Raw genomic sequence first — 72,089 nt, 5'->3', positions numbered from 1 at the left:
GTAACCTAAGCACCAGCACAACTATTACCAGTAACCTAAGTACCAGCAAACCCATTACCAGTAACCTAAGCATCAGCACCACCACTAACAGTAACCTAAGCACCAGCACAACCATTACCAGTAACCTAAGCATCAGCACCACCACTACCAGTAACCTAAGCACCAGCACAACCATTACCAGTAACCTAAGCATCAGCACTACCACTACCAGTAACCTAAGCACCAGCACAACCATTACCAGTAACCTAAGCATCAGCCCCACCAATAACAGTAACCTAAGCACCAGCACAACCATTACCAGTAACCTAATCACCAGCACCACCACTACCAGTAACCTAAGCACCAGCACAACCATTAACAGTAACCTAAACATCAGCACCATGACTAACAGTAACCTAAGCACCAGCACAACCATTACCAGTAACCTAAGCACCAGCACCACCACTACCAGTAACCTAAGCACCAGCACAACCATTACCAGTAACCTAAGCACCAGCACCACCAATAACAGTAACTTAAGCACCAGCACAACAATTACCAGTAACCTAAGCACCAGCACCACCACTTCCAGTAACCTAAGCACCAGCACAACCATTACCAGTAACCTAAGCATCAGCACCATCACTAACAGTAACCTAAGCACCAGCACAACCATTACCAGTAACCTAAGCACCAGCACAACCATTACCAGTAACCTAAGCATCAGCACCATCACTAACAGTAACCTAAGCACCAGCACAACCATTACCAGTAACCTAAGCACCAGCACAACCATTACCAGTAACCTAAGCATCAGCACCATCACTAACAGTAACCTAAGCACCAGTACAACCATTACCAGTAACCTAAGCACCAGCACCACCACTAACAGTAACCTAAGCACCAGCACAACCATTACCAGTAACCTAAGCACCAGCACCACCACTAACAGTAACCTAAGCACCAGCACAACCATTACCAGTAACCTAAGCACCAGCACCACCACTACCAGTAACCTAAGCACCAGCACCACCACTACCAGTAACCTAAGCATCAGCACCATCACTAACAGTAACCTAAGCACCAGCACAACCATTACCAGTAACCTAAGCACCAGCACAACCATTACCAGTAACCTAAGCATCAGCACCATCACTAACAGTAACCTAAGCACCAGCACAACCATTACCAGTAACCTAAGCACCAGCACCACCACTAACAGTAACCTAAGCACCAGCACAACCATTACCAGTAACCTAAGCACCAGCACCACCACTAACAGTAACCTAAGCACCAGCACAACCATTACCAGTAACCTAAGCACCAGCACCACCACTAACAGTAACCTAAGCACCAGCACAACCCTTACCAGTCACCTAAGCATCAGCACCATCACTAACAGTAACCTAAGCACCAGCACAACAATTACCAGTAACCTAAGCACCAGCACAACCATTACCAGTAACCTAAGCATCAGCACCATCACTAACAGTAACCTAAGCACCAGTACAACCATTACCAGTAACCTAAGCATCAGCACCACCACTACCAGTAACCTAAGCACCAGCACAACCATTACCAGTAACCTAAGCACCAGCACCACCACTACCAGTAACCTAAGCACCAGCACAACCATTACCAGTAACCTAAGAATCAGCACCATCACTAACAGTAACCTAAGCACCAGCACAACCATTACCAGTAACCTAAGCACCAGCACAACCATTACCAGTAACCTAAGCATCAGCACCATCACTAACAGTAACCTAAGCACCAGCACAACCATTACCAGTAACCTAAGCACCAGCACCACCACTACCAGTAACCTAAGCACCAGCAAAACCATTACCAGTAACCTAAGCATCAGCACCATCACTAACAGTAACCTAAGCACCAGCACAACCATTACCAGTAACCTAAGCACCAGCACCACCACTAACAGTAACCTAAGCACCAGCCCAACCATTACCAGTTACCTAAGCATCAGCACCACCACTAACAGTAACCTAAGCACCAGCACAACCATTACCAGTAACCTAAGCATCAGCACCATCACTAACAGTAACCTAAGCACCAGCACAACCATTACCAGTAACCTAAGCACCATCACCACCACTAACAGTAACCTAAGCACCAGCACAACCATTACCAGTAACCTAAGAACCAGCACCACCACTACCAGTAACCTAAGCACCAGCACAACCATTACCAGTAACCTAAACATCAGCACCATCACTAACAGTAACCTAAGCACCAGCACAACCATTACCAGTAACCTAAGCACCAGCACAACCATTACCAGTAACCTAAGCATCAGCACCATCACTAACAGTAACCTAAGCACCAGTACAACCATTACCAGTAACCTAAGCACCAGCACCACCACTAACAGTAACCTAAGCACCAGCACAACCATTACCAGTAACCTAAGCACCAGCACCACCACTAACAGTAACCTAAGCACCAGCACAACCATTACCAGTAACCTAAGCACCAGCACCACCACTACCAGTAACCTAAGCACCAGCACCACCACTACCAGTAACCTAAGCATCAGCACCATCACTAACAGTAACCTAAGCACCAGCACAACCATTACCAGTAACCTAAGCACCAGCACAACCATTACCAGTAACCTAAGCATCAGCACCATCACTAACAGTAACCTAAGCACCAGCACAACCATTACCAGTTACCTAAGCACCAGCACCACCACTAACAGTAACCTAAGCACCAGCACAACCATTACCAGTAACCTAAGCACCAGCACCACCACTAACAGTAACCTAAGAACCAGCACAACCATTACCAGTAACCTAAGCACCAGCACCACCACTAACAGTAACCTAAGCACCAGCACAACCCTTACCAGTCACCTAAGCATCAGCACCATCACTAACAGTAACCTAAGCACCAGCACAACAATTACCAGTAACCTAAGCACCAGCACAACCATTACCAGTAACCTAAGCATCAGCACCATCACTAACAGTAACCTAAGCACCAGTACAACCATTACCAGTAACCTAAGCATCAGCACCACCACTACCAGTAACCTAAGCACCAGCACAACCATTACCAGTAACCTAAGCACCAGCACCACCACTACCAGTAACCTAAGCACCAGCACAACCATTACCAGTAACCTAAGCATCAGCACCATCACTAACAGTAACCTAAGCACCAGCACAACCATTACCAGTAACCTAAGCACCAGCACAACCATTACCAGTAACCTAAGCATCAGCACCATCACTAACAGTAACCTAAGCACCAGCACAACCATTACCAGTAACCTAAGCACCAGCACCACCACTACCAGTAACCTAAGCACCAGCAAAACCATTACCAGTAACCTAAGCATCAGCACCATCACTAACAGTAACCTAAGCACCAGCACAACCATTACCAGTAACCTAAGCACCAGCACCACCACTAACAGTAACCTAAGCACCAGCCCAACCATTACCAGTTACCTAAGCATCAGCACCACCACTAACAGTAACCTAAGCACCAGCACAACCATTACCAGTAACCTAAGCATGAGCACCATCACTAACAGTAACCTAAGCACCAGCACAACCATTACCAGTAACCTAAGCACCATCACCACCACTAACAGTAACCTAAGCACCAGCACAACCATTACCAGTAACCTAAGAACTAGCACCACCACTACCAGTAACCTAAGCACCAGCACAACCATTACCAGTAACCTAAACATCAGCACCATCACTAACAGTAACCTAAGCACCAGCACAACCATTACCAGTAACCTAAGCACCAGCACAACCATTACCAGTAACCTAAGCACCAGCACCACCACTAACAGTAACCTAAGCACCAGCACAACCATTACCAGTAACCTTAGCACCAGCACCACCACTACCAGTAACCTAAGCACCAGCACAACCATTACCAGTAACCTAAGCACCAGCACAACCACTAACAGTAACCTAAGCACCAGCACAACCATTACCAGTAACCTAAGCACCAGCACCACCACTACCAGTAACCTAAGCACTAGCACAACCATTACCAGTAACCTAAGCATCAGCACCATCACTACCAGTAACCTAAGCACCAGCACCACCACTACCAGTAACCTAAGCACCAGCACAACCATTACCAGTAACCTAAGCATCAGCACCATCACTAACAGAAACCTTAGCACCAGTACATAAATTGCCAGTAACCTAAGCACCAGCACCACCGCTACCAGTAACCTAAGCACCAGCACAACCATTACCAGTAACCTAAGCACCAGCACCACCACTAATAGTAACCTAAGCACCAGCACAACCATTACCAGTAACCTAAGCATCAGCACCACCACTAACAGTAACCTAAGCACCAGCACAACCATTACCATTAACCTAAGACCCCAGCACCACCACTACCAGTAACCTAAGAACCAGCACAACCATTTCCAGTAACCTAAGCACCAGCACCACCACTAACAGTAACCTAAGCACCAGCACAACCATTACCAGTAACCTAAGCACCAGCACCACCACTACCAGTTACCTAAGCACCAGCACAACCATTACCAGTAACCTAAGCATCAGCACCATCACTAACAGTAACCTAAGCACCAGCACAACCATTACCAGTAACCTAAGCACCAGCACCACCACTTCCAGTAACCTAAGCATCAGAAGCACCACTACCAGTAACCTTAGCATCAACACGACCACTATCAGAAACTTAGCACCAGCACCACCACTACCAGAAAACTAAGCATCAGCACCACCACTACCAGTAATATAAGCCACAGTAGCAATAATACCAGTAACCTTTGCACCAGCACCACCACTACCAGTAACCTTAGCATCAACACCACCACTATCAGAAACCTAAGCGCCAGCGCCACCACTACCAGAAAACTAAGCATCAGCACCAGCACTATCAGTAACCTAAACATCAGCACCACCACTACCAGTAAGCTAAACAGCAGCACCACCATTATCAGTAACCTAAACATCAGCACCACCACTCTCAGAAACCTTAGCAGGAGCACCACCAATACCAGTAACTAAGCACCAGCACCACCACTATTAGTAACCTAGGCACCAGCACCACCACTACCAATAACTTAAGCATTATCACTACCAGTACCAATAAACTAAGCACCGGCACCACCACCCCCAGTCACCTAAGCACCAGCACCACCACTCCCAGTAACTTAAGCATATGCACCACCATTACCAGTAACCTAACCATCAGCACCACCACTTCCAGTAACTTTAGCACCAGCACCACCACTACTAGTTGCATTTGCATCAGCACCACCAGCACAACGAAAACCACATGCGATGAATCAACGCAGACAAATTAATAAAAACACAGCCGTCAAAAAATCTTCTACATATATATGCAAGTTGCATAATGTGGCAACAAAAATTTGCCACATTTGGTAAATTCAATTGGTAGATTTTTAAATGAAACATGTAACATTTATTCAGCATCTACAGTATTTTGGATGCCAGCAGAGTAAGGTTTTATTGTAGACTATATGACTGTGGATACAACCCTCAAGTCTGCTGCGTGTACTTTGATTTTTGACGCCACCACCAATGGGGTGATTACAACGCCTGAGACAACCCATTTCATACCCATCCAGAGTGTATCTGGTGGTTTTGCTAAGGACTATGCAAATCACAGCAATGGCTGCATACCTAAATTGTCTCAGGTACACTCTAACATTTTTGCTGAACCTGCAATAAGCATTAAAAAGATAATTGAAAAAAGTGGTTCGTGTTTGACAGACAGAGCTGCTGTCAATTACCGTACTGTAAAAAAAATATTAGACTTGCAATGGGGAAAGCAATTAGTAGAGCTTAATTGCAACATCCATCATTTGGAAGTAATTACAAAGAGGGTATTTCTGCAATTGAAGCATTTTGAAGTTGCTAGTGTTAGTGAGTTTCTCCTTAGTGGCAAGGATTGTATAGGGCATCAGATAATTATGAAAATGTTTTCTCTTATATATAATAATACTTTAGGTTCAATTAAAGAGTTTAAGTATTTCTTAGGAAGTAAATTTACAACTAAGGTAGTTCCTAGATATAGAGGTAATAGAATTAATATAATTTTTCATTTACCTTTGGTTTACGTTACACAATTAAATGAATTTTCTATTATTTTTAAGGATTTATAGGAATACTAAATTTTGTGCAAGGATTTAGAAGCTGCCTTTGGGAATGAAGTAGCATATTTAGAGTAACAGGTTTTCGGTAAGATTCTTTCAGGTCCTTGGATGAAAACTATTTACACATCCCTGAAAGATCAGTATACAGTCACAGATGGGATCCGTATAGTGGAAGGTGTAACTGATCAGTTTAAGATTTTAGTTGGAGATCGCATAAAAGTGTTAGAAACCACTTCTGGTTGTTTGGGGAATCCAATTGACTTAGATGAGAACTTAGGTAAATTGATGAGGCGGCCTCCTTCCCAATATTGTGACTTGTTTACATCGATGATGAACAAGTCTTTAGAAGTTATCATCGCTGTCATGCAAAGGTAGTATACAGTTAGTTGTGCTAGGGTAGATAAATTAAGAACGGATGCTCTGACCGCAGCTAGGTTACACACTATGGAAGCAGAAAGCATCTTTGGTGAGTATAGTGGTTTGAAACAGTCCTCATCTACATTGGGCTACAATAAGAAATCTCATCAAAGCAAATCAAATAATGTTTTAGATGTCCTCCGTACTGAAAAAGTAGATGTAGAATTTCGTGATAAGTTAATAAGTTTAGCAATTAAACAGAGCACAATAGACTATGAAGTAAATACTCGATATAAAAACAATAAATAAAACTGTTAGGAAAAGTATTTCAGATAAACATAGAACTCAATTAGAAATAGAATTTAACAAAACTAGAAAGAAATCATCCATCTCTTCCAAATAACCTATTGATAGAGAAGTTCCCAGATCATTGAGAAATTAGGCATATTTTCTTAGGCAGTATCGTAGGTAGGAGTATTTTACGTATCTGGGAGGATAATAATGTAGATAAAGAATTCGACGGTCTTGTAATTAGTTTTGAAAATAACAAGTATACTGTAGAATATTATAAAGAAAGATGAAGTAATTAAAGAGCTGGTATTAACTAAATATGAATTTACAGCAGACTATAAAAATGACGAATTAATTTTTTACCTAATTTTTTTACATGATTGCCATTTTTTGTTTCATATTTAAAAAAGAAATTCAGTTATAGTCTTAGATGTAATAAAAAATCTTAGTCTTAGTAAAATTTAAAGTAATTGCTTTTTCCATTGTTTAATTCACACATATAACTAGCAATGTGAATTGTACTTATTTTCTTGTTTTAAAATTGTTATACTGTCATCCAGAATTTAAAATTAGTACAAGAAATTTTAAATTAAGTTTTTTTTTTAAATTACTGTAAACATTTAAAATCTGTCCAAGAAAAATAAGATTTTCTTATTTTGTAATTTCACAAAAAAATTATTAAAAACCTATTATTGGGAATTAAACACGTCTGCTGGAAAAATTTATTTAGTTTATTGTTAAAAAATAGTGCAAACTTTCTATCATGGTTTATAAATCTCAAAGAAAAGTTATATTTTCTTATTTTCTTGTTTAAAAAAATAATCCAAACCTTTTATTCCGAATTCAAAATGTCAGCTGAAAAACATATTTTTCTCGTTAAAAAATATTGAAAACTTAAATCTGTCCAAGAAAATTTATATTTTCTTATGTTCTTGTTTTTAAAAAACTTATCCAAAACTTTTATTTAAAATTCAAATTGTCTGCTGCAAATATTTATTTTTCTTGTTAAAATAAAATATTGAATACTTTTTATTTTTTAATTTGAATCCGTCCAAGAAAATGTATATATTTTTTTTTATTTTCGTGTTTAAAACAAGTTTAATGCACACCCTTTATTCCAAATTCAATATATCTGCCGGAAAATTTATTTATATTCCTGTTAAAAAATATTGAACACTTTTTATTCTGGAATTTCAATCCGTCCAATAAAATGTATATTATATTTTCTTGTTTCAATAAAAAATATTTATACTTTTATTCTGAATTCAAAATGTATGCTGGCTTTTTTTTAATTTTCTTGTTTTAAAGACATTTTCAAATTTATTTGAGTAAAATCTTACTTACATTGAAAAATATAAAATATCAATCCTAACAGTGCATTTTTATATTTTTGATATATATATATATATATATATATATATATATATATATTTATATATATATATATATTGTTACAAATATGTGGAAAAAATATATAATTTGAGACAATAATTACTTTTAATATTATAAAAAAATGTCGAGAGAGAAAATTCTGTTTTATCGCGTTTTATATTGTCGTCTGCTCTCAGTGAATTTGTAAACATCCGGAAAAAGAAAGAGAGAGAGAGAGAACATAGGAAAATACACCGAGGGGACGCCTATAAACTGTAAAGAAAGAGAGAGGGGGAGAGAGAAGATATGAAACTAGAGAGAGGGAAAGCCGCAGGCATCCGCCTCGCGTATTATTGAGCGAGTGACGCGAGAGAGATGCAGGTATATACAGTGAGAGAGGGGACGCCAAAGAGAGAGAGAGAGAAAGGTATACAATTAGAGAGAGGGAAAGGAGCGGCGCAGGGTGGCGAGACAGTGACGACATAGCAGCCGAGGAGGAGTTGTTGGCGATGGTGACGACGTTTGTGGTGCTAACGACAGCGAAAGAAATGAACGATATATTTTGACGATAGAGAAAACGAAAAAAGGCGATAATTAGGAAGGATAATGTATCCAATGGACGAAGGAATGAAATTGTTTCAAAAGAAAGGAATGCGATAGAAATATTTAAAACCCCACGCTGAGTGAGTCGATTGTTTATTTTTCTCTCTATATATATATCTCTCTCATATACGAAAACAATAGCAAAAACAAAAACACAAAAAAAAAGATGTCCTTCCATTTTGGAGTTAAAAGCAGACGACAGGATGTGAACTGTTTATTTCTTTTGTGCGGAAATTCTCTCTCGAATCTATTTCAAGTTTGTTTGTTCATCCAGTTACACATTCTCTTTTACTTTCGTTACAATATATTTTTATATATGTAAATAAAATTGTGTTATTTTTTCCACTTGTTACTTGAATGTGTTTTTCCTGCCTTGTGTTTATAAATGTCTTTCGAGAAAATGGATATATCCCTCCCGTATCTAAAACCCCGAGAAAACTAATTTCTTTTAACAATTTTTTTTTATATTTTGTGTTACAACTTTTACCCCTAGACATTCCGGGTCGTAACATAAATGGGGCTCTCGTCCGGGATTATCCTCCTCCAAAGACACTAGACAGTGGACACATTTAAAGTAACAAGAGGTGTTTAAAAAAAAAAAAGGTGGCACTGGTTCAAGCATTCCTAGAGTCACCGTAATTGTAAGAACTATGCAAGATGAAAAAAAAATGACATATTATCGATAGCGAGAGAGTATGAGTTAGACTACAGACCGGGTTCGGGGAAAGCCAAACTAATTGAGATAGTGACGGAACATTTGGTCGATAATGACCTAGTGGACGAGTCCGTGTTGCGGATTTTGACAGAGAGCAGACCTGAACCCCGTCAGGAAAGAAGGGAAGAATTCGACATCCCCAGAAATACCCGGCTCCTACCGACGTTCCACGAAGAAAATGTGGACGGGTATTTCCTACATTTTGAGAAGATAGCTTTGAGCGCTAAATGGCCCAGGGATGCATGGCCGATGCTGCTACAGACGGCGCTGAAAGGAAAAGCACAGGAAGTATATACCTCCCTATCTTTAGCAGATTGCACCGACTACGACCGCCTGAAACGTGCCATCCTACATAGTTACGAGTTAGTGCCTGAGGCATATCGGCAACGATTCCGGTCATGCCAAAAGGAAGAAGACCAGACGTACGTCGAATGCTTCCGTCAGAAAGAAACTCATTTCAATAGGTGGACCTCGGCTAAAGATGCCACCTTTATCTACGAAAAGCTCCGTCAAATGATCTTGATGGAGGAGTTCAAGAGCTGCCTCCCTAGTGAACTAAAATTATTCCTGGACGACAGGCGGATCGACACAACATACGAAATGGCGATCCTTGCCGACGAGTACGCCCTGACGCATGCATGCGAGGGAAATAAACCTCTAAAATTATCCGAGACCCGCTCGAACTCCCGGAAAACAAGTAGCGTTACCCACAGCTTAGGGCATAGTCAAGACAGTAAGATATATCGACCCCCTGACATCAGAAACAGATCCCCAAACAACTCGATCCGACCACCCACCTATCAAATGACAAAGACACATAGACCTGTAACGTGCTATTATTGCAGGAAGGTTGGACATATTGCAATGAACTGCCCCGCAAGGGAAAATGTGAACTCGATGAAATGACCACTTGGTAAACCGCAAGGTTTTATCACCACCTACCGACCCCCTGCAGAGAACGACGGCGATAAAATCAGGGAAGAGTTCCAACCATTGTGTCGGATGGTCTTATATATCCGATAACTGACCACACGAATTGGCGGAAAGTAAAAATCCTTCGCGACACTGGAGCAACCCAATCGCTAGTTTTAAAACAGAGTATGCCTTGCGAGTCACAGTCGGCGACAGGAGAATCCGTCATAATTCGCGGAATTGGGGGAAGGTATATTAACGTACCGATCCACCGAATCCCTCTTGATTCGAACATAGTACGTGGTCTGGTGGAAGTAGGCGTAGTCGATAGCCTACCCATGAAACGTATCTCGATGTTACTCGGGAATGATCTAGCCGGCGAAAGAGTTGTTCCCCACCCGAGAGTGATGGTGGAGCCAAACACTTCAGAAAACACTGAGATGATAGAGGAACAATACCCCGGCATCTTCCCAGCGTGTGCAGATACCCGTGCCCAGTCCGCAAAAAGAACAGCAGAGGAAAGGTTAGAGGCAAAAGATCGGTCCAGGGAAGATGAGGAAATCGACCTATCGAAATCATTCATGAATCTTGAGGGGAAGCTCAACTCGCCACCCACAGATCCAAATAATACCCATACCAACGAAACCTCCCTACAAGTTCCCGCTTCGCGGCAACTGATCATACAAAACAGTGGAAGGATGATGGGATTCCCCCCTCTTCGAAGAAGCACTGCCCAAAGAAGAACTGGAAAAAATACCCTCTGGATATTTTATAAAAAATGGTGTACTGATGAGGAAATGGAGACCCCATCAATCCCCAGCTCACGAAGACTGGGCGGTGATATACCAACTAGTGTTACAAAAGGCACGTAGGGCCGAAGTGTTGGAAATAGCGCACGAAACCCCCTTGGGAGGCCACTTAGGCGTCCGTAAAACCTATGATAGGATCACCAAACACTTTTACTGGCCTGGAGTCTGCGAAGATGTATCCAACTTTTGCCGAACTTGCCACACCTGCCAGATGGCAGGCAAGCCGAATCAGAAGATACCAATCGCCCCCTACATCCTACACCCGCTTTTGAAGAACCATTTGCCCGCGTTTTAATCGACTGCGTGAGTCCACTTCCTAAAACCAAACGAGGAAATCAATATATATTCACTATCCTCTGCGCATCTACCAGATTTCCAGAAGAAGTCCCGCTCAGGAACATATCTGCTGAGAAAATCACAAGGGCTCTTCTCAACTTCTTCTCCATGGTCGGACTACCGAGGGTAATACAGTCTGATCAAGCATCGAATTTCATGCCCAGGGTGTTTCGACAGTCCATGAGTGTGCTGGACGTACAAACCGTAAAGTCAAGCTCATACCATCCCCAGTCCCAAGGTGTCCTAGAGAGATTTCACTCTACACTGAAAACCATGATCCGGACCTATTGCCTTAGTCACCAGAGAGATTGGGAAGAGGGTATTCCCTTTTTGATGTTTGCAGCGCGAGACGCCACACAGGAGTCTCTAGGATTCAGCCGGTTCGAACTAATATTTGGCCACTCAGTACGTGGACCCCTAGAATTGTTAAAAGAAAAATGGCTGCAGGAAGGAGTAACCTAGAACACTTCTTGTATGTTTATTTTAGAAGATCGTAAAATAATTCCAAGAGACTTCAATATCACACGAAAACATGTGGGACTGGACAAATAAGTATGAAAAAAAAATCTTTGAAAAAGATTTTCTTTTTTTCTAATATGGGAGGGGGTGTTACAAATATGTGGAAAAATATATAATTTGAGACAATAATTACTTTTAATATTATAAAAAAAATGTCGAGAGAGAAAATTCTGTTTTATCTCGTTTTATATTGTCGTCTGCTCTCAGTGAATTTGTAAACATCCGGAAAAAGAAAAAGAGAGAGAGAGAACATAGGAAAATACACCGAGGGGACGCCTATAAACTGTAAAGAAAGAGAGAGGGGGAGAGAGAAGATATGAAACTAGTGAGAGGGAAAGCCGCAGGCGTCCGCCTCGCGTATTATTGAGCGAGTGACGCGAGAGAGACGCAGGTACATACAGTGAGAGAGGGGACGCCAAAGAGAGAGAGAAAGGTATACAATTAGAGAGAGGGAAAGGAGCGGCGCAGGGTGGCGAGACAGTGACGACATAGCAGCCGAGGAGGAGGGTTAGGGAAGCGACAATGTTGGCGATGGTGACGACGTTTGTGGTGCTAACGACAGCGAAGAAATAAACGATATATTTGGACAACAGAGAAAGCGAAAAAAAAGGCGATAATTAGGAAGGATAATGTATCCAGTGGACGAAGGAATGAAATTGTTTCAAAAGAAAGGAATGCGATAGAAATATTTAAAACCCCACGCTGAGTGAGTCGATTGTTTATTTTTCTCTCTATATATATCTCTCTCATATACGAAAACAATAACAAAAACAAAAACACAAAAAAAAGATGTGCTTCCATTTTGGAATTAAAAGCAGACGACAGGATGTGAACTGTTTATTTCTTTTGTGCGGAAATTCTCTCTCGAATCCATTTCAAGTTTGTGTGGTCATCCAGTTAGACATTCTCTTTTACTTTCGTTACAATATATTTTATATATGTAAATAAAATTGTGTTAATTTTTCCACTTGTTACTTGGATGTGTTTTCCTGCCTTGTGTTTATAAATGTCTTTCGAGAAAATAGATATATCCCTCCCGTATCTAAAAACCCGGGAAATCTAATTTCTTTTAACTATTTTTTTTATATTTTGTGTTACGACTTTTACCCCTAGACATTCCGGGTCGTAACAATATATATATATATATATATATATATATATATATATATATATATATATATATATATATATATATATATATATATATATATACGTTATGTTATGAGAAAAATAGAAAAAACCGAATGAAATTATTTAAAAAAATCAACGTTTCGTCCTTATATCAGAGGACATCTTCAGGATAATTGAATTAAAAAATAAAAATTTAAGAGAAGAAAAAGTCATAGATCGTGCGAAAAAGACAGTTCTTGAATCCTACCCATGTCGGAAAGGACAAACATATGTGTGCGTATGGGAAGGTTGGGTTGTTCGATGTCTATATATACACTTTTAAAAATGCGTTAAAATAAATATGTACAATTTTTTTTCTTCTGTAAACTTATTAATTTTGTTGAAAATATTTAAGGAAAAACGGTTTAGCCAGGATCTGTTTTAATATTTTGTTCTTTGATTATTATTTTCCCTATGCTAGGGGTTAAATTGTAGAAGCCTTTTCTTTGCGTAATAGTATTAGTATTCAATATTAGTGCTGATTCTAAAAGTCTTCTTTTAGCTCTATCTATCACGTAATTAATAATTTTCGCTTGATCTTAATTAAATGAGTGATCGTGTTCTGCACAATGGCAAAAGAGTGCATTTAGGGCGTTACCATTCCTTATATCTCTTCTGTGCTCGTTAAGTCTTAATTTCAATTTTCGCTGAGTTTCACCTATGTACGCTTGTTGACAGTTGTTACATGGGATGGAATATAATCCGGCATCGGATGTGAGGGTTTTGGGAGAGTGCTTGGTAGTTTTTAATGTCTGTTTTATGGTTGAGGAAGTTGTTTGTATCAAGCGAAAACCAAGTCTATTAAGAGTGTCGTAGGTTTTTGTATTTTTGGTGTAGGTGGGAATGAAAAGATGTCTGTTTAATAGTGAAGTATTAGTTTTATTTTTCCCACCCACACCAAAAATACAAAAATCTACGGCGCGTAAACAGTTAATTAAGCAACGTTTTGGAAATAGTTATTTTTCAACTTACATGCTTCCATGGATAACAAAGTGAGAATTCCTTTAACGTCCGGGTTCTTTAATGGACGAAATCCTATAATCGGAGACACGGTATGCCGTGAGTCTTGGTTGAAAAATACTTTCATTTAACTAATGCATGCATTATAATATATAAATATTGAAAAATTCTCATACCGGTCGAGTAGAAAAAAGCCAATCTTAGTAAAATGGAACAGGTAAGCGATTTTTTGGCAGTTATATATTTATATTTGAATTCGACTAGCGTTACTGTTTTTGGCTTTCCGTGAAAACTTTCTGAAACAAAATCGAGGAAAAAAATAAAATTGTATATTTCTCGAGTAAACCTTTTATGATATTAAAATCGGGTCTTTCCTCATTTTATTGAAATAAAAATTAGGGTTTGAACTTACATTTTCATATTGTTATAAGCTTGTATACATTGGGGGAGTCTATTCAAACAGTCCTTTGCTATGGCGGCTTGGCCCAAATTCTGAAACACCCATCAGTGCATTGTCATGATATAAAGAAATATCATTAAATAGTGACGTGTTATCATACATAAATATATATATAGGTGGAAATCTTATGTTTTCGAGAGCTTATTACAATTGTGTAATCTGTTGTAGATTGCTTTTTTTTATCCGGAAGGATAGAGACGGTTGTTCGATTTATATACGGCTGGGATAGTGTGGCCAACCGTTTGGATGTATTTACTATAAAACATTGAATTGATTTTGATAGAATGCATCTACGTACCGGCCATTGTTTTTCTACTTACGAGGGTTCTTCCAAATGCAACACCTTCAATTTGGTTAAAGTTTTCATGAGAGTATTACCATTTAAAACGATCGAAATTTTGTACTCCAAAATTCATGTGTTTACATTGTTACCACCATTCGCAATTGAATTTTTCCATATATTTAATGATGCATTTCTTCTTTGACGTTTATAGAGACTCACACCGTTGATATTTGCACTTGCTAGTTATGCTTGCATAAACTAAATCATCTAAACAATGCAAACTGCAATCCTTTTTACGATATTCGCATAGAATATAAATAAGAGACATTATTTTGGAACGTAAGTCTATTTTCCAAGATATTTATATAATTAATAGCATACAATTGAATCCGTAGATCTCATGGATATATTTAAATTTTTGACGAGATTTGTTATAAACTTCGCAATTAGCCTTCTGTTAGATTTTTTCCTCATCGATTAGACAGCTATTTTGTTGATGAACAAATATTCTAGAAACTTTCTACAATATAAATGTTTAAAGAAAAGTAGTGGGCAAAGCGTTGGTGTATACAGCAAAGTTGAATAGGAATATTTTTCTGGATCTCGGTAAAGTTGTTGCTGTAGATAATTGATATAAAAAAAAGATGATAAACAGTGAATCGTTAAAGGAAACGACACAAATTGGTTGCAGAAAGTATGTGCATTTACACGACTCATCTTTATTTATTTCATACTAAGAATATTTTTCTATGTCAACAAGTACATCTGTCGGATGTCTCATACTTTAACTACTCGTTACTTATACAATAGAAAAGCATCAACAATTTTCCATGTGCCTAGTGTAATGCAAAATTCCATGGACATGGTTTCTTTTTCAAAAGTTTCGCGTGTGCGGAATACATTGCTACAGGAATTTTACTTCTGATTACAAGTTGTTCATCTTAAACTATGTTGTTAACAGATAATTTTAATAAATTTACTATAAGTAATATAATTGAATTCATACGAATGGTTATTTTAATTACCTCTGTACTAGTGTTGGGACGATAATCAGAATTGGAATCGGGAATCGCAAAAATCGGAATAGTTTAGGGTATCGGAATCGGTATCGGAATCGGAAACTTCATACCGATTTTCCGATGCCAAAACGCGTCTTTTCATTATCGTTTTTTATTTGATTTTGTTTAATGCTAAATATTCTATTGCTGGTAATAATGATAGAATAATGGATATTTCTTTTATTTTAAACCACCAGTGAAGCAAAAATCGATAGGTCCTCCCCCACAAGTATTTTTTTTTCGTTTTAGGAAATATTTGCACGTTTAATATGTGTCTTTTTACGGTAATCATAGAAAAACACAACTATAATTTAGATATTTTGAGATTTATAAAGAATCGGAATCGGAACCGGTAATTGTATTGGAATCGGGAAATATTGTCATCGTCCCATTACTACTTTCTACTATTTATTATATTCCGGCTTTTAATAATTTTATCTTATTAAGTCCTTTATTCGACTCAATATGGTTATAGAGGGGAGTCCCACGGTAGAATTCGTTAAATCGGTATGATCTGTGTCACATAATAAGAGAAGTATTTACTTCAATAATTGGCAGACTCTATTTAGTTATATTTCATAGTGTCCATAATGCCTAATGATTAATGTAAATATACACGTAAATACTTTTTTTTATCATTTTAGCAATTTCATTAGTTATGTATTTTGCTATATATTCGCGCAATGTGTCTGTTTTTGCTATATATTCGCGCAATGTGAGTGTTTGTTTGTGTCGACGTATTGATGTATCGACAATTACTCCTGACGTTGTCCTGGATATGACTTTAAACTATATCCAGTGGTGAGTTCCCAGCTTGCGGGCTTTGAGGAGTGTGGAGCCACTCTTTAATTGCCATTGCTCTAAGGTCTACTCTGACCCGGAGTGGTAGTACCATGTTAGGGCCCAACTATTGTTTAAATAGAAACCGACTTGAAAACAACAGATATATTCAATTAATTTTTTTTCTTCAAAATCTTATGATTCGGCATTAAATAACCTGAAAAGGGTTGGTATGCCGTGAAACAAAAACAACCAACCAACTAACCAACTCCTGGCGTTCACCTGAAGACAAGATATTCGACTTGGACAATCAGACATTTTATCTGTCGGATCGTCGTCATTATTTATTATTATGAAGAACAAATAAAACTTAACTCATGTTCGTCAATCAAGTAAATTAACAAACGATTTTACCTTTCTGTCCTCGTATATTTCTGTATAAAGTCTTATATTACGGGAGGGCAAGTCTCGTGCTATATTTTTGTTAAATTCTCAACATTTCTCCTATATTAAACAAATTTACACTATAAACGAGCAAGGCGCGATTAAATGATATATACGTTTTCATATATGAATATTTTTAAACACGACATTGAGTGACGACATAGACATAAATTTGATTATAATATTCGCACAACATCTTAACCAATATAGCAAGTTTTAATATGTTGCGCCTAACGGATGCAATGAGCAGAAATAACGTCATGTAATATAAGGTTACCACTTGAATAATTAGTTTTTCAGATCTATACTCCATCACAAATACATATGATATAACGGATAAATGACTTCAAGCCTGATGTACCATTTTTTATTAATTAATCACGTTTATGTCCGTCTTATCATAATTATATTACAAAAACGTTGTCATTTCCTTATAAATAAAATGACTGCAGAAATTCCCCTCTGGACCAAAATATTGTAGGTTTACAAAAACATACCTCACCTAAAATTGAATAAGTCTAGGCTATAAGCCACTATCGTACGTAGCTTTCAAACAATATTTTAGGCACATTCATTCGTTGTAATAAAATTCTACGTTGCATCTTACAAGCAACCCCTTTACATTCGCAAAACTTTAGAAGAATGAGCCCCTATTTTCTTTCTACATAGACCCTTCTACCACTACTACTAGTCACCGGAACGAATTCTAGACATCCCACTAATTCTGTGATTATATTTATCGTAACTGGCTATTACATACATAGACCGACCATAATCTTTCAGAGTTACCATTCATAAATAATAAAAACTCAGTTGACAAAGTCCGTCAATTCTGAGTGAGTGAGCTGCCAAAATCTTCATATCCCAGTATCCGATTACTTTCTTTATAGACAACCGCTTACTAACATTAAAATATGGCAACATATATATTCTTCAAAAGAACAAAGAAATTTAACAGCCCTTAAGATCGACTTTATTTTACATTACACTCACTATGTGTACATTGGTGATGTCTAAAACCAACGCATTGCATATACATTTAAATATAATAGAGTATTGCTCCCAAATATTTGCACAACTTACATAAATATTTCTCTAGAAAAAACAAACAAACAAAAAGACCAAGTATAAATATACAGAAGAGTCCTTGCAAATTATTTTATCTTTTCCATTCGATTTGACGACATTTAAATTTACGGAAGTTTATCAAACAAAATAAAACGAACTTTTTTTTTTATTTTCATCTATTTTATGGTCGCTACATATGTATATTAATAACATTCAGTAACTTATTTTGGGTATTTAATCGTGATAACATAATTTCGAAGCTAAAATCTGTAATGAATATATATATGCCATTCGTCCGTTTAAAATAGCATGGATCTACACACTCGCAGCTTATATACGTATAATGATGCGTAATTAACTCTGGACGCAATTGAAGAGATAAGCTTTCGAAACATTTGCGTATTATTATGACGTGAAAAATATGTCGGCTATTTAAACGTTATAAAACGAACTTATTTTGCCAACAATTTTATTTGCGCAACATATTTATTAATTAAAATTCTTGGAGTACATTCAAGAAGTTGTAGACGAATCACCTACTCGAAAATATTCATCTTGAATTATAGAATATAAGGCAGGCCAAACTAATATAAAATCAACCAGAAAGACAAAAAGATATGCATTATAAAAAGATATACATGGAATGAAACATGGCATTTGAACTGACAGGGAAAACATAATTAAAAATAATTCAGTTGCTTTTACATATAAGACAGGTGTAATTAATGAATTGATGAGATTAATTAATTAATATTAAATATGGTATTAATGCAGATGCAGGGGAATACACATTAAGAAATTAAATGTGTAATGTTCAATTAATCAGCTGACTTGTTCAGGGTTTCTTAATTTTTAATTGTTTTTATCGTATTTTTCATAAAAACTAAAAACAGACATAAATGAAACAAGTCTGGCAAGACTAAATGGCAATATACAAGGGAGCACACGATTACAGAAAAAAAGTGAATCCAAAAATTGATAAAAAGGAAAAAAACAAACAAATATTAAAAATTACAGAGAAATAATGAATACGAATGTAAACAGAGAAGGAAAATATGGCAACGTTGGGTTAATAAAAAAAAATACTAATAATATAGGAGAAAACTAGGAAAAGAACGAATTAGACGAGAAGACGTGAAGTATATATAGGCAACAGTGCGTCTTATGGACATGGCAGATGAGAAGAAAATGAAGAAGAAAAGAAATAAATAAAGAAAGAAAGAACAAGAAGACGGAGCCATAACAGGCTACAGAAAAAAGCATAGTATTATAAGAGAGAGAGAGAGAGAGAGAGAGAGAGAGAGAGAGAGAGAAAGCGAGAGTAGATATAGTAGTTGATAAAAATCTATATATTTTTTTCTTTTAAATGTTTTTTAATCATTACGTTTACACGTTCTCATAAGTATTTCAATCGTTATTAAAAATATGTGTCATTTGGAAAAAGAGGGCAAGCTTAAAAAATCAAATAATGTTATTTCCCCAGATCGGAGGGAATCTATCGGATTGTTTGGATTTTATTTGCGATTGAAAATTCTCAGTAAGCTATTCTGTACTGACCAAAATATAGGTTAGTATAGTAAGAAATAATTATCTATATATATATATATCGAAATAATTATGTATATATATGGTCTACATTCTATGTATATGGATACACCTGCATGGATATTGTATGAATCGTTGTTTCGTTATTATCATTGAAACCAGCAAGGTAATGAAGGTTATCTTTTTGTATGCTAATACTTAAAACTATGAAAAAATTTCAGAGTTTATCGTATAAATGTTTACTAAAATAGAGAATATCAATTTAAAAGCGTTAAAAATAAATAAGGGCCAGCAGGCATAAACATGTATATTTTCGTTAATGACATTACGGCTAAGGGCAAGTCTGGTCGATTTTAAAAACCAATATATCAATTAAGTCAGATCCTTGATATGATACAATTCTTCAAGCAAATTACACCATCTTTATATATATATATATATATATATATATATATATATATATATATATATATATATATATCCTTTGCCCGTTTTTAAACAGGCCCCACTAGCTTAATTTCTACGCGTTTTTTTTGTTTTTTTTTGTTTTTTCCCTCATAGAAATTACTTCATGACAACATTACTTCATTCCGACATTTACTTCTGAAGACAGTCGGCGAAAAGTACTTCAAGTCTCTTCACCGTTCCCCCTTTTCTTTTCTCGTTCTCCCCCTTTTAGTCGATCTTCTTCCTTTTCAATTTATTTTCTTACTTTTAGTCGACCCTGTTTCTTTTAACATTATAGTCGATCTTTTTTTATGAGGTTTAAAAAAAATGCCCCACTTCGCTTTTAAACTATTACAATTCTGTTGTACTTCGAATTTAATATATATATATATATATATATATATATATATATATATATATATATATATATATATATATATATATGGAAAGATCGTCATAAAAGGATTAGATCACTTTGACTGTCGGTGAACACATTTAATAAGAATAAATGTTTTAATCAACTGTATCTCTCGCGGTTGACGGTAGCTAAATGTTTCGGATCCTTGCTAATAAAACCAGATATGACTTCTGTTGCCGGGGTTCAAGTCTCTCGCACCCTGCACTGATGATTACCGAAACGATATAACACCAGCGTACGTAGGTATTTAATAATTATTCTAGTAAATAATATATATATATATATATATATATATATATATATATATATATATATATATATATATATATATATATATATATATATATATATATATATATATACTCCTATAAATCCGTTTTTGTTTTTTGTGGATTTATATTCATATTAAAACCCCTCTTTTCTATTTATTTAAGAAGAAATACAATTTCCTTATATATGGGTTGTGTAATTGCATTAAATAGCAAAATATCTAGCTAATTTGCATATTCTTTTAAACCTTCATTTTAATTGATTCCCTCTTAGCTTTTTCGGTTTTCTGATGGGATGATCATCGTTAGTTAACTATTACGTGTAATACTATTCATGCAGATATTCTACATGATTTATACTTGCATAATATTTGCGTAAAATGTTTACAGTAAACACAAAACTGTTTCCATATATATTTATGTATACATATATATTTTTGTGTAATATATATATATATATATATATATATATATATATATATATATACATATAAAAGTGAATGTGTCTGTGTGGGTGTCCGTGTGTGGGTATGTGTGTGTATGTGTGTGTATATGTGTGTACATTTTCCAACGCAATAACTCTGTCAAGTGTCAGTCTACAGACGCGAAATTTTATATACAGGGTACTGAGATTTGGGAAATTCTTCGTAATCCGTTTTCGGCCAGTAATTTGGCAGTTAAGGTGTCAACGATAAACGATTTGACCATTGAGAACTCTACCAGACTCCTCCGGTAATTTTAGGTATAAACACTTGATATTGTAGATATAGGTTCCCTGCGCATGGGTCTAACACATTAACTTTGGTTGAACCCAAACGAAAAAGGTTTCAGGGGTCATAATAGGGGCCAAAGTTAAAAAAAATAATTCTACGGTCTCTACCAAATTACGCAGACAATTTCTGGTCTAAACATTTGAAATTTGACATAAAGGGTTTTCAGAGATAAGGCAAGCTTTTTAATCGGTTTGGGTCGATAGTTTTTTAGTTTCCAATATATCAATGAATGTATGTATATATGTTTGCATGTATGCTAAAACTTCCGTCACCGTCGACGAATTTTACCAGGATTAGGACCATTTTTACGTTCGATCTTTCAGAGTACAGATATCAAAAAATTGGCTAAAAACATTAATATCTTCACCTTCAATTAGGGGCTTTTCTAGAGGGGGTCGCCTTTCGCCGACATTTTAAAAAGTAATTCTAACAGAAGTTACTTCCGGTTTGGCGGTGATCGTAACAACACAGACGTCAGGTTTTTCTCCTGTTTTTCCTCCTTCGTGGTACGGGTTCGAGCTTGCCTTCCTACTACCAGATTTTTTTTCTCGACAGACACATCAAAACCCCCGGGAAAGGTCGGGATGAAGTGCTAGTATATATATATATATATATATATATATATATATATATATATATATAGTAAAACGCCTTTAATTGAACTTCCTCTAAAGTTGGACTTCTTCTATACCTTGATTTCTCTAAGCTTAAACTGTCTCGTAATTGAAATTATATTAGCGTATTTGATGCGGAGTTGCAGTAAAACTGTTTGCATGGTTTAGTCAGATATTACGCAGAAATGTTAATATTGGTACTATGTAATTAATGTAGATTAGATATTGTATATTAATTTACAATAACTGTACTTTTTTTGCAGATTGCATATAAATGATGTTAAAATGTGGGTTCAACAGGATGGTTGCAACAAGGCAGTAATGGTGATGAAAGTAGCGACAGCTCCCATTTTCTTGACCCTAATGTAAATAACCAAGAACAATCTGATGAAGCAGTATCATAGGATGATGCAGAAAAGTCTTTGGAGAAGGCTATAAAATCTCTAGAAAAAAGTCCTTACTTTAATGACAACTATTTTTTGCAGGCAATGCTACTCCGAAGAGATATAATCATAAAAAAGCTACAGAACTAAGAAATTGTGGATATTCGTGATCGCTTACGGAATACAATGGCAGTGCCTGAGAGCCCAATCGATGAAAACAGAAACTGCAATGAGACTCATTCAATTAATATAGAAATAAAAACTGTATAAATCTCTGTAGATCTCTAGATGATAGCTCAGGTAATAAATACCTAACAAGTAAGAGTAGATTTTCAATGTGTTTTGTTCCTGGTAATAATATTTAACAATTCTTACTTGCAATATATCGTAAACTCAAATTAATATATACTTGAAGTATCATATAGCAATGAATTTCATTTACTATTTCTTAATTCTCACAAAATTAAAGTTAACTGCAGCACATGTTTTATCACGAAACTTGAACAGCATCCTCTAATTTGAACGAAGCGGATGTTCAAATTATAGGAGTTATACTGTATATAACTTCCATCAGACAATTAAATACTTACTTAAGATTTCTATTACCTTTCCTCGTTGCATTGTTGTTTTCATCGCACGTCTTAATTTTTTTTAAAACATTATATTCGCAAGTTTCACAACTAATCAGATTTTATTATTTCATTATTATTATTATTATTATTATTATTATTATTTGCATATATCGAATATTACTGATCAATATTATTGGATATCTATATGTATATACATTATCCGTATAGACTACTCTTAATATGCCTCGATGTTAAACATACGTAGTTTGTTTTAGCACTTATGACCTTAATGGTTATATTTTTATAATTAAAATGTATTTATCTGTTTATACAAACGCCTGCAAAATAGTTGCTAGTCATTACTTAAACATTGCCTACTATAAAAATACCTAGTATAATAAAGACATATTCCCTAATCCCGAAAGATACTCCAAAGATTCGATGAAGTGTAACTCTTATTTTACTCATAGTCAGGATTCATGCCTGATGTTTTTCTGAAGTTAGCTGGAAGTGTTAAAGTTAACCCAAGTGCTAATAATTTAAGATCCCGGCATCAGCACATGAATGTAAGATTGTTAGGCACTCTTGCTAGTTATTTCGTGGATCGTTTTTAAATCTTTTAAAAAAAAAATTTTTATTCTTCGGGTCCGTACCGATTGGATATTACAGTTCTGAAATTTTGAAAGATGGAATTAATGTTTGCATTGTTTATATTAAGTGGTCACTTATCTTCACAACGTTTCTATAAAATCTGACTTTCGTCGGGTGTTAACTTCGACATTTTCTGCATGCGAAAAAGGTTAGCTCTTCATGTTAAACTTGCGAATATTTGGATCAAGTGTGTGAGCAAGTTTACGGGAATTATAAAAATAATTCATTCATCAGGAAAACTAGGAGGTATAATTTTTAACTTAAATTATTTTTTGAAATATATCAAATAAGTGTAAGTTCCTTGAAACAGTATATTAACGGAACTACAATGTTGTTAGTTTAAATATTAAATAAACAAAACTAATATTTATTAATCCGTATTAATTCCAAACGGTTAAGCGGCGATTGCCATTATAGTTTGTTCGATGCATCTTAACTTAATTCATGTCATTTCAAAATTTAAGCTACATCCGACCTGTAGTTTCCGAGAAAATTTCTCAAATCAATATCATGTTGTGTTTTTTAAACCCTATTTATCTGTATTAACCCCTAATTCTGCACCAGACAGATAACATTTTCTCATAACAAAGATTAATACAACATTACAAACATATCAGTTCAGTAGGTTCTCAGAATGAGCTGCACCAACAGACAGATACATAGAAATACTGACTGAACGACACACAAATATACACACAAACACACACATATATCTCTTACAATAGAAAAATGCCAGCATGAATAATAAGATTGCTAAGCTTTAACATGGAAAAGTAAAATACTATTTGTTAAAACTGGAAAGAAGAGGACAAGATTTTCCAGTAAAAATTATAATAAATTTATACTTAAAATATTGCAGCATTAGAGTGATTATATAATGTGCTGAATTTAATTTTTTAAAAAATCGTAATGCTGCAATATTTAAATTATTAATTCATTATATTTTTATTAGAATAGTTTACTATTTCCCTTTTTCAGTTTTAGCAACTAGTCCTTTACATTTCAATTTTTAAGCTTCACCTTATTACGTTTCATGTGTTTTTCTTTTGTAATCCATGATTTTCCAGCCGTCCAGTAAATTCACTTTTTCTTTGTTTAATTTCAGTCTTATTTTTTGCCTCATAAAATATGCCATACACATATGTAATAACAGTGTAGGGTACGCGTCTGCTTTTAATAAAATTCCCCAAATATATCCCCTTCATTTTTTGATTCTCTGTTTCACTTGTTACTTCTCTTTTCATGGGGAGGGGTGAATTGGAAGCAACATTAGTTGCTAGAGCGACGTGGTTACTAGGGAAATCAATCATAAAAACGGCACTTCTCTCCTTACGAATTTTTTTTTATGATTTTGAACACCAGTACCTTCATCATAAGTTTTGTTTTACTGAACGAAAATTGAAGGGGTTTTTTCACAATATAGCTGAGAAGGTAATCTATTAACTGTAATGACTATTTGAAATTTGTTCCAAAAATAAGCGACATGTTAAGCTTTAAAGTAGTTCTAGATGATATAACTGTCAAACAACTATATCTTCTACCGTCTTTTAATGTTACACACACACACATATATATATATATATATATATATATATACCCATATATATATATATATATATATTATATATTATATTATATAAAATATTACAAACTGTTATATTATATCATATAAATAGTCATTACGAGTTAACATTTGCATTAACTTTGAAATTTTCTTGCGTCAGCGTACCTAATGTTACGAGCTAACATAGATAAGCACTCACCGCTATTTGTGTATGTGTGTGTGGTTGTATGTGTGCGTCGGCGTGTGTGTCAATGGCACCACGACGTGTTTAGCACGTTTCAGAAAGTCTAATCATCGATGTTTAATGTTCATTACTTAGAGCGTTTTTACTGAACAATAAAAGGGATAAGCAAATAAATAGTGCCGAAGATTTATGGAACCGGTGATCCCTCATGCATAAAACGCCATAGAAAAGCTCATTTAAATAATTTCCGAACAGTCCTACGCAACTGATGATTAAACAATGAAAAGGCTGAAGTAAAATCGGCTTGCTGTCGCGATCAGTAAGTAATTTATTATTCTTACTTTATTTATGTTTGTTAGTGATTTTTTAAATTTAAACGCTAAAAAACCAAACGTTTTAGATGAAAGCATGTTAATTGAAAGGGAAATGCGTTGTTTATTTTAGGGGAATTAGTTTTCTGCTTCTGTAGTTTCTCTTAAATGAGGTGAGAAATAGAAATAAAAATAACCGCTACATTTTGAAGGTATTTACATAATAATGCTTGTTAATGAACTATTAGCTAAGATATATGCCGTAGAAAGTTTTTTGTCTATCTTATTCTCGTCATGAAGTCTGCTTGTATGGTGAGAAGATAGAAGGGCACAAGGTGAGAAGAAATATGTACTTGTACCTAGATAGTTAATATGTAGCATGTTTTAGAAATGTAATTTACTTTATCCGACATTTGATAAATTATAAACTAATACACATGTCAACATGGTAATTAGTAGAAAAAGATATAGCATTTTCTTCTGTGTTTACGTAAACGAAATTTGCATGTTTAAAAGTGACTAGAGATATTGTTGAGTAATAATATCTCATTTAACGTAAACTATACTATTGTTTAACCCTTAATATAGTATTTAAACATCTTCTGGTTGTTATTTTGATAACGTTACAAATTCCTTAGATTTCAAAACGAATATGTGTATGTTTGAATAGCAGATTTATATTTTAATCAATTCTAAATTAAAACAATATTAACTGTAATAAAGACTTTCTACAGAAAAATTAATAAAATCTTGTAATTAAGCTAAACTTAATTATTTGGACGGGCACGATATATAAAGCGACTGAAATTCAAAGATTATTTGTTTTCTATCCATTAAACTTTTCCTTAAAATCGACTAAATCTTAATTTTCATCAATTGCTTCTGACCTTTTATTTCTGTTTAGATAAAATATATTCGTAGTTAACATTGCCTACTATAACGTCCACCAGTTTTGCTCAATTTCCAGTTATCAGATTATTAGCTAAAAAGCCAATCATATAAATGGAAATAGGTACACGTATAACATACCTATCACTATATACGGATATAATTAAATTACATGATGATCCTGTTATAAATTTAAAATACAATTTTTATTCCGGTTTTGTATATTTTTCCTGTATTCACCATCTGGTAAAACCCAGATAAACTTTCGATTAAAATACCACAAAGACCGAATAGACCGACCTTGATTTCCGGACCTGCCTTACCCCGTTATCGTTAAACTTTTATATTTCCTAATGTGTTCTGTGACTCCATGTTTAGATTTTATTTAAATGTCAGTATATAAGTTGAATATTCCAAACGGCATTTTCCACCAGCAATTCGCGACCTCCCTCGACTTGTATTATTTACAACGATATGAGTCATAAAGAACAAAATTGTTTATTACAACATTCTTGTATAGTGCGGCTATAAGTAAAAATTATGCACGGAAAATCAAATTTCGTTCACGAATAATTGTTAATCATTGACATCTGCCAAAATTTTCTAGTTCTCCTCGATGTTACTTTTCTAAGATTGTTTTATGATCATCATTTTGTAAAATAAAGTCTTTATATTCTATTGATTTCAAGCAGAGGAAACGCTATTCAGCATTATGAGCTAAGGGAAATAAAAAATTCAACGTCAGCATCAACCGATATTCATGTGTAATGTGTTGGTTAAACTTGATTTTCTGGAAATAAAAAAAAGTAATCATTTCATTGTAAAATATAGTGACATGCAACCAAAGCGTGTTCACCAGACTTTTTTTTTCTGAGGAAGGGAATCACTAGAGAATATTATTTTGACAAGTGTTTCTAATGGACTGTATCGCTCACGGAAGCGAAACGACGACATAATTTGCCTACAACGTCCCGTAGTCATAAGTCGTTACCATCTAGTATTGACCAGACTAACTGTTGCTTAACTTCCATGATCAAACGAGCACCGATTGGTATACGTGTTTATGCTTTATGTATTTTTTTAGTTTTGTTATTGCTAATTTCCTCCAAAGTCGGTGAACCTTCTTAGCGTTGCTCCACTCTTGACAAACCATGGTCAATAGGTCCTCATATATCCGATAGAAAGCGTCAAACGTCCTATCAAACATCGGTTGGTAGTTGACCGTCTTTATAGTGTTGCATATTGTACTTTGGGAAAAAGAAAAACTGTCGTCCCTGTGCTCCGTTCTATCAAATATTTTTAATAATAACTATTATTTTCTCTGTTGTTGAAGTAGCATTCTCTCCTCCAATGCTTGTTGTCTCTCTTGAAATTGTAACTGGAACTGTTTATCACGTACTTTTAAATTTTCCTCAGCCTTCTGTTGCTGGTCCATCGGGACCTTCATTTGCTGTATTAATATTGGTTTAAACTCCTCCATCGTGTAATGGCTTTTTTTTTTCAAGCGCACGAAAAAATTTGTTACCGTTTTTTACCGAAGAGAGATAAATAAGAAAAAGAAAATGTCCTTTCTTTGAGTGTGTGCGTATGAAGAGAGAGAGAGAGAGAGAGAGAGAGAGAGAGAGAGCAATGCATCCCTTACATTTTGGTAAAAACCTTAGAGATAACCCAATATAAGGATGGATATTTTTTTTTTACTTGCGAAAAAATAAAACAACAAAATATACTGTGATAGAGAACAGTTGTAAAAGAATAACAACAAAAGTGGAACCGTCTGGAAGTTAACCAAAATGGCTAGTTTTTTATGTCTGTAGGTGGGTGTTAGGGAAGTTGTCCACACGAGGAAGAAACAACCATTTATACTTTAGAACCGACTGTTAAACATAGAATATTTCAGAATGTTCGACTCATTGAAAAAATAATTTTAAGTCCAAGTAAAACGAAAAAGGCAAAAAAAAAAAAAAACAAACACATTTATTCCCCGGTTGATTAGTGCATAAAGTTAGCAGCCAAAAACAAAAGCAAAAAAATAACTGCATTTGAAAAATGTTTAAATTGGCATACGAATAAACCGTAGAAAGTTAAAATTAGAAATTGTTCTCGCGGTGAAATTGGGTCAATATTTTTCTCTATTTTTCCTATTTCGATAAGCAACCAAATTAATTTTAAGCGTTTCATACAGTTATTTTCAATTTAAATATAGAGACCAAAAGATTAACTTACAATTTAATCGAACACGTTTCCCTGCGTTCGTTTTTTTGTTGGTTTAAGGATTTTGTTTCAGAACGTAATTGCCAGCCGACTTTTAGCACGTAAATCTGAAGTTCTTATGAAGTCAATTAGAATTTTGTTTTTTCTGTGTGGGTTACGCGTCTGAAAGTCGAATCCGTCGTCGCCAGTTGTTATGTGGTAAAACAGTAATATGAACGAAGGAACACGCGATTTTAGGATACGAACATTTATTCCCATATATTATAGGCAAAGTGAGTTGAGTAATACCATTCCTCAACAGGTGTGCGTCTACACCCGGCCTCCTTGGTCGCATGTCAATCTCTGACTACGGGCACCGGTACTCGATACCAGAAGTGTGGTCACCAAAAGAACTGACGTCATGAGATAGTCCATTAATCCTATGGAGGGGTGTCTCCAACAATTATATATTACTAAAAATATGGGTTAATAGACAGGCACTTATGAACTTACACAGATCAGATTAGTGTGTGTGAGTTTTTGTGTTCAGAAAGAAAACATTTAAGTTATTATGGAAAAGTTTTCTTTTACTAAATTGGCATAAATTATGAATGCCTAACTGCCATTCAATTAAAAGGTTATATGAGTCACATGTTGAAAGAAAAAAAACGATGCTGATTTTTTAACAGACTTGCCATATAGACAAAAAAAGGCATTGTGTATTTAAAACAAACTTGTGTTTGTCCTTTTGGAATAAGCGCCACAATATTGTGGTATACTGAAGAGCATGTCTCGAAACGAAAGTTCGCTTATGGAAATTTGATATCGATTGGGATAGCGAGAAAGGAAGTAAGACTATTGACAGAGGTGTAAACCTTTGTTTGAAATGTTTGAAAAAAATGCAAATATCTAAGTTTCCTCAACCACTTAAAATAAAAAATATATATAAATGAGGGCTTGTAGCTCTCAGACATGCTTCAAATATGCATTAAATGCATGCCTTTCCTAAAATACCCTCAAATAGTACCAGTTACGGACTTCGAAATTAGGCATCTGAAATGGCCAAATATTAGTACATCGAAAACGTCCGCATGATCATTGTGGCAGAGAGAAAGGAAATAATTTAGGATGTATTTAGTGAAATGAAGAATCTAATTTGTAGTCATTCCCTGAAATTACCAAGACAGGAGCAGATAAACAAAATAAACAGGTTCTATTTAAGACAATGATTATCTTCTTGCTTCCAAGTTGTCAAGGAAGTAATTTAAAATTAAACGTCTATTTATATTGTCGATTAAACGATTGGAGAGTCACACCGATTCAAAACCAAAACAATAAATGTTGTGGGGGGTCAAAATTGGGTTCAAAGTTTTAAAATATTACATCTGCTGTCAGTACGAAATTACTCAGAACATTTTGACTCTAAATATTTGAAATTTTACATAAACGTATATTCAAAACATAGGGCAGGTTATGAACAGTACAAAGGTCTAGACAAAGCCGGGCAGAAATGCAAGTAGTAAATGAGACTGGTGTTTAGAGTAATAGTAAACTGGTAGGAAATAGTTTGGGGTTTGAGATTAATAGTGAACGAAGTGTAAATAATGCTGGAGTTTAGAGTAATAGGAAATTGATAGAAAATAATTTTCGGTTTGAGATTAATATTTTTCCATTAGTAAATAAGTTGCGGATTAAGAACAATAGTAAATAAGTAGTAAATAATTTTGAGTTTGATATTAAGTATTAATTAATAGTAATTAAGTTTTTTATTTGAGAACAATAATAAATTAGTAGCAATTAATTTTTGTTTCGAGATTACTAGTGAATTAATGGTAAATAGGTTTTGAGTTTAGAGTAATAGTAAATAAATGTCAAATAATTTTGGGTTTTAGATTAAGAGTAGATTATTAGTGTGCACTCGAGAACAATAGTAAATTAATAGCAAATAATTTTGCGTTTGAGATCAGTAGTGAATTAATGGTAATTATGTTTGGATTTAAGAGTAATGGTAAATTTATGTCAAATATTTCTGGGTTTTAGATTAATCGTGAATTAGTCGTAAATAATTGTGTAGTTGAGAACAATAGTAACTTAATAACAATTTGGGGGCGAGATTAATAGTGAATTAATAGTAAATAAGTGTAGAGTTTAGAATAGCAACTAATTTGGGGTTTTAGATTAATAAGTAACTATTAGTAAAATGTTCTGAGTTAGGAAGATAGTAAATTAGTAGCAAATATGTTGTGCTTGAGATTAATCGTGAATTAATAATTACTAGGTTTTAAGTTGAGAGCAATAGTCAATTAATAGCAAATAATATTGGGTTGAAATTATCAGTGGATTAATAGTAAATAAGTTTAGATATATGAATAATAGTAAATTAGTCGCAAATAACTTTGGGTTTGAGATTAATAGTGAATTAATCCATCTATTATATATATATATATATATATATATATATATATATATATATATATATGAAAGTAATATTGTCTGTGTGTGTACATTTCCTTAGCTAACTACTCTATCAATTTTAAGTCTACAGACTCGAGATTTGAAAAATCGCTATTAAGATTTTGGAAATATTTTTTATCTGTTTTTGGCCAGAAATTTGGCTGCCAATGGGTCAAAGTTCAACAATTTGAGTTTGACAACATCACCAAACTCCTCCACCAATTTTTGGTGTAAACACTTTTAATTTAAAATGTAGGTTACTTATAAATGAGTACAACCATTTTAATATATATATATATATATATATATATATATATATATATATATGCATATGAAGTTATTAATAGTACATAGGGACAAAGCCGGGCTGAACTACTAGTATTCTAATAAATACGAAATCTGCATTAATAAAAAATATCAGATTTAAGGGTATTTTAGGACCAGGCAATGATTGACAACCTGGTAGCTAGTTAGAAATACGCGATAAGATTATGTGAAATTACGATCATTTTTTTAACAAATAATTTTAAAAGAAACTTAACCTTGCTGTTATTAAACAATGTTATTTTTCTTAATGAATGTGTTACTTAATTATAGACAATACAATGCGTGAATATATTGCATGTTTTTGATTGTATGTGTTACAGTCTAATGTTTTACACTTATATAATAAAATAATATAGACGTATTATATATGCAAGAAATTTAGGAAAACTCGTCCCCCGAAACTCATTTCCGGAATACTCGTACGCTGAAAACTTGTACCCGGAAAACTCCCATCTTTTTGCTATTAATATCGATTGAAAACACATTTAATGACCGTTCTTGAAGAAGATATTGTCTTTAAAGGATAATACCCCTCCCATAATATTTTTTAAAATATTTTTGCTTGTTGTTTTTTGTTTTTTAAGAGTTAAATTGATTTTTCTTAGTGTTCGTTTTCTACCTAGCTTCAAAAGTTTTTAGTGGGTTAACTTATTTTAAAGAGTTTACTTAGTCAAAATGGCAAGAGTGTTAATTTTGAACAAAAAATATCCGATATGATGTAGTCATGTCGTAGGAGTTTCGATAATCGCTCAACAATAGACAATTAAAGAAAATACTGAGATAAATAAAGTTGAAACAGTAGTACTTACTTCAAAATAAAATAAATCTGTATATTTGTTGGTAGTGTCTAAGATCAGTGTTAGGAAAAACATCAAGCTAATGGAAGTTGACACGGTTGATTATGTAATAGAACCAAAGGGGAGACACGAAAAGCGAAACCATGTAATTATAAAAAAAGTACATGTCTTGTGTTATGAAGAAACAAACAAACCAAAAATAAACGCTTCTTGTATTATCAAAGAATCAAACAAATATTTTATTTTAAACCATTTGGTACTTCATGGGGAACGTATATCCTGCGTAAACAGTGTTTTTATTTAATGATTGCCCCCTCAAAGTTCATGTGAAACATGGTTTCTTTGGTTTATTTCATCACGAAAATTTTTAAAGGTACTATTTGAGGTCCAAAAAGGGGAGATAAAGACTTATCTGAATATGTATGAAAACATAATTTAACATAAAAATAATATTTAATGGAGAAAATATTAAAAGAAATAAAATTAAATACAAATAAAATAAAAAAACTAGCACGAAATAAAAGCAAGACTCAAACTTACGCAAAGAAAATAAATTCAGAAAAATAAAATAAATACACGCTCGATTAAAATTGAAGTCTGAGATGCATACGAAGAACGTGCAAGAAAACGCTTTGAGGGATCCATCGTTAAATAAAACCTCCGTTTACGCAGGGTCCACACTCTCCGTGAAGTACCGAAAAATTTATTTAGTTTTAACACCTTGTGTGTTCACGAAACAACAGAAGGCACTTCTCGATCAAAAAACGTTTAAATTATTAATTTGTTGTTGACACTTAAAGTCGCTTTAATTTAAAAAATATTTCATTTAAATTATTTATTTGTTCGGATAAAAAGCTAGTTACTTTACAAAAATACAATGTTGTTTTTATTTCAAAATTTTTTAAATAAAATTATATTTTCGTACACAGACTTTTAAATAAATGTGTTTACAATTATACATTAATACATTTTTATACAATAAATCTTTTGGTGTTCAAATATTTTCTGTTATGGAAAATTATTTTGTTACTTATTTGCTGCGTTATCTTGCCAAGAATAAATTGAAGTTTTCGCTTGACAAGGGGTATAGCCGTCCTCTGCATACTGCACAATTGCTCTCGAAATGACTTTTAGACGATACCTCCCCCATGTTAAGAACGGCTTTTGAAATAACAGTATAATTTCAACGTGGTACCAAAAATACATAAGTATTGTGCTTTGTTTTTTGTTGTTTCGTAATAACACAATATGCACAATTGCTTTGTTTGATAATACGAAAGCGTTTTCTTTCTTTTCTTTTGGTTCCGTAATAACACAAAATCTGTTAAAACTAAAGTATTTTTTTAAATAAATACATAGTTTCGTTTTTCGTGCCTAGACTCCGTGGTCAATATTTTTTTTTAAACAAGTGTTAAAAATATGTATTTTTTTTTAATATCAGGGGATAGGTATTCTCTTTTAAAGCCAATATCTTCTTCAAGAAAGGTCATTTAATGTGTTTTAAATCGATATTTATTCAATAGGGGGCCAGTTTTCCTACCAAGCAAAAAGGAGCAAGTTTTCGGGTAGGAGTTTTCTGTGTACGATTTTTCGGGGTATGACATTTTTGGGGGCGAGTTTTTCAGGCACCATATACAAGAAGTGCATTTTTAGTAACGTTTGTTCCCAAAGAAAGATTAATTAAAAAAGTACACGACGACACATAAATCTACTTAACAGTTGTGTCCGAGGCATTCAGTTTTTAGATATTCACTGTATTTTTTATACAGAACCTTGCAAGAATAAACGGAATTGCCGATTTAAGATCCTTGTTTCATGGCGTTATTATTATAATAACATGAGATCCATTAGCATTCACAAACTGGATTTCAGATTACAATTGACCCCGCTACGGAAGGAATCGTTCAGTTATTGTGAGGTTAATCGTCTTTGTAGATCCATGCTAACGCGATGTTTTTTTTTCTAATTCTAACGCTGATAACGTTTTCCTGTACGAGAACCTGACAGATAATGCATCAAACCCGTCAAAAACACGATACATATCGAAGTAATCAGTTATGAATAACAACTAATCTATTTTCAATAATGGTGCCGCCCGAACAAAGTAATTCCCTTACAAATAAATGTAAGATGAAAGGTCTATGTCGAAGAATAGTGATTCTAATTATGAACTAAAGTGATGCGTGTTTCCGTTTATGTTTTACAATATTCACTGCATTACCTTTATGTTAAAGGTTTAGCATGCGTTCAGTTACCCCTTGTTATGCAAATGAAAATGAACGGGAGTTAAACGCCATGTCATTTAACAATATGTGGGTTAGATAGTCTTTATTTCAAGAAAAAGCATTACGATATATCGAGGTTCGATAGGAAAGATATTTTGTTCTACCTGATAAAATCGACATATTTTTCACAACACCTCTGTCCAAAATTTGTTCAAAAGATGTAACATCAATTTATCCTGCAACTTAGTCCTATTTGCATTGTACATCAGAAAAAGTACCGATATACAAAGGCAAAACACTGAACAGGATTGGCATTGTTTGCGTTGTTATCTGCGACAGTAATAAGGTCGTTGCGAATTCCAAATCAAATGCAAAATGTGTATCAAATATATATGATGCTATTTGCTTTATCCCTCGGCTAACATCCATATATGTGGTGACTTCAACGTCCATAACGCGGAATGGCTGACTCATTCAAATAAGAACGACGATGAGCAAAGGTTCTGTCATGATTTTGCCATTGCTCATGAACTCACTCAGATTATTCGTGAACCCACCCGTGTGGCCGATACTATTGGTTAATATGCAAGTCTCCATGAGGTTTTTCTCTCAACTTCCCCTGAGCTATGTTCATGTTCTGTTCATTCTCCTCTATAATCCTCCAACCACTCCGTCGTATCAGTTAAGATAAAAATGAAATGTAATAAGTCCCCTGACGTACCCCTCCACCGTACTGTATACCGATACTCTATGGCTGACTGGGATAGTTTCCGTACATTAATATCTTACCTACCTCTGCATTCCATATTTAAAAAGGATGTGTCCTATATAGTACCAGATCTGACCGAATGGTTAATTGTAGGCATAGACCGATTCATACAATCGAACAAATTCCAACAAAAACCTAACAGCCAGCCATGGTTCTCCCCAGAATGTGCTGCTGCTATCGCGCACAGAGATCACTTTTTCCATAACTAACAACGTAATAGATGCACTGAGACTAAAGCTGCTTTCAGGAATGCCAGCAACCACTGTAAAAGAGTAATAAAACATGCTAGAGAGCTACACGCCCAGTCTGTTAAATCCAAAGTAGCTGATCAGCGGCTTGGTTCCCACCAGTTTTGGCAAATAACAAATAGGATCCTAGACAGAAGTGTGCGTTCTATCACATCCATTATCAATGGACCAGAGGTCATCTCGTCAGCGTCAGACAAGGCCAGACTATTTGCAAAGAGCTTTGCAGCTAATTCTACCGTATGCAACGAAGGCCATCAACTCCCCATATTTCCTCCTATAACACAGAACACGTAAGGTAACATACAAATATATGTGCATGAGGGCGCCAAGCTAATCAAGAACCTAGATTCCAGTAAAGCAACTGGCCCTGACGGCATCCCAATTATAGTGTTAAAAAAGCTTCAACCAGGACTAACTCCCATACTTACAAAACTGTTTAAGCGTTGCCTTAAGGAGAAGTGCTTTCCGACTCCCTGGAAAACCTCATCAGTATGCCCTGCATTTAACAATTCAGGTGATAAGTCATCACCCTCTTAGTACAGACCAATAAGTCTCCTGTGTGTCATTATTTAGTTGCTGGAATCCATATTAAATAGAGAAATAGTCAACCCCCTCAACAGAAATAACCTTCTTAAGGACACACTATGGGTTCCGTTCTGCAAGATCTACCGCAGATGTGCTAACGGTTATACTTCACAGAATGAGTGAATCTCTTGACAAAGGCGTCCTTCCTAGGGCAATTGCTCTTGACATATCAAAGGCCTTCGAAAAGGTATGGCATAAGGACCTACTTCACAAGATTTCCAGCTACAGTATAACTTGAAAGGTCTTCTCAATAATTAAATCATTTCTCTCTGATAGGCTCATAAGTGTAGTTGTCGATAGACACAAAATCATAGGCCTGCAGTATTAATACTGGAGTCCCTCAGGGGTCCATCCTGGGCCCAACTCTCTTCCTGATCTACATCAATGATCTCCCTAAACACATACTTAAATCATTCGTTGACATCTATGCTGATGACACACACATCTACGGCAACACATCAAATGCTGTAAATGACAAAGTTCTCTCTAATTCTCTCTCCTCTGATCTCGATCGCGTGGTTCAGTGGGGGAAGACATGGCTGGTTACCTTTAACGCATCTAAAACGAAACTCCTATCTTTACATCATCAACGCACTGATCCCCATCAGGCATCAAATGAAATGGATGGCTCCTGTTTAGGAGACGCCCCATGTTTTGACAAGCTTCTGGTTTTGCCCTTTACTCCTGATCAGAAATGGAACACGTACATCAAGTCTGTTGCCAAGGTCGCTGGAAAGATAGTGGAATCCTTCTACGCTCCAGAAGATATCTCACTATTGATGCAATTATCTATCTATATAAAAGCCAAGTACGTCCAAGGATCGAATACTGCTGTCAAATCTGGGCAGGAGCTGCTAAAAACAGTCTGGAGTACAAAATAGACTTCGTGGCTTGGTGAGGGATGCCCTTTTCTCTACCCTGCAACCTCTCTCCCACAGAAGACACGCTGTGAGCCTATCCTTGTTTTATCGTTATTTCCATGGCAGGTGCTCGTCTGAACTCCAATCTCTGGTCTCCCTTCGCCAATCTTTCACGAAAAACACCCGTCTAGCTGAATCCACTGTGAAAAATTTTCCACACTCTTTATCTGTGCCAAAATCAAAACGTAGATTCCATGAACAAAGCTTCTTTCTTAGAACTGCACGCCTGTGGAACTCTGTTCCGTCTGCCTGCTTCCCACCTGATTACAACTTGGATGTCTTTAAGTCCAACGTTAACAAATTCCTAATGATCCGCCCTCTTAAGTAAACACTTCATTAAATCTCCACACTAACGTAATGTACTTGCAATAACCCTTATCCCTGAGTGGCTTCCGGGCCTTGATGAGTTATAACCACAGTGTAAAAAGAAGAAAAAAAGATCCCGTATCGATAAAGTCCATTGTTAATATTTATTTAATGATATTGTCTCATATTTTTGGAGTTGCTTTGTTAATACTGGGATTAGATAGTGATGCGATATCTATTAAAATATTAGCCCAGTTTTTGTGTCATAAGAAAAGTAATTTCCTTATCCATCTTTCTCTTTTGATGAACATTAAATAAATTAATTTAATAATTTTGATAACATATAATGATATTAGGTATGGAAATGCATTGTCTCTTGGCTGTTTCTTGATTTAATGTACATGCATGAATTCTTGCTTAGAAAGTTATATACATAAAACACGTGAGCCAGAGAGTTGTTCATGGCTCTATATAATTTTGGACAAAACAAAACATTGTCGTTGATATTGACATTTAAACTCAAAATATAAATGCAAAATATATGTTGAGACCAAAACGTACTGATAGTTAGTAACACAAGTCCGTTAATTTTTCATTTCTGAAGGAAACCATCAAGAAAATGAAAAATGGTAGATTATGTGGCCATTACTAACAAAATATATAATATTAGTACAATTATTACTGCTGCTGCTTCTACTACTTACAACAATAAAATGAAGCCCTGCACACTTATTCTGTTCTGCTTGCGTAAATAATGAACATATATATATATATATATATATATATATATATATATATATATATATATATATATATATATATATATTTCAGAGGAAACATAATTTAAATTAAATACCAAAAAAACAAAAAAAAACGGGCAGGTGAAATTATTAAAATTTCCTTAAGGCCTTATCGTCTGACCCTCTAAGAGGAAACGTCAGAATGATAAATTAAAAACTAAGAAACGAATGAGGAAAGAAGGGAATTTGGTTTCAGTTGGAAGACCAGTGAGAAAAAAATCTCACTGTTCAGGTGATTTTAAATCAATAAATATCTCCAACTGATGTTTCAAAATCTTTTGTCTACGCAGGCTAGGTCGAGAGTTATAAATGACTAACGCCTCAATGATATTGAGATGATAGTTCGACCTCGCACTGTATAAAACAGAAAACCACCCATCGGAATATTGATCAGAACACCTATTTATACTCATCAGGTTATTACCAATGGCGGACTCATGAGCTTGGGAGTGTCCGGATGTTCTCGAAACCTGGTGTAGTCGAATATCCCGAGGGATATGTTGGGATATTCTCATTTCTAATCTTTGGGATGTTTTGCCAATGTAGTCAGCTCCACACTGACAAACAAATTTATAAACAACAGAATTCTTTTGAATGTTTGGCAAAACATCTTTACGAAAAGAAGAGAAAAAGGTTCGAGTTGTGTAAACTACTCTAAGCATAGTAGCTGGAAAACAACGTTGAGTAGTAGAAGAAATCCTTTTAACAATATGAAGGCTAACAGGACATAACCATGGTAATTTCAAATAAATGAGACAACGTGATGGACCAATACGTTTAACACTATTAAATGTAGCAATTTTAAGTTCAATAGTAGTTTTTATTATATTTATGGGATATCCATTGCTAAGAAAAATATTTGTGATTTCACCAAGTTCCGTATCAAGACGGCTTGGTGAACAAATCATAAGTGCACGATGTGTAAGAGCGCTAATGAGGTTTATTTTTCTAGACTGAGGGGCAAAGGAAAACCAATTAAGATAGAGCCCTGTAAATGTAGGTGTCCTATATACAGAGGTCTCAAACGTAGAACCAACTTTAGAAACACGAACATCGAGGAATGGGAGAGAGCCACAGTCCTCGACCTCCATAGTAAATTGTAACGATGGATGCAAGTTGCAAAGAAGACGAAGAAAATGTTCAGCTTCACTCCGTGCAACTTGCATCCATCGTTACTCCTCTGATTCCTCTGATTCCAATTTCTGACATTCTTTTTTCGAAGTTTTTCGGAATTGTTCCTAGTGCTCCTACTATTATCGGTACTATTTTGATTTTTCTTCATCATCCAAATCCCTTTTAACTCTATGGCTAGCTCTGTGTACTTGCTTCGTTTCTCCTTTCCTTTCATACTCACCCTGTGATCAGCTGGGACTGCAAGGTCGACGATTTGACAGGATTTTTCTTTCTTGTTAATTATTACGAGATTTGGTCTTCTTACTTAGATAGGTGTGTCCGTCTATATGTCCATGCCCCATAGGAGTTTGTGGTTCTCATTTTCGAGTGCTGTTGCAGGTTTTTGTCTGTACCATTTGTCTGTACGCTCAAAATGCAGTCGTTTACACAATTCCCAGTGTACCACCCTCTCAACTTGGCCATGCCTGTTTTTGTATTCCTTTAGGGCAAGTTTGTTGCATTCACTTTATCGTTTCGTCTCTTTGTCCACAGAGTCTGCATTTGATGTTTCTTGTGTTTTATCGATCCTTGCTTTGATATTGTTGGTTCTTATCGAGTTATCTTGTGCTGCTTTTATTAGAGATTCATTTTCTCGGTTAATATGTCCTTTTCGCATCAATGTCCAAGTGCATTCCTTATTCTCATCTTTTGTCATTCTTACGAATCTTCCGTGGGGTTGTTTTTCTTCCTATTTCTCTTTTCTCGTTTTGTCGTTTGTCTCTCTGTTTTCTGGGTTTTTTTTAGTGTCTCTCGGTGCCATAATTATCCTTTCAGTATTTTGCATTACGTATTTATTCTAGGCTTTTGTCGTGTTCTTCACACAGTCTTATATACAGATCGGTCCTCTCCCGTCGTCTTTCCTTCTCACGTTGAGTCTGTCAGTATCGTTCTTTGGGTGCAGTGCATTATACATGGTCATGAGTTTCCTGGTTTTCTGGACGAGTTGTCTTAGTTCTTCTTTTGTCCACCCTATAAACGGTCCAGAGTATCTTACTAGTGATATTGCTCATGTATTAATACCTTTTATTAGGTTTCTACTATATAATTTAGTTTCCAGGAGTTGTCTTGTTCTCCTAAGGAATTATTTTCCAATTTTCTCTTTCATTTCTGTTGCTCTGATGGTGTACGCTTCCAGAATTCCCAAGTATGTATAGTCGTCTTGTTTCACTAGTGCCCTCATTTCTGTTTGATTGGGTAGTTCCGTGCCTTCTGTCGTTTCCAGTTTTCCATTTCTTATAATTAGTTGTGCGCACTTTTATTATTATTATTATTATTATTATTATTATTATTATTATTATTATTATTATTATTATTAATAGTATTATTAGTATTATTATTACAATAATAGTTATTAATATCATTATTTATATCAGTATTATTAGTACTGTTGTTATTATCATTACTACTATGATTGCTATGATTTTATCATTATTATTTCCACGATTATTATTCTTGTCATTCTTCCTATTATTATTATTATTATTATTATTATTATTATTATTATTATTATTATTATTATTATTATTATTATTATTATATTTTTAATATTATAGTTATTATTATTATTGCTATTATCATTATTATGTTTTATAATTTTGTTGTTATTATTATTATCATTATTATTATCGTACTTATGACTACTATTATCACTTATTATTGTCATTTTCACTAATATATATATATATATATATATATATATATATATGGGTGTACGTGCATGTGTGTATATATAAATACATATATGTATGTGTATATGTATATATTATTATTATTATTATTATTATTATTATTATTATTATTATTTCTATTATTGCGATTGTTGTTGTAATTTTTACTATTATTCAACTCCGCGTTTAAGCATTGCAATAAATCTTTCAGTTTCATTTCCAACATTAAAAACGTTATTAACCTCTAATTTCTCTAACCGTCATATCGATCTTCCAATTTTTGCGATGGCTTCTAATTTGGAAACAATGCTTTCACTCTATACCAAAAACTTACTGTACGTATGTATGTATGTATGTATGTATGTATGTATGTATATATAAGTATATATGTGCATGTAGGAGTATGACTGGGTGTGAGTGAAGAAAGAAAAGAGCAATCCGAATACTTTAATAAATGTTTATATGTTTGAACAAGAATAGAAAAATTTAAGTAAATGGTCAAAAGAATATTCTCCGTTTATTTAGTTATTTTACTTCATTTTATTTTTTTTTCAACATTAAATGTTTGTATATATCAATTAACGAACTCTACAGTAGCGTTGCAAAAAATTAATAACCGTGGGTGGGGGGTGTATGTGTGTAGGTGGGCGCGTACGTGCATACAATCCAGACAAACTAGACCCACAATAAATACGCAAGTCCAAGCTCTTGGAAAAGACATTCTAATTCGCACCCACTTTGCTTATCATCTACATCTACTCATAAATTTCCAGCTGTATATGTGAACACGTCCATAAACGTGAGTGCGTGTATCCTGTGTATGTATGTGTACATGAAGAAGCATTTGTGGTAGTGCGCGAGTGTATATACATGTATCTTCAAGTATACGAGTATGTTAGTGGGGTGGCGTGCAAGGACTTGGTTTTGAATGGAGGCAACACAAGTTGCTGACTATTCCAAGTCGAAAATGCTGGAAGGGTCATATTCAGATAGATTTTACCTTAATGGATATACTCGTGCTCCTTCCCCCGCTGCTAACTCTGCCAGCTCACTCATGTGTTCTATCATTCACACTGAGGGAGAACGAAGGATCGGTCGAAATTATGTGCTTTTGAAAGAAACATTCTTGTTTTTTGTTTTTTTTTCAAAGTGATTTTTGTATTCCTAAACGTCAACACACAGGAAATAAATACAGAAAGATATAAACATTCATATATTTTTCGTGTTGATTTTTATTTTATATATATATATATATATATATATATATATATATATATATATATATATATATATATATTAGTGATGGGGCGGTTTCAGAATCTTTCTAAATTCCGACGGAATTACCGGTTCTGTTTTAAATTCCCGATTCTTATACGAGTACCGATTCCAATTCCCATTCTTTTAATTTATATATATATATATATATATATATATATATATATATATATATATATATATATATATATATATATATATATATATATATATATATATATCCTCTTGATGAGAAGAAATAGCATTCTTTAACACCGCGGGGATTAAGGAGCACCCAATTTTGCGAGTATTCTGCCGAATAATAAAAAAACTTTTTGTATGATTCTACTTTAAAACTCAGTTCTTATCAGTATATATATATATATATATATATATATATATATATATAAATATATATATATATATATATTAGTGATGGGACGATTTCAGATGATTTCTAAATTCCAACACACTTACCGATTCTGTACTAAATTCCCGATTCTGATACGAGTACAAATTCCAATTCCGATTCTTTTAATTTTTCTTAATATTCAATTAGAGATTTATTGTCTGAAGAAAAAAGTTGTGGTTAATTACTTTAAAACCCCGTGTAATACCCGTATTTATCATTGTAAAGTGTATAATGTACACTAGGTTAGGTTATGGAAGGCATATATGTCATTAATAAATCTTCCTAAAAATGTTGCTCAAGTGGGTTCCTTAAATGGATGTAAAGTTACGAGACACAACGATTTCTATTTCTTTCAAGACAAAGCTGGCTCCTTTCCTGATGAAAATATTTAAAAAAAACAAAACATTTTTACATGGGAATATCGGAAGTGTTAACTATTGTGAGACTTCGCTCTCTCAAAAATGTCAATATTTTTTATACTTATTGTTAAACTTAATTAAATAATCACTTTTACTGTAAAAAGAAAAATATAATGCAGAAATTATACTACTACTTATAATAATAATAATAATAATAATAATAATAATAATAATAATAATAATAATAATATGAACAACAATACAAAGGTGTAAATAACGAGCTTCAGTTACCATTAGCCATCCTCCAAAAATAAGATTCTACTTTTTTTAGATGATTACTTTGAAAGCCACCCACAAGTTCTATTTGTTTTTGTGTGTTATTTTCAAAGTCCACAAAGAAAAATAGATTCCGTTGGGGGGGTGGGTGATTATATTTAAAACTTTTTAATTATTGTGACTTGTTTTCTTTTTTCGCCAATTCGCAATTATAACATTTTGTTATAACAGAAATAAAGTTCTCATTAGAAATCTCCAACCTAAGCTAATCCACCAGAAAATAAAAATATAATCCCAAATTTTTAAGCGATAAGTGTAGATGGCCTTAAAATAGAACATAAACAACAAAAAGTCGGTTTGCATATAAAGTTGACAGAACATTATCGTTCTTTAGGATCCAACATAGTTTTGAGAATGTCGTCAGTTTTGTTTGCTTTTAAATCTTAAGTGTGTTAATGATCCTGATCTAAAATTCGTATTTAATATGACATTGCAAAGAGTCAAAACCCTTGCGAACGTTTTTATTTTTTTCATTTTTTATTTCCCTACGTTAGGAGCCAGGCGCGAACGCATACTCTACAATTTTAATGCAACCACTGTTCTGCGATATCAAACATACCAATTCCTGATCCTTGATACATCTTCTATCAGTATATGTAATCAGTTTTTTTTAATCAGTCAACCATATAGGAGCCTATTCGTGACCAGGCACCCCCCACACACAGCCGTTCAGCTTTATATTATACAAATATATATATATATATATATATATATATATATATATATATATATATATATATATATATTTGTATTTTAAAATGTTTGAATTGTGCGTAGAAAACGCGAGAATAACGTCAAGGATGTGAGTTCATATTGAAATAAATCTCCTTTTTAAGGTGATTAATTGAAAGACCCCCCTCAAAAGTTCTATTTCAAAGTAATCACACACACACACACGCATATATATATATATATATATATATATATATATATATATATATATATATATATATAATGCTGCTGTTTTATGTTTAAAATGTTCCTATATCCTAACCTAGGTATTGCTTCGTCATAGTATGTTTGTACTACTAAATATTTGCCCGTTGTATACTCTCTTCCTTATTCTATGGATAATGGCGTTGTAACTGAAACTGTGAAAATAGATTTATAAATATTACGATTTAGTGAGTTTAAGGTATACATCATCTGTATTGTTACATTTGTTTACAAATTATATTAAAAAGGATCACAATTTTATGGTGTACACCAATCGAAAATCTGAGATATATATATATATATATATATATATATATATATGTAATGAGTTTATGTGAAACCTGTTAATTTATCTCCAATTATATCCCAGAAATAACAAAGAACAACGCGCCATCCTTATATATATGAGTTTTCTTTAGCATGCAAGAAAAACAACAATAAATGGTGCACGAGGCAATAGCGGTCTCCTATCCGAATGTAAATTACAAGTTCTCTACATATCTCTCTATTTTAAAATTTAGAATTCTACTTGAGATTTGTACTTTGTCAATTTCTAATTTAGTTATATCTGTCTCGCCTTCTATATCATTGTCAACATCCTGACAAATAAATTGGCAATAGCAATCCATCCCAAACATAATACATTTACTGTCTCTACCTTAACATCAACTGAAAACTGCTTCTTATGCTTACCATGAACTATCAGTTACCCAAGATTCAACGGTCAAATGTTCCTATTTCGACTACTTTTACTAATTGCTTTTATTTTTTAAATACAGTGGATATAAATCGAATACTAGTGTTGTTGTAAAAGTTATCCTTCTAGTAATCTATATATCTATAAAAGTGAGCGTATCTCTGTGTGTCTGTGTGTCTGTGTGTGTACATTTCCCTACGAAATGACTCTGTCCATTTTAAGTCTACAGACTCGACATCTGATATACAAGGTACTGAGATTCAGGAAAATCTTTGTGATCGGTTATGCAACTCATGTTATAAGCAGACATTGTTGTGTCAGCTTAAAATATTAAATTAGATCTATTTCGCACGTTTACAAATTTCTATTTTTTGAATTATTATATGATTACAATATGTTTAAACTTTAAGAATCTCATTATATGAAATATTACTTGTTAAAATTGTTCAGAGCGGTGACTGCATTTTCGCAATTTGATACTGTAGAATTTTGCATAATGTTAATTAAACATATTTATTTCGAAGTTGCATTGGACTCTGTTATTTTATTAAACAAGCAAATACCTTCTTTTGAAATAGATTTTTGTAAACAAAGAGTGAAATATAATAGTAAAAATGGATTTTCCTTTTTATGAGACACGGACACACGCATATATATATATATATATATATATATATATATATATATATATATATATATATATATATATATATATATATACATAGAATAATGCGCGCAGGAAAATAATATGTTTATATTACTCGCTCGCATTTTGCTATTGTAATATATTCATTAGTGTTTGCGTACCCGGTAAAAAAAAAACAACATTTTTTTGCAATTATAATTTACTCTTTGTGTATACAAATCTAATTATTAAGAGGGGCTTTGCTTGTCTAATAAAATAACAAAGTCTACAGCTATTTAGAACTAAATACATTTAATAAATATAAACATGGAAAAGCGACTACTGTTGCCATTTATCCACCGTGCTCGCGAAAAGAGAAGTTACAAGTTAAATAGAAATGATGCACGGTGGTGAGATTTTACTGAAAGCAGACGAGTGCCGTATATTTGTATTACATATGTGTATGCTATGTTTATAGTGGAAGAAAATAAGGCTGAAATTAAACAAGAAACAAATCAGTTTACTGGAAACCTGGAAAAAGCATGGATTAGAATAGAAAATGCGAGCATGATTAAGCTTAAACATGGAACAGTAAAAGACTAGTTGTTAAAACTGAAAAAGAAAAGGACAAGATATTCTAATAAAAATATAATTCATAACTTAAAATATGGCAGAATTAAGAACTGATTATATAATGTTATCAATTCAATCAAAAATAAAATTACAATATAAATGAGAAAATCATCTATTAACATTAATAATTGTTTGAAATTTGATAGAAACATGAGTAAGCGGTGACGCTTTAAATCAGTATATAGATGCCGCTTTCGAATCTCGCTAGATTCAGCCACTCTGATGAGTCGTGGACGACGAAACTCGTGTCAGTGGATACTTATATTTTCAAAATAATATATATGACGTTCCCTATAAAAAGGGGGTACCAGATTGGTCAATGGGAAAATTATTCCCACCAAGCATTTAGGTAAAAATGCACTTTCGTATAAATACTTGAATTCATTCAAGAAAATATCGCTAATAAAAACATATATATAATTTTTTTTTTTTTACATTTTAACCCCAAACAAGGCAAATTGCCACTTTGGTGTAGGGGGCTACTCTCAGGGGCAACAACTACTGGGGTAATATGTAGAGATTTGGGCAGCAAGATGTCGGTTCACGTTACACTTGAAATTCTGCACGTCAGTACTGTTGGGGAAGCAGGGACCTGGAATGGAATTCCAGAGTCTTGCGGTTCTGGGGAAGAAACTATTGGAGTAAAAAGATCTTTTACATCTAGGGATCTCTACAGTGTGGGGGTGGGATTTAGCAGCCTGTCAGGTTTGTCGAGGGTGCTCACGTCGTGGGGGCACAAGTGATTGCAGTTCGATAGAGCATTCACCACTAAAATACTTGTAGAAAAGGCAGAGGGATGCAACGTTTCGTTGATGGGACAGAGGCTGAAGTTTAGATGCCAGTTCATGGCCTATCAGGTTTGCGACTCTCTTTTGAACCTTGTCAAGGAGCGAGAGACTAGTATCAGATGCACCAGCCCAGATGTGACAGCAATACTCCATACATGGGCGAATGGTGGCCTTATAGAGGTACAGGATACTTTCGGGTGTTAGCAGTTCTCTAGCACGGTAGATAGAGCTCACCTTTCTTGCAGCGGCCCTGGCAATGCCTTCAATGTAATTGTTCCAACTCATGTTTCCTGTGAACGTTAGGCCAAGGAGTTTGAAAGATGGACTCTCATTACATTTTAACCCCAAACAAGGCACATTGCAATTGTGATCTAGGGGATACTATCAGGGGCAGCAACTACTGAGGCACTATGTTGGGATTTGGGAACCTATATGACGGTTCATGTGACACTTAAACTTCTGCATGTCAAATCAGTTGGGGAAGCAGGGACCTGGAATAGAATCCCAGAGTCTAGCGGTTCTGGAGAAGAAACTACTGGAGTAGAAAGATCTTTCACATCTGTACTGTGTGGGGGTGGGATTTAGCTGCCTGTCGGGTTTGTCGAAAGTGTCTACGTCGTGGGGGCAAAAATGACTGCAGTTCGTAAGAGCATTCATCATTAAAATACTTGTAGAACAGGAAGATCGATGCAATGTTTCGTCGATGGGACAGAGGCTGAAGCTTCGATGCTAGTTCAGGGCCTATCAGATTGACGACTCTCTTTTGAACCTTCTCTAGGTGCGAGAGACTAGCAGCAGATGAACCAGCCCAAATGTGACAGCAATACTCCATACAAGGGCGAATGGTGGTCTTATAGAGATACAGGATAATTTCAGGTGGCAGTAGTTTTCTAGCCCGGCAGAAAGAGCCTACCTTCTTCGCAGCGGCCCTGTCAATGCTTGCAATATAATTGTTATAACTCATGTTTCCTGTGAACGTTATTTCCCCATGGGGCATCTCTGATAAGATCTCTGATGGTTTCTCAGTCAGCCTTTTTATAATATCTCGTTGTTTTGAGCACTGGCTCTTCAGTTTTGGGTCTAGAGTTTAGATCGATTTCCACCATTATCACTGGATATTCAGCGGTCCCGCGTGACCTGTCAGCATTTGTTATACAATCCTCGGAAACTGATCTAGAAGTGATGCGTGTTGTTCTTGCTGGTCAGGGAAACGAGTTTGAAACATAACAATTTGTGATAGGGAGTGAGATATAGCGCTGCATCTGTGTAAGTAGAGAATCCAAGCCAGTTTTTGTGGTGAACATTAAAGTCACCAAATACATGTACTTGTGCGCTAGTGTCGGGGGAGAATGCTGTGTCCATGCTATCAGAGACTTTGTTTATTATGGTGCAGTCCTGGGTTGAGGGAGAGCAGTAAAGGGAATAAAAGTAGCTGATGTTATGTTTTATGTTTAGTCTAAAGCAGATAAAGGCTTGATCGTCCGTTACTAGATGTGTTTCTCTAGTCGGGGGGGGGGGGTTCGTATATAGACTCCAAGTCCGTGCATATGTCTGTCAGATCCTTACGGCAGAGTGGGAGATAGGCAGGCATGTTAAGGTAGTTAGAGGAGATGGAGGTGTGAAGGTTAGTCTCGCTTATTGCTAAGATATCCGGGGTATTTGTTAGGAGAAATGCTTCAACATCAGCAAATTAGTTCTAAACCCACGGGTGTTAGGTAATGCAAGCCTTAATAGAGTAGGAAAGTTGGATTTGTTTGTCCCTATGTCTGGTTTAAGCTTACTTTTTATTGCACTGTCATCAAATTTTTAAAGGATTTCAGTCAGGTAAGGGGGAGCTTAACAATAGGTCATGCAGGGTATCATACATGCAAAACAAGTAGACCATTAGCTGACCTTTCTTCAGCTAGGACTGTGGCCCTAGAAATCGGGAATGAGTGCAGAGTCCCTTTCCATGCGCGACATGGCACTACAAACATCCCGATATTATACATTATATATTGATGGAGCAGCCGCTCTAAGCGCTACCAAAGAGTGGTGGGGGTCTGAACTACAAGTCGGAAACAGTAGCCAGGATATGTCAATCCGGTACCCTCAGCTCATCAGAAGAAGGTCACCCCTAATCTAATTGCACAGGCATGTGTGGTACTCACTCACTCCTAAGTGCCCAGTTTTGAGGGTTGGGATGCGTCGGGAGTGGGGAAACGGCATTTATTGCCCTAGACAAGGAACAAGATCTACCACTAAGTGTGTTGTCGATTCATTGTGATAGTGTCTCTGCGCCTGACTAATAGGCAAAGAAGCAGTATGGAAGCCCGCGATAGACAGAGCCTATCTACTCCTTAAGCCATTTAGGTTTGCAGACCGGTAATTTCTTTGAGTCACCAGCTCTAGGAAGTTTGTCATCCAAGACAGGCGAGGCCTTCCTCGTCTTAGGTTTAGTTTAAGAGTTTTCCTTCTCCTAGACGGGTGATCTGGGAAGATCTGTGTCCATCAGCCCTGAGATGGTTTGTTCCACACCTGGGTCTTAATGCAGGTATTTCTGCGACGCCGCGTGGTTAGTTAATGTTACAGGGTTAGTTTGTAGAGGTTATATATCTAATGAATAGTTACACTCCTCAAAATGATTTAGAGGCATACAGTGGAAGCAGTTATGTTAGCAGGCTTGTTATAGAAAGCGTTAGTGCGGATTAAGACGTTTACCTTTAGATTTTTCCATTTTTTAACATTGTGTGTATTTCGGTACATTATCGTGTGAGTAGGTGTTAGGAATTGAGCTAAGAATTTTGTCCAGTCTCTGTTTAGATTTAGGACGGTTAAGATGTAGTTGCAGTACAGTAAGGATATAACTGGAGGTATATTTTAAGTCATGGCATATTCCGTATATATAATTAAGTAAATGGATACTTGGGCAAGTTTTTAATAGATACAAATAGATAGAACTGGTGTTAGTGATTCTAGTATTGAAGGGAGATAATTTCAGTTTTTATTTAAGAGTCATCGAGCGTTTTGCATAACAGGGAGTATCGGATTTGGTTTAGTATTGTTCGTTGCGAAACCCTGTAGGCAGTGTTATGAAATCCATCTAGGCAGTGTTATGTAATGAAAGATCGCTTTGCATCCGAGTGCATACTTTGGCTGGTAAGTACCAAGCTGGATAGGAATGAACTCTAATGCATGTCAGAGGTAGACATGTATACAGGGTGGTCAAAAAGTCAGGTAACATTTTAAAGAAAAACGATATTAGCAATACACGTATATTTAAGTGCCATGCATTGAAATATAAAATGAAAAAAACATGAAATATGTTTATTTTGTTAATTGTCGTCCATTTCTCTCTATCAATCGCTGGAAGCGATTAACCACTGATTATGTAACACGTGTAATCATGCCAGCTGATATCCGCGCAATATCCTCTTCAATAAATAACTTTAAAAACGCTATTGTATCAGGCTTCTTGCCATAAACGCTATCCTTTACATAGCCCCAAAGCCAGAAATCAGGAGGGGTAGTTTAATATTACACTCAAATATTTAAACAAATAATATTAAACGAATAGAGATTATAATGGATCATATTGTTTTTTCTACCTTTAACATGTTACCTGACTTTTTGACCACCCTGTAGATGTGTGGTGATGACTGTTAGGCGGTTAGCACGTGGGAGTTAGAAGCTGGGGGTTAAGGAGTTCATTACTAAAGCGGGTGTAATGTAGGGGTTTTAGTGGCAGCTAGAGGGGGGAGCAGATTGTTAGCTTTCAAAGGTCTGGGTTATTAACTTACAGAACACAGTAAAGTTTCATTAAGGGTTAAGTGTTTCAAGTATTGTTTTAGCTTGGGGGAAAGGACTAAAATTTTCCTTTCTTTCTACCTATTTTGCATGCAGGTTAGACGTAGGCAGTCGTCCTGGAGGTAAAAAGAAACAATTATTTCGTCGTGATTCGGAATTCATATTTTTAGGCAGTCATGAAGGTTGAGGACAACACATCGTATCTATTCAGAAAAATGCCATAGTGACGCAGTTAATGTCACTGTACATTTCAGTTACAATTATAGTAGCAGTTAATTACAAGCTAGATCCAGAGGGTAGGTAGAGATATCAACGATGGCTCTTTATTAATACAAGCGAGCATAGAGTAATTGTAGATATTAAGTATATTACTTAAAAAAAGTTATTCTGATATCTACGGTAGACAAAATTAATCCACGTGTGTGCTAATTTCGGAAAATTTATCCTGCCTAAGGTATTTTATCTGTAGCCTTAGTACAGATCGTGGAAGTAATCTAATAAGCTGAGGGAGAACGTGGTTGGTGTTTTGCTATGCGGGGGATTTAAACTAAGCATAGAAAACAAAAAGATAATCATATAATATAAGATATAAATTATTAAAATGCACATAATTAAAAAAAATACAAAATGAAATAATAAATTTAAAACAGAAGGCATAACAAAGTTATTATTTTCAGGACTAGAAGGATTTAGGATAACACTTAACTTGCTCCGCGCATCACAGTACTTCCAGCAACACGGCTAATCATATTTGGATGAGGAGGTGGAGTGATTTATTTGACCGGATATTATATGTGTTTGTAACTAGTTATATCTTCAGAATTCAACGCACATACGTGTATATGTTATTTTTTTAGCTTTAGTTCTTCTGAGTTCTACGGTAGAAAAAATAAATCCACGTGTGTGTTAATTTCGAAAAATTTATCCTACCGAAGGTATTTTATCTCTAGCCTTAGTACAGAGCGTGGGATTAATTTAATAAGCTGAGAGAGAACGTGGTTGGTGTTTTGCTAGGGGGGATTTAAACTAAGCATAGAAAACAAAAAGACAAATGCATATATAAATTATAAAAATACACATAATTACAAATTACAAAATGAAATAAGAAATTTAAAAGAGAAGAAATAACAAAGTATAAGTTTGTTATTTCTTATTGTATATTTTTCAATAACGTCCTTTTCTTATATTTTATTTCAATAAATTGTTTCACAATAGAAATACTGAAAAGCAATAAAATTGAAGGAACTAATTCACCTTGGCATCGCTTCCAGTTGTGCTACTCCAGAAACTAGGAAGTACATCAGCTAGTTTTTAATATCAGCAAAAGATAGAAGTAATTACATTTGGAGCATTATCAAATTAAGGATGTGATGGAGTAAGTGTCAGTTTATTTATTTTTAATGAAACCACTGATGTCCATAATTACAATGTGGCAACTGATTTGAAATATCTTCACTAAAAAAAGTTACAAATCCATTGCTTGTTGTGAAATCACTAAACAAATGCAGAGTGCGACTACGATAATTTATTTATCTATCTAATCAGGTTTGTAATGGGCAAACATTTAAAGTTGTAACCTCTAATCAGAAAAAATAGTTCCACCAGTTATGGATGGCCCATTAATTTTATTATTTGTTACTTAACTTTTATTCAGACAATTTTAGCAGTAACAATATTAAAATTGTTACTTAACTTTTATACAGACAATTTAAGCAGGAACAGCATTAAAATTGTTACTTTACTTTTATACAGACAATTCTAGCAGTAACAATATTAAAATTGTTACTTAACTTTTATACAGACAATTTTAGCAGTAACATTAAAATTAAAAAAAAAAATTGCAGATGCCTCAAAGTGAAATTCTACCAAAATCGGATTCTTTTTGAAAATTCTTTTGATGTTAATCTTGAAAACTTGCACTCCTTAATAAATACATTTTATTGAAATCTTGAAATTTATTACGTTGAAAAATTCTAAAAACGGAAAACGTTTAAGAAATAAATTAAAAAAATTAAAGCATTCGTTTGCTTTAGTATAGAAAAAGTAAAATATAAATATAATTTATATATATATATATATATATATATATATATATATATATATATATATATATATATATATATGAGTGAAAAGAATATACCAATACAAGCGATGGTTGATGTTATGATTATTTGAAAATGACAACCGAGAATTTATAAAATAATTAAGGTTCGTCCTTATTTCCGGGGGCATTCAAAGGATTTTCGAGGTAAAAATGTTGAAGTAATTGATCATAAATCAAATGCGAGTGAACATGAAACAAATCCTAAAATCCTTCCAATTCTGGTCAGAATCTTCACATCTGCGTGTAAAGAGGTTGAATTCATCTCTGTATTTGTATATACACTAAAACGTTACTCATATACATATGTACTTTTTTCCGATATCCTGTCTACTTCGTTAAAATCATATGATATAGTGATTTATCTAGGATATGTATTTATATTTTGCTCCTTGATTATTATATTTCCTAGAACAGGGGATACATTATAGAAATCTTTTCTTTGCGTGATGGCGCTAGTATTATGAGTGCTGATTCTATGAGTCTTCGTGTAGCTACAATTAATTTAATAATTTTTGTATGATCAAAGTCAAACGAGTGATCATGGTCAGCTGAATATCAGAAAAGTGCATTTAAGGGGTTCCATTCTTTATGTCTCTTTTATGTTCAATAAGTCTTATTTCTAACTTACGTTATGTATGTGATGGCAGTCATTTTAAGGGATAGAACATATACCGGCGTTGGATCTTTAAATGCACTTTTCTGCTATTGTGCTGAACATGATCACTCCTTGGACTTGGATCATGCAAAAAATCATCAAATTCGTTGTAGATAGAGCTACACGAATACATATAGAATCAATACGTATTGCAAATACTAGCATCTTAACGCAAAGAACACGTTTCTATAATTTACCCCAAGTAAAAGTAGTAAGAACACAAGTCAAAATCACAATTGGGCATGTTTTCTAGTAAACTAGCACTGGTAAAAATATAAATTCACCTTGCACCTTATGTCTTAACAAAGTAGTTTATATTTAATTTTATATGAAAGCAGAAATAAACTCCTTAATTCAAAACATGAAACATCAATAAATCTTTAGCTATTGAAAATCATGTGTTCTTAGCAATCTATATAATTTCAATGTTTTTTAAAATTATTATTGATATTATTATTATTATTATTATTATTATTATTAAGTGTATTATTATTATTAAATTTATTATTATTATTATTATTATTATTAATATTATTATTATTATTATTATTATTATTATTAAATTTATTATTATTATTATTATCGGAAATAGCACAATATTTTCAACAACTCTATATGCATCTCAAATTTCATCAAATTTATACAAATATATTCGCAAAACCTTCATATATCTTTCCTGATTTACGACTATTGAACATTGCTTTTCTGATGTCCTATTATGTATGATAAAATATATTGTATGACATTATATTTTTTATGATTACTTTACCTTCACGAGTTATTGTTTTACTGCTTAATCAAAGTAATGTCTATATAAATAAAAGGAAATTATTCTCCCCTCTGAGTTTGGCCTTAATAGGATTAAAACTCGAGACATTTAATGCAAATGTAATGTACACAAACTACAGCGCATTATGTGAGGCGTGCTATAAGCCTATTTTCTCTACACTTGCTCGATAATTGTGCATTCCTATATTTTTCTGGTGAGAGCTCACTACCAAAAGCTGTAAGAATCAATGGAGGTAGTAAAATCCTTTCTCTCTATTTAATTCCTCTTTTCCTGCTCTCCATTTACACCGCCGCTTCATCGTTCACGAGGGATTAATACGAGCGCACACCGACTACGAGTTTTGTAGTTGAATATAAAAACTGAAATGCTTCCTATTGCGGGAAACGCACCACACGTTATTATACATTGGTTATTTTCAATTTATATCGAAACATTATTACACTAGAGAAAAATCGATTCTCTCCTTTTTCTTTTCTTTTTTTATTCATTAACATATAATATATCATTTCCTTTTCCTTTAGTTTCCTTTCGTTCGATGTTTTCTTTTTCTGTTTACGCGTTCCCGATCACAGAGTTACCGATGGATTTTACGGTTAGCGCATTAAAAATGTAAGATGCCAAATTTCCACGCCACGCGATTAAGCACATATCAATCTCGATTAGTAACAAATCGTTTCATGTGTGCTTTAAAAATGTGACCGAATCCGATAGAGAAATACTATATTTAAAAATGTAAACAATGCGTTTCTATATGCATCTTTAATAACGTCAGTTCGAGTTTACTGCATTTCGTATGCTTTCGTTTCGCTTCTTTGTGTTCCAATTTTTCAGATTTCATTGCGATTGTAAGCATCGTTACGCTATAAATCAAAGCAAAATGAATTTCACTACTGAAGCTTTTCTTAGGAATAACAAGGTGTTTTATTTTTTTAATTATTTACTTCATTATCTTAGGAGTTGACTTTACTAATTATGTTTTAATTATACCAAGAAAACTAAAATTTATCCCGAATTGGATGTTTACATTGCATTTATTTAAATTAAAAAATTAGCTGAATTGGTAACCTCGCCCGTCAATAAAAATCTCATGACTTTTTTTTTCTCACGTGTAGTAGTATTTTCTTGCCTTGGGGAAATTGATTTTTGTCCTTATTCTTCAAATTCCTATTTCAGTCACCTAAATTCATTAGTGTTAAAGGAGGTTAGGAATTTCTGCAAAGAATGATATACCGATGGTTTCAACTAGGCGAGCGTCATATGAAAACCGAAAAAAACCAATACATTTATTCTATAATAATTTATCAAATATAATTGGACAAACATTTAGTGAAAACTTGGCATAATAAAATTTAAATTTTAATACAACAATTTCGTAATGAATGCAAAATCGGATTTTTATGAAATGGTTTTTTTTTTTTTTTTTTCGTAAAACTAAATATTTGGATACCTTTGACGGAAGTAAAGCAACTTTGAAATGTCAACAAACAATAAAATTAAATGGTTACTTCTTTCCTTTCATAACGGGGAAGTGAGTTGTTTTATTTATTTATTTATTTAACTGCAATCGTTCTCCACTTAAAATTGTTGTTAGTTATTTCACGCTTCGGCCATCACTTTCTTTTTTTCACTATGCAAACACTTCTTTTTTCCTTTGCGAAAATTCAGTTTGGTCCGTAATCTTTCAATTCCTATTTCAGTCACCTAAATTACTTAGTGTGTCAGGAGTTAAGTTTTCTTTTTCTTTGTTTTTTTTTCGGACAAATAAATCATTGGAAACGTTATTTTGATTTATAGCAACTTTGAAAAGTACTCAACAAATTAATTTATATGATTGTTTTTTCCTTTTTTAACGGGGAAGTGGTTTGTTTATTTATTTTGTTTTACCGAAAAACGTCTTACAGGTTAAATTTCGGGTTATTTATTTCATGCTTCGCCATAGTCTAACCAGGATTTGCACAGAAGGTAGTGAAATAATATGGTGCCTCCAACCTCGCCGATAAAGTGTAGAAGCACCGTTATTCTTCGGATTATATTCGTTGGGGGGAGAGCAGAATTTAAACCAAAAAATAACATAAAACGGAGCGAAATTTAATTTTCTCTTCCCTTTTTACAGCAGCAAAACTAGTAAGGGGGATTGATGTACTAGGATTTTTATTAGAAGCTGAGCACTTATTAAAATTATTTTATTATTGAATTTTTCGTATTTTGGTTACATTTGTTAGTTGGCAATCGCTGATAGCCCACTTTACAAATTGAACACAAGAAGAAATTAAAACTATTGGTACTCATGCAGAAGTTGATCCCCGCCCTCCTGATTCTATTTCTTCCGCCGAATTCAACCAAGCGTTGTTTAAATGGTTTAAACACTAAATCATCATTTTATTTATTGTTATACTTAATTAATTAATTAATGATAGGAGTATTTTTCTGTTTATTTTCTTAACATCTGTTGACAAAAAATTAATTTGTACTTTCTCTTGAAAAAAAACAACTTTTCTCTACTTTCACATAACTAGTTACAGTGCGCATATAAAGCGTCTATCTTTTCTTTTTATAATAAAAAATTCGTTTGCAAAAAAAAAATGTTTACTGCCTATTTTCTTTAAAAAATGTGCAAGTTTTCCTGACAAATATCCCTTTTCACCTAATAATTTATGGCAAAAAAAGGAATCTTTTTTGGAAGAAAAAAGTGGCAGCAAATATTAAAAGTAAATATACAATACAAAATGCAATTTTTCGGGAGGAATTTGTTCTATTTAAACAAACTGAGCCACAGCAACGTGTGGCCGGGTACAGCTAGTGCTTACTATGTATGTTTATTATGTCATCATTACTCCTTGTATTACTGTTATGTCTCCATCTATATATACATATATATATATATATATATATATATATAGCTCTCTCTGTCTCTGTATCTCTCTCTCTCTATATATATATATATATGTGTATTTATACATATATATATATATATGTGTGTGGGTATGTATGTGTGTTTGTGTGTGTTTTGTCTACTCTTAACGCAATGTAACATTTATATATCAACATGGCATTGTTTGCTCTGACAATGTATATGTTATAATTAAAATATTTACAGTTAATCGGTGTTGTCTGGTGTTATTATGCTTACACCACCCCAGCAGCGCACAAAATTAAAGTACTTATCTTGTTGCCTCGGTTGTTGTTGTTGTTTTCTTTGTTGCTGTTTTCCAACCAGCAACTTCCTCACATTTAGAATAGCTTTCAAAATGGACACCACCAACCTCCCAATGAGCGGCTTTAGGAATAAACACTCCCTTTTGTGAATGAAGTAGGGATTCGCCATTTTATGTATTTTTGACAGAAATATATTTCACAGCAAAGTATATAGGTTTGTGATTTATTTGCGTTTAAATATTATTTAATTATCTTAATTACACTCTGGTTGGTTGGTTGGTTGTTTTTGTTTTACGGCATATCAACCCTTTCATTTAATGCCGAATCCAAAGTTTTTGAAGACATTTTTTTTTAATAGAATATTTTTGTTGTTTTCAAGTCAGTTTTTATTTAACCCATAGTTTGAACCCTAACAGGTACTACCACTCTGGGTCAGAGTGGGCCTGGGAGCAATGGTAATTAAAGGGTGGCTCCACACTCCCCAAAGCCCACAAGCTGGTGCCTCACCACTGGATATAGTTTAAGGTCATATCCAGGAGCCCCATTGAGGGACTTTTACCCTCTGCAGGGGGGGGGGCAGTCGGTGTATTCTAATGCCCCACCGACAGGGATATAATTAAACACTGGTATATTTCATATTTACATAAAAGCAAACTACAATTCTATTTTAGTTTGGAACTTATGTGGATCTCTAAATGGATAGCAAAACATTTGATATTAGCCTTGCGAGTCCTAAACTGCAAAAAAAAAAAAAAAACATTTTAAAATTAAGCAACTCCCTATGGAAAAATGCAAATAGCATCTAGTACCGTGTCGAGCAAACAAACAACCAAATGCCAGGGCTCGAACGCGGAACGGTAAGAGGCGAAGGAAAAGAGTAAACACATATATCGAATTGACCACAGTAAACTGTCACTTTACAGACATCGAATTCACCCTTAAAACGCGTGAATCAATAAGTTACCAAAAGAAAAGTATTTTGCTGCTAATGTCTTTCTCCCCCACTCCCTGTATTTCTCTATCTCTATCTGAGGCTCCTTTCCAATCTCTCTCCGTCTCGTTCCCCTCTCTCTCTCCCTCTCTTTCTCTCTCGCTCTCTCTCTCTTTCTGTACCTTTCTCCCATTCTTACGCTTCCTGTCATTTTCTCTCTACCCCTCTCTCTGTCTCTGTCTCTGTCTCTGTCTCTCTTTTCTCTCTCTCTCTCTCTCTCTCTCTCTCTCTCTCTATATATATATATATATATATATATATATATATATGTATGTATGTATATTTGCTACTTGGGTATGTTGCCCGCTCATCGAACAACCCGCAAGTTCGTGCTTACATGCCTTATCGATAATGCCGTGAAGAAAGTGGTCTTTAAGGCAATGTAGTAAACGAATTATTATAATAAAGGAAAAAGAAAAAAGAAGACAACAATTTTTTTATATTAAATAAATAAATACATGAATAAATAAAAATATGTAGAAATAACGGAGACGGGAGCAAGTATCAGAAAACTCTGTCTCGTGTGTCCGTGGTTGAATAAATATAATAGCATATTAATGATTTAATTTAATATCTGAGAATCCTTAAACGTGAAGTTAATGTAGTGAATAATGTATATATATATATATATATATATATATATATATATATATATATATACAGAGAGAGAGAGAGAAAGAGAGAGAGCAAATGTGCGAAAAGAAAATAATAATGTTAAAGAAAATGGCGGTGTGTTTATAAGTGTCGAACCGTTCGTTTAATCGTCGAAGATGATAATATCAGAATATAAAAATGTCTCGTAAGCCGACGATCAGCAAGGTAGAAATAAATCTATAAAAAAAATATTATAGTATGATATATGTCTAATTATTAGTTAAGAGTAGGAATATGTAGAAATGGTTCCTAAGTATAGTGGGAGTTTTGGAAGCACAACATAGATAGTGAGAAAAATAGGATCTATGGGTGGCGTGCAATAAGTAATGTCCTGAGCCACTTTCCATAGCAGTAGAGCAACGAATCTTGACACAGTTATTAGTTTCTCTGTACATATGAACCACCCAGAGGTATGCATTTCTCCCATCGTGTAATGCAGCTCTGGAGAATGTTTTTGTAGACCACCCCAGGTCGGTCCTCCAACAACGATGTTACTTCAGAAATCAAGGCTGCATCATCTGGGAAACGCTTTCCTTTCAAAAACAACTTCATGGTTGCGAAGAAGTGAAAGTCATAGGGGGAAAGGTCAGGAGAGTAGGGAGGATGGCGGTGATTTCATAACCACACGCCCGTGCTTCTGATCTGGCGACATGCGAGTTGTGAACCGGGGCGTTGTCCTGCAGGAGGAGAGTACCTTTCATAATCTTGATCCATTTCTTGATTTTGATAGCTTCTCTTAGATTCCTCAAAAGTGAAGCACAATAGGCGCCTGGTACCCTTTGCCAGGAAATATCTTATCACTACTCCGTTTTGATCCCAGAAAACTATGAACATGACCTTGCCAGCGAGGGGCTGCATCCTTACTTTCTTTGGATGTGGCGAGTCCAAGTGTTTCCACTGCATTGACTAGGCTTTGGTCTCTGGATCATAGTGATGGGCCCAGGTTTTATCATGTGTAATCAGTCTTTTGAAAACACTTTCACTCATCTTTTTGGCACATCTCCAAATTCATCCACGAGCACTTGACGCGTGCTCGCTTCTGGAATGGTGTGAGCAACCTGAGAATCCGCCTGGCAGAAACCTTATGCATATGCAAATGGTCATGAATGATAGTTTCCACAGACTATGTACTAATCTTGACATCATAGGTCATTTGGCGAATAGTAATGCGCCAATCTTCCAAAATGCCAGCCTCAACTTGACAGACAGATGCCTCATCAATGGAAGAAGTGGGCGACGAGGTTTGGGAGCGATTGCCACAAACTTCCGGCCATGTTTTAATTCACGATAACAGCGATTTACAAGGTCATATAATGGGGCATTATCACTTTTTCTTTCATATAATCAAATGTCGTCTTTGGTGTGCGTCCTTTCAAATATAAAAACCTGATCACTGATCGGCATTCAACAGGCTCCATTTCACACCTGACTCCGTTCAATCACCTGTAAAACCACAAAACAACAATTATTTCAGAGCTTTAGTTTTCCACATACCCTGTAGAAATATAAATCATTGCATATGCAAAATTTCAGCTAGATCAGACAACTTGAAGTAGATCAGGAGCATTACTTATTGCACAATCCTCTTACTTCCACTAAATATGATGTGAATGTGATCGTGTCGCTTATCGAAACTAACATAAGATTTTATTACGACGCCTAAAAGTCGTATATATTGTCGTTTTAAATGTACATAAGATAGTGGCAAATAGTGTAAACATAATACATCTATATGTGGCATCATTTTTTGTAAAAACCTGGTATTTAAAAAAAAAAGTAACACTGCGATGTTTTTATTATATAGAGGATTAATTTACCCACTAGTTTCTTTATTTATTATTCCTAAAATATTAAGTATTAATTTTGAATGCATTATTGTATAATCATTATGCCATATATTAAACATCTGAAAACGGTGAAAATATGTTTTATCTTACTATCATGCATTATTACTCTCACTTTCAAATGTATACCAAAATAAATCAACATTTTTTTCGATATTATTTTTTATTTTATTTTATTTGGCTCACATTTCTATATGCTTATAATAATCAAGTCAATGAATTTAATTAGGCAAATGCTATTGGAGTCCAAATTGACAAATAAAATGAATCTATGATATAACACATTGAATATAAAGGTTACATTGTAAGAGAATACTACCCTCCCTTCAGGATTCTCTTCATAATGTTTTAAAAATCTCAAAAACATTTGTAGTCGCCTCGTGTAGATATATTAAACTTCTTTTTCTCTTAAGGTAATTAGAATAGAAAGTATTTTTTTAAAACTTTTCCCTCGGTTTTATCTAAACCTATATCCTCTTATTTTGAACTTCTTGGACTGTTTTTATATGTTTACCATTGCCTGATTTCCTAAAGAAATTATTTGACTTTTCACATAGAACAGTTGTATAATTTGTGTTATTTTAATTTCATTAGTTGTTTTTTTTTTCACGAAGGTCATTTTAATCGACTGATGATGCCTAATAATTTGACCAGGGTATTGTCATAATCAGGTTGCTTTACTTATGATTATACACTATCATAAACACATCGTCAAATTAATTGGCTTCATATTTGAATATTCTAAGCTGCGAATAAAATTATATATAAAAGTGGGTGTGCCATGCCCTTATTATATATAAAATAAATTTTAATTCCCTGTATTGTTTATTTCTCCATATCCTCGAAATATTGTTCCCCTTATCTGTATAATGTATATATATATATATATATATATATATATATATATATATATATATATATATATAGAGAGAGAGAGAGAGATAAATAGCTAGCTTGATAGATAGATGTATACTTATGGTTACCCCTAACAACTCATATCGCCACATGGACGTAAAGGGCAACAATTGATGACCATGCTATAAAAAGATTAACAAAATGTTGATTTACATCACACAAAACCTCATGTATATAAATGCAGTCTGGGAATTCCAAAGTTTACCTGTTTGAAAGGGGAAAAAAGGCTAGGAAATGTTTGATACATTTAGGTCCTCAACAGCGAAGCGGTAATATTTTGTTGTTAAGCGAGTTTTGGTGGGGATATGTACGTCGAGGGGGAACATAAGTGCAACGAGTTGATCAGAGTATATTCCATTAAAATATTTATAACACCGACACAGAGGTGCAGCATTACAGCGATGAGACAGTAGTTTAAGCTTAGTTGGCAAAACTGAACCTATTTAGTTAAAAATATTTGGTCGAACCTATCCAAGAGGGATATACTAGTGGTAAATGCACTGGCCAACATATGGCAACACTACTCTATGCTTAGGCGAAAGGGACCCTTGACAGCAGACTCGGCAATACCTAAATGGATTTGTTTCAGTCTATATTGCCTGGAAATAATTCGCCGAGGAGTTTGAAAGAAGAATTCTATGGTAGGGCCCTTTTTGTCAGATGTGGATAGATAGATAGAAAGATATATATATATATATATATATATATATATATATATATAGATAGATAGATAGATAGATAGAAAAATAGATATAAATAGGTAGATAGATAGATAGAAAAATAGATAGAGATAGATAGATATTTAACGACAAAACACTTCTACATAATAATATATATTTTTACAGTAAAGAGATAACCATTTATGCAGGAAAAAGATACAAACTACGATTACATAAGTAGAATCTAACATTTATATTTAAAAGAGAAACAAATAAAAAAATCGATGGAGATAATGACTTCAGTAGAATTTACCAGCGATAGTTTCAATCTTGATCGGTTAAGAATAAAAAGGTTTACATTTGAATAACCAGCAGATCGAATGATTATATATGAACGCTGACAAACAGAAATATGACATGTTTTGCTTTAGGAAATTGCATTCGGAATTGCAGGGGCATTAATAAACTGACCCGGTAACTCACTTGAATAGCAGCGTTCCCTATTATTTAGAATGGTTTTCTGAATGAAGCCCTATAAGAGATTAGATGCGGTGTTAAAAGAGCAGGAAAAGAGGGAGAAGATGTAGAATTGCAATTAATTCTGGCATCCGTATCGCAATAAAAAGAACGTACGAGATGAACGCTAGAAGCGTTGTAATGCGTGACTACGGGTCTAGCTTCATTAAACTCAGGCAAATATGTATAGATTCAGAAAATGCTAAGGTTAGAGAAGAAGGTTAACAAACGTACAATAGAAGATATTGCATGAACATGTTACGTACATATTTGAGCGAATCATGGCATAGCCCGTTCATTTAAATATATGAATTATATATATATATATATATATATATATATATATATATATATATATATAATGACTATTTCATTTAATCACATATTAATTTGGTGCAAAAATATTACTTGTGTATATGATTTCTGAATTGATCCATTAATATATATATATATATATATATATATATATATATATATATATATATATATATATATATATATATAAAATGGGTTAAGAAATTCCAACAAGGGAAAGATGTATATTTAAATAATCGGGTGGTCACCAACAATGTGTATTTTTTTAACATTATTTTATTATTCCGTGTCTTGGTTTTTCATTGAAAATTATGTTTAGATCATTGTAATAATGTTTTTAAATCATTGAAACCGTTTTTAACGCGTTTCAGACGTTCTGTGAAGCGTCCTCTTCAGAAATTATTTAAAATGCTTAGAATATATTCAAGATGTGTTGGAGATATAAAAATAGCATTTTCGTAGTTCTTTTGAAATGTTTCCAAGAGACAGAAACGTGTAAGTGAATCTACTTTCCATTGGAATGTTCAATATTTATTACTGTTTTATTGGGATGTGGTCACTCCTATCTTATGTTTCTCTCTCTCTCTCTCTCTCACACACACACTCTCTCTCTTTCTGCTTGTGTTTTTTTTATCTTTCTTTTTTTTCCTTTAGGTTAGGATGTGTGTGTTTTCTTTTATTGGTTTGAAGAATATGTGTACTGTTTTATAGAATTATGAAGTTATTTGCTTCCCTAGGAAAGCAACTGTGATCCAAGGTCATCACTAATGTGTATGTGTGAGGAGGGGGGCCAGCTCCTCTGAAATAAGGGTAGGGGTGATTGAATTGAATGAAAACACCCCTAAGAACATGTTGATGCGCGTTTTAAGATCTATCAAATCTTGGTATTCGCTACCGTCCCCAGTCTCCATATTCATATTTGTTGGATGTGCGACAGTATGGACAAAATTCTTATTCTCACGATTTTTTTTGTTCCAGTTAAAACTAGGCCAAAACCGTGCCGAGACAGCTAGTGATATCAATGCGGCCTTTGCACATGAACCACAAACGAGAAGTTGTACAACGGTAGTTCAAGAAATTTCGCAAAGGTGACGGCAGCCTCGAAGATGAAGACGCTCACTGTCGGCCGACAGTGGTTTATAACGAACAGCTGAAAGCCTTAATTGACGCCGATCCTCGCAAAACCAAACGAAAAGTTGCTGTTGAACTAGAGGTCGACCAATCAACCGTCATTCCCCATTAAATGCAACTAGAAAAGTAACCATTTTTGTTAAATGTGTACCGCATGAATTGAACAATAATCAAAAACATCGTCGTTTTGAGGCGTCTTCTACGCTTATTCTGCTCAACAAAAACGACTAATTTCTTGAGCGGATTGTGATGTGTGATGAGTAGAGAACCTTTACGACTACCGGCAACGTTGGTTGGATGCTGGAGAAGCTCCACAACACTTCCAGAAGGCGAAATTACACCAACTATAGGGGTTGGTGATTGTTTGGTAGTCTACGGCCGGTTTTATCAATCAGATGTTCTTGAGTCCGGGCAAAATGATTACAGCGGAGATGTACTGCTGAAAGTTGACGAAATACACTAGAAGTTTCAACATATGTGCTTGAGATTGGTCAATCAGAAGGGGTCAATTCTCGTTCATGGCAATGCTCGCACGCATTTTTCTCAACCGACCCTGACGAAGTTGAATGAATTGAGCTACGTGAATCTGCCTCATCCGCCCTATTCACCGGATCTCTTGCCCACCAATTTTCACTTTTTCAAGCATCTCGACAATTTCCTGCGTGAAGTATTCATAAAAACTCGAGATAATGCTGAATCGGCGTTCAAAGAGTTTATCGCTTCCAACATTTCGGATTTTTAAGTTAATAGGATACATAAACTTGAACCTTGTTGGCAAAAATATGTCGATTGCAGTGGTTCTTATTTCGATTAATAACGCTCGTTATAATAGGAATTATAGTCTTTTGAATGTGAACGTCAAAATGACGACAATTTTTTGCACTAACTTAATAAATAAATATAAGCAAATATAAGTTCATGAATACATTTTCAATATTTACTTCAGCAGTGTTCAATATATAAGTAGAGAAAAGTAGCAAGTTATACATCTATATATGACAATTAAGCTACACACCATTTTCCGCGTTTCATCATTGGGAGAATTTGTCAGGTAATGCGAAGAGTTGTGGTCATCGGGCATTTTTATATAGACGCAAAGTACTAACTTTGCTAGATATCAATAAGCTTCTTAATTGTTGCCATCGCAGTCGTCGGGCACTTAGAGAACAAAAGTGCGCACACATGAAGGGGAAGTGTGAACCTGAGGTTAACTGTACCGGTGCTCTCGAACATTGTATGATTATGATTGGCGCGGTTCGAAAATTCTGTCTTTATATATAAATGCGTGATACTTATAACTGTTTTGAATAAGCCTGCTAAATTCTCCAAACGAAACGCGAAATATTAAGTGTAGCTTAAATATATATATATGTGTGTGTGTGTGTGTGTGTGTGTGTGTGTGTGTGTGTGTGGTTGTGTGTGTGTGTGTGTGAAAGAACCTGGGAGAGTCTTGCTTTGTATCACGATTTTTGAAAGAACCAGGGAGAGTCTTACTTTGGATCGCGGAGGGTGGAATAGGAACTTGCTGGGAGATGTGCGCAAGTTTGAGGCGGATCGAACACAGTATGAGCGGCTGAAGCGTGATATCCGGAAAGCGAGGGTGAAAGGAGCCGTGGATGGAGGGGGCGTCAAATTGGTCTGGAGTGTGGGGTGTGCGGAAGAATATGTCTGAGCAAAGATGGGCTGATTAGCCACCAGACTACTCATCGCGCAGTGAGCCACCAAGCAGTTTTGAGTTGCCAGAGTTAACCTGTGTCAAGTGCGGGCGGACGTACAAAACTGCAGGCGGTTTGAAACGGCATTTGATTTACATTAAAAAAAGAACAGCAAGAACGTGCTGCTAGTGGTGTACATGTCTGTACAATGTGTGCCATGGAATGCAAGAGTTTGGCAGGGCTTAAAAGCCACATGCATGCGACCCATCATTGAATGTTTTCGTGTTTCTATATACCTTTTTTTGTGACTATATCGAGTGATGGCAATGTTCGAAAGCGGATTTGCTGCCATCATATATATATATATATATATATATATATATATATATATATATATATATATATATATATATATATATATATATATATACATATATATATATATATATATATATATATGAAGTGAACGTGCCTGTCTGTGTGTCTATGTGTCTGTGTACATTTCCCTATGCAATAACTCTGTCAATTGTAAGTCTACACGCTCAAAATTTGATATATAGGGTACTGAGATTATGGAGAATCGTTGTAATCAGTATTCGGTCAAAAATGTTGCTGGTAAGTGGTCAAATTTCAACGATCTGACATTTGAGAACTCTACCAAAGTCCTCCGCCAATTTTGAATATAAAGACTTTTAGATATAGGTGCCTTTGACATGGATCTAACTTAATATCTTAGTTTAAGCCCAAAACAATAAATGTTAAGGGGTTATTATAGGGGGTCAAATTAAAAAAAAAACAACTTCTGCGGTCTCTACCAAATTACTCATACAATTTCTGGTCTAAACCTTTGAAATTTTAGATAAAGGATATTCGGAGAAAGGACAAGCTTTTTAATATGTTTCGGTCGGAAATTTGAGCTACAAATATATAAATGTATATATGTTAGCATGTCTCCCTAAAACTTTTGAAATAGGCGACAGATTTTCACAAGATCATTATCGTTTTTAAGCGTGACGTTTCAGACGACAAATATCGAAGAATTGGTTAAATACATTAATTCTCCACCTTCAACTAGGCATTTTCAACAGGGAGAGGTCGCTTTTTTCGCCGATATTGTCGAAAGTCATAACATCTTTTCTATTGTTTAGCATTAATTCAAACATACACCACTTCCGGTTTGGTGGTGGTCGTAACAGCAAAGACGTCAGGTTTTCTGCATTATTTTCCTCCTTAGCGGGACAGGTTCGAGATTGCCTTCCTACTACCACTGTTTTGCTCAACATACACCCCCAAACACACGGGCAACGCCGGGGTGAAATGCTAGTATATCTATAAAAGTGAAATTTTTTGTTTGTCTGTACGTTTGTGTACATTGTCCTACAAAATAACTCTGTCAATTTTCGGTTTACAGATTCGAGATTTGATATATGAGGAATTCAGATTTGGTAAAATCTTTTAATTACTTTTCGGGCAGAAATTGGTAGGGGTCAAAGTACAACAATTTGACCTTTAAGAACTCTACAAAACCTCTTCCCCAATTTTGATTCTAGACACTTGAAATTTTAGGTGAAGGTTATGCGGACATTGATCTAACTTTATAACGTCATTAAGCCCAAAACAATAAAGGTTAAGGGGTCGAAATTGGGGTAAATTAAAAAAAATATATTGGGCTCTGCGGTCTCTACAAAATTACTCAACCTATTTTTGGTATAAACATTTTAAATTTTACAAAAAGTGTATTCACACATAAGGCAAGTTTTTAAATCGTTTTTTTTTTTTAAATTTTTTTTTATAATACAATATACTAAAAGGAACGATTCAGATACTATCCACCATGTCATCTAGAGATACACGCTTACTTAGCCGCTGGGAATTAATTGTTTCTCGCTATCTCACTAAATGTGTGAGAGTCAGAGAGAGAGAGAGAGAGAGAGAGAGAGAGAGAGAGAGATTCATATGTGTTTTGTTTACATTAAACAACAGTATCGAACCGACCGAAACATAGATAGAGAGATATGGCGCTTACTTAGCCTCTCAGTATTAATTACTTTTATCCCTCCCTTTCTCATTCTCTCTCTCTATTTTCTCCCTCCCTATCCTCTTCTCTCTTTAAATGTGTTTATTGATAGAGAGAGAAAGAGAGAGAAAGACAGAGAGAGGTTTACATGTGTTTTGTAGATTTGTCCACAGTATCGAACCGACCGAAATATATATATATATATATATATATATATATATATATATATATATATATATATATATAGATAGATAGATAGATAGATAGATAGATAGATAGATAGAAAAAGAGCTTACTTAACCGTTCGGAATTAATTACTACTCACTTTCTCTCCCTATCTTTTTCTCTCTTTAAATGTGTTTACCGAGAGAGATAGAGAAAGAGAGGGAGACAGACAGACAGAGCGAGAGAGACAGCACGGAACGTAAACAGCAAGTATTCACAAGTAAACAGATGAATATTATACGTTTAGAGTTTTAGATAAAAAATATTTTATTTTATTTTCAAAAATAGTTTTTAAATTGCAAATTTTAAATAATAAAATATAACACATTTAAGCATTTTATACCTTCACTTTTCATTTCTTTTTAATTGTTATACAACGTATTATTTGTATTGTGCAATGTTTAATTATAAATTATACCATAAAAAGTATACATTATACAATAAAGCACAATAACTCGTTTTATTTGTAAAACAATGCGGTTAATCTATATACCGATTTCCACCCAACGTACTCCTTTTTGATAACAGGATTTTAGGCTACTTTAAAAACTAAACAGCAACAACAGAACATTTATAAATCACGGATAAACTTATAATACAAAATAAACTTAACTTTATTACTACTGGATTAATTTTATAATCATTTTTAGGATATATTTCTTTTCTGAAATCTCTTAAACGCCATTTTTGAACAGTAGGTTGATATTTTTTTTAACTTTAACTTTGGGAGTTTTCATCTTTTGTTTTATGGGTTTTTTTTACTTGGCTTTCCTATCGTCAAAATTTTAGTTAATGTACACGTCAAATTATACTTAGATTAGATATTGCTTCACTAAAGACTCAGAAGGCTACCGCAAATATGAAACCATGGTCCGTGAGGAAACGAAAATGAAAAGGCACTGATTTCTTTTTTTGATACTTGGATTTTCCCACGGACATTCAGAATCTGGATAAGTACCATGTTTTTATTAAAATCTGAAATGAAAATGAAAATTTTTGTTTTTAGTTTATTGATGAACATTTTTGCTTTGAAAATAAAATAAATTATTTTCATTTGAAACTGTCCGATAAAGTATTTCCTGTTTTTGTCCGTCAAAAAGTACAGACTCATTCTTTCTCTCTATTTCCGCCTCTCTCTCTCTCTCTGTCTCCCTCTCTCTCTCTCTCCATCTCACGACAGCGAAATGGATGGATTTTTCATATTCTTTTTATCAATCCCTCTGCCTGTTTGCATGCCTGCCTCCATACTACAATTCTTCTTTCTTCTCACATCTCTCCACCTAAACAGACTAATGCGTCTATGTCTTTTATTTTTACACACACTGATATTTAAAATGTTTTTTTACGGCTTGGGCTTGCGCAATATCCATATAGTTGTGGAGTATCTTGGGCAGCAGCAGCAACAAAAACAACAACAACAACAATCGTATTTTACTTTTTTTCGCGAATAATTTACATTAATGTCGACGACGGTGACGGAGCATATTACATAAATGTCGACATACATTAAACACATCTCTTGCTAGATGATTTTAAAATCATATTCCATTTTTCATCGATAGGTATTTGAAATGGCACTATTACACCAACTTGTATTGAGATAAACTGCATTTTTCATATAAAATTTGAAATTACTTCTAATTGAGGGTTTAGGTTTGGATACTCAGGCTAATTTGTCTAGATCTCCGTGTTAAATCTCGTTATATTATGCAATACTGCAACTTTAATCCGTGTACACCATGTCCAAACAATATAAGTATATTTACTTATATTGTTTATAAGGAACGTTCTCTAAAATCCTTTTACTCAGTGTCATTAAACACTACCAAAGTCTTTTATATAATAGCCATTGCTCTGCTTATCTTACGTTGAAATTCTTCACTAAATAAACCCAAATAAATTAAATGTGTGTGTGTGCATGTATGTGTGCGTGTGTATGTGTGTACGGGTGTAAGTGTGTGTGCGAAAATTATAAAGAGTAAACTTACTTTTACTATCGATGAAAAGTAAAAAACAAAAGTCAGCTGACCGGTTTTACTCAACAAGACCTTTATAAAAACATTTTTTAATATCTTGCATAAACATCTTAAAAAGACCCGTCTTAACATTTTATCGGCTTTGTAGATCTTTTTAACTTGTATATCTGCCAGATTTCTCACTCCTTACTAAATCTTCATTTCGTCTGTTATATATATATATATATACATTAATCGTCGTATTGAGGAGGTTCGTAAACCTAAATATTTATAATCGCTACATTCCATGCTTGAAAATATACTTGCATGTGTATTTTTAAATTTTTTTTTTCATTACACTTTCACCCCAAACAAAGCACATTGCCACTTTGGTGTAGGGGGCTACTATCAGGGGAAACATCTACTGGGGTACTATGTAGGGATTAGGGCAGCGAGATGTTGGTTCACGTTGCACTTGAACTTATGCATGTCAGTACAGTTGGGGAAGCAGTGACCTGGGATGGAATTCCAAAGTCTTGCAGTTCTGGGGAAGAAAGTACTGGAGTAGAAAGATCTTTTACATCTAGGGATCTCTACAGTGTGGGGGTGGGATTTTGCAGCTTGTCGGGTCTGTCAAGTGTGTTTACGTCGTGGGGGCACAAGTGCTTGCAGTTCATCAGAGCATTTACCATTATAATACTTGTAGAACAGGCAGAGGGATGCAACGTTTCGACGATGGGACAGAGACTGAAGTTAGATGCCAGTTTAGGGCCTATCAGATTTGCGACTCTCTTTTGAACCCTGTCAAGGAGCGAGAGACTAGTAGCCGATGCACCAGCCCAAATATGACAGCAATACTCCATACAGGGGCGAATAGTGGCCTTGTAGAGGTACAGGATACTTTCGGGTTTTAGAAGTTTTCTAGCACGGTAGAGAGAGTCCACCTTCCTCGCAGCGGCCCTGGCAATGCTCTCGATGTAATTGTTCCAGCTCATGTTTCCTGTGAATGTTAGGCCAAGGAGCTTGAGAGACGTACTCTCAGATAAAGAGTCGTTGGTCATTGCTATAGGAGGTACAGAAGATTTCTCGTAATTATTGAATGAAACCAGTTTTGTCTTGGCGGCATTGAACGTGACTATCCATTTTTGTCCCCATTCCACTACTGATTGGAGGTCATCCTCTAGTGTTTCTGCCATTACTTTAGATATATGTTCATTTGTTTTCCTGTCGTGCCTGCTATAGAGTGTGGTGTCATCAGCATATATACCCATCTCAGAGGCAATTTTGTCGGGGAGGTCATATATGGATAGCAGGAACAGCAGAGGTCCAAGGATA

This window comes from Euprymna scolopes, chromosome 3 (assembly GCF_053919585.1).
Source record: "Euprymna scolopes isolate OS-2025 chromosome 3, ASM5391958v1, whole genome shotgun sequence".
Classification (NCBI taxonomy): domain Eukaryota; kingdom Metazoa; phylum Mollusca; class Cephalopoda; order Sepiida; family Sepiolidae; genus Euprymna; species Euprymna scolopes.
This window is presented reverse-complemented; position numbering follows the sequence as displayed.